Here is a 72,089-nt window from a genome sequence, read left to right as displayed (position 1 = left end):
CCATCGAAGCATTGGACGTGCCCCGCAAGAGGTGACTCCCGAGAACGAAGTGCTGATGTTTGAGCGTCTGTTTGGTACGTCCCCGACGAGGGCTGTCCCCAAGAAAAGTGGAGTGTTGGTCGTAGAAGATTGGGTGCGCATTGGCAAAACCAAACGCACTTTCGACAAAGGTTACTTACCTAACTGGACGACCGAATTGTTTCGTGTCACTGGACGAGTGCATGGCCGTCATCCTGCCGTCTATAAATTGGAAGACATGAACGGAGAAGTGCTCAAAGGAACGTTTTATTTGCCCGAGTTACAACGTGTCACCAAAAAAGAAGACGTGTACGACATCGAAAGCATTCTCGAACGCAGAACCCGTAAAGTAGGCAAACGACGTGTCAAAGAAGTCAAAGTACGCTGGAAAGGATATCCACCCAGTTTTGATTCTTGGATCGACGCTTCGCAAGTCATCGACTATAAAAAGAAGTGATCATCATGCCCTTTCGCACAGACGCAGCTACGTCGACCACTCCTTCACCCAGTTCTTCTCTGCAAGATTTACAAAAACAACCTTTGTGGGTGTGGTGTGGAGAACGTGTGCCTAAAACGCAAATCGTCTTTTTCTGCCAAATCTTCGTGGTGTATTGTGTCATCGGGGGAGCCATTGCCAATCTGAGTTTGCAACAAGGAGACAAACAATTGTGGACCATTTTATTGAGCAGTTGCATCGGTTACCTGCTTCCCAATCCCTCCCTGAAATTCTCCTCCAACGGGAACAACGGGAACCTTGTGTCCAGTGGCAGTGTCAGTCACCAATCCAACAACAACAATAACAACCCCATTTTGGGCGGAGACACACCTCTGACGTCCAGTAACCCCTCGGACAACCACAGAACTCTGGAATTATGAGTCACATTAACCAATTTTACTTAACCTTACCCAGTGACAGTTCCATGGAGGTGTTTCCCCACAACACGTTGTGCTGTTACACGGCCAAATTACCTCAGGCCATCCAATTAGATCACGAAGCCCATTGGGAAGTGGCTTTGGTGGAAATGATTCACCCAACACAAATCGAAAACATCACCGAAAATCAAAACACTTTTGAGGTCGAAATCCTGAACGAACGATTGCAACTAACCATAAACGAAATCGGGTTTTCAGGCGTCGTAAAACCAGCCAACAATCAATTCTCTAGTATCTACATCTTGAAAATTCCGCCAGGGTTTTATTTTAGTGGCCAACATTTGGTGGATACCATTGCTTACAGGTTCGAGTTAGCCTTTGGCAAAGCCCTGAACAAAGTCAAAAAAAGTGTGAAGATTGAGTACCATAAAGTGGCTCGTCGCTTACTGATGAAATTTCAGGATACGGACACGTTGTCCCTCAGGTTCAATGGTAGTTTGTTTGAAATTTTGGGTGGACATGCAGGAATGGTCGCAAACAATTGGAGCCCCAAGATCAAAAGTAATATGGATTTTTACAGAGCTTTTGGAAACCCGGTAGAACTGAACCACGAACTGAATTTGATCTTTGTGTATTCCGATGTGGTGGAGTACAATGTTGTGGGACACACCTCTGTGCCGTTGCTGCGTGTCATTCCTTTCAAAGTGGATTCTACCACGTCCACTGACGAGGAAGGTGGAAATACTTATCACGTCCACCGCGAATTTGTACATCCTCATTATTTGCCGGTCAGCAAGTCTTATTTGGACACGGTCAACATTGCTATAAAAGGAGATCTGGGACAAAATATTTCATTCACCAAAGGAAAAGTCACGGTGAAACTCCATTTTAGAAAACGGTTCTCTCACGAGTCGTAAGTCATGTATCCAGTGTACCGAGGGGTTGCTCGACAGCGAGGACACGGTTTAGGAGATATGCTAAAATCGGCCTTTCGTTCGGTGGCCCCAGTCTTGAAACCGATGGTAACACGAGGATTGCACGCCTTGAAAGATGCGGCATTGACGCAAGGCAAAGAAATTCTCCAAAATGTCATCATTGACAAACAAAACCCTAAAGAAGCCTTCTTGAGGGCAAGCAAAAATGTCTTGCTGCAAACGGGCAAAGACATTTTGGGCCGACGAGAAACACCTATAAATGCCCTGCACGCTACCGAGTCAGGCATTCAGCAAGGACAAGGCAGAAAGAGACGACGAAGAAAACACCTTTTGACCAGACTTCACACGTCTAAAGCTAGAAAGACAAAGAAAAGAAGAACCGTTCGAGACTTAGACGTTTTCGATTATTGAGAAAGAGAAAAAAATGATGCATCGAGAGTCTTGCGCTTGTTCCAAGTCGGAACTAGATCTGTTTGCCATGCCCCCCACCATGATGACCATGCAAGAATCCCAGTGGGTGGAATTTCATCCCGTCTCCTCTTTGACTGATTCCGCTCCCATCGAGTTTGAAATCAAAGGACAGCCCGAAGATCACATCGATCTGAATAGCAGTTACTTGTACTTGAAAATCAAAGTTCAACATAAGGATGGAAATGCTATAGACACTGAGCCAGTAGCTCCCGTCAACAATTTCATGCATTCCTTGTTTAGCGGAGTGGACTTGTACTTGAATAACAAACTAGTCAGTAGCAGCATGGATACTTACCCTTATCGTGCCTACCTGGAAAATCTCATGACATACGGAATTTTCGCCAAGAACACTCATCTCAATGCCTGTGTGGTATGGGAAGCTGACGATGCAAACCAGTTTGAATTATTCTAAATTAATACAAAGGAAGACCACAATGAGGGATTTGTAGAACGAAGAAACAGAATCATGGGAGCCAACAAAAGTTTAGAACTGATGGATCGTTCGCATTTGGACATGTGGTTGCAAGAGAAATATTTGCTGAACGGGGTGGATGTTCGCCTGAGACTGAATCGTAGCAGTACCGCTTTCCATTTAATGGCTAATAGTGACGATAATTACAAAACCAAAATCCAAGAAGCCAGACTCTACGTACGCCGTGTGGAAGTGTTACCTAAAGTGGGAAACGACATCAGTCAGACGTTGAGCAGACCGATCGCCAAGTATCCGATCCGACGCGTGGAAGTGAAAACTTTCACTATTCCTGCTGGACAGCGATCCATCATCGAAGATCATCTGTTCCAAGGACAGCTACCCAAACGTTTAATCGCTGGTATGGTCGAGAATGAAGCCTTCAACGGAGCTATCGCTAAAAATCCTTTCTACTTTCGACACTTTGGGGTGTCCAAGATCGAAGTCAGTCGCGATGGCAAGACCTTGTGTACCCGACCTTTCGAACCTGACTTTGACAAGAAGAATTACTTGAGGTCGTACTTGTCCTTGTACGAAGCTACCGGACAGTTAGGAACCAACACCAGTCACGGGATTACGTACGACGATTATGCAGGAGGCTATGCTTTGTGGGCTTTTGATTTCACTCCAGACCAAGGCAGCGACGAGGGACATTTCCACCCAATAAAATCGGGCCAGATTCGTGTGGAAATTCAGTTTGCAAAACGAGACCCTGATAAAACGGCGAACGTCATCCTGTATGCAGAATTCGATAATACCATAGAAATCAACAGTTTGAGAGAAGTCATTCTAGATTATTAGAAGCCATGGAATACTGTTATCCCTCTTTACAAAGTGGAGAAACTTTGGACATGGAATGCGAGGAGACCGTGGAAAAAGAATCTCAAGACAAAGACGACGAAGTTATGATGAAGTCAAGATGGCCAGAACAAGAAGCGCATTTAGTCTCCTGTTTTGCCAAACACTTGGTCGAAAAAATGACGGAATTGATCAAGAAAGATTGCTATGGATGTCAAAACGATCATCCCAGTCAAATTCAACACGATAAATGCCTGATGCTGAGTCAAGAAGAAAAACTGGACGAGTATCTGGACGAAGCTTGGAGTCTCATCTCGGACGAAGTCGTGTTGCATCAGTGGTATAAAGACTTGCGTGAACATTCTTGTCCACCATTAACCACTCAAGAGATCCATCGTATCGAAGCTCTCCTGAATCAGAGTGGGGAGACGAAGCGAAGAAATGGTTATATGTCAGACATTTTCAAGCAAAAAGTCAGGATCGAATTGATCACTTATTATTACCTGTGAAGAAGAAAAAAAACATGGATACCTGGGAACTTTATTACCTTTTGAACCACAGCTCGTACACGGCTTCTTGGAATCCTGTCGTCTGTGCTAAAGATGAACTCCCTCATCGCAAACCTCAAGACCATCAAGCTTATGTGATCAACACGGACGACAGTCATCTCCCAGGAACCCACTGGGTAGCCGTCTACTTTCCTCAAGAAGGATGTGTGGAATATTTCGATTCGTACGGATTGCCTCCTTTGGAAGACGATATCATTGACTTTATGAGAAGAAATGCTCAGACCACCCGATTCAATAATGTGAAATTACAAGGCACAGATTCCTTGGTGTGTGGACAATATTGTGTGTATTTTCTGCATCATCGCAGCCTGGGCTATTCCTTAGAACATTTAGTGACTCATTTTGATCCTCGTTCTTCTTCAAGAAACGATGTGAAAGTAGATCGATGGTTTTGTGACCATTATGCTTATCTTTTGTCTCTAACTAGGAAACGTAGTGTCCATCAATGGCCTAATGACTTCCAACAGTGGAAATCACAGTTTCATTCACAACGTTGTCAGCCCTGTCCAAAATAATGTGTGAGTTGCAAAAAAAAAAATGTTTGTGATTTGAAAAAATATGTTTGATGTTATATTGTTGGATTATTGTTAAAAATTTTAGAGTTGTTTGTTAGTGTTAAGTGATTTTGAATAAAAAAATGTTGTGTTTTGAAAAAAATGCCTTTGTGGTTTGTTTGGCTGTAATAATCTTGATTCATGCTCTTTGACTTCTTACTATCCCTCTCATGACACTCATTGAACGTTCCGGCTCGAAAACCGTATAGGGATGTTTTCCTTCACGTCCGCGCTTTGACTTTAAAGCCGGGGCCGTTTCCAGTCTAACCATCCATTGTCCACTCATCCTCCTACGAAGATGTGCTCCAAACTAGCTAAGCTAAACGAAGCCTACGTGAATTTGCATAGGGTCAGACACAGTCTGATACCGAAGCCAGAAGAGATAGAGAATGTGAGAATGTTAAAAGTCACTGAAGACCTGATAGAAGAGCTCTTCAGAGAAGAAGTAAACAGGGAGAAAGAAGAATGGACAGAGAAGTACAGACTTCAGAAACAGCATAGAGAGCAGCAACAGCAACAACAGCAGCAGCAGGAACCTGAACCTGACAGAGACTTTGTCGATTGTCGTATCGACACCAAACAGTTCTTCTTCTCTTTCCGAAGAAGCAGACCTATCGTCAGAAAGTCTATTGTCAGAGGACGTCGCATTTTTAGAAACTAAAAGATCGCCCTAGCTTCAACTTCGCACACAAAAAAACAGCCCTTTTCAGGGCTACCCCAATCTCTAGAAAAGAAATAACAATCGATTTGCCAATGTGTGTATGCAGAGTAGTGTGAATATAAACACTCACTCTTTTCTGGTGTGATTGTATGTGTTTGTGTTTGTAAGCACTTACGTACGTTTGTGTGGATAGTAGATAATGATCATGTTTTTTTAATGTTTGACGTGTGGAAATAGTAGATTTGGGGTTTGTTTATTGCTGCTCAGCGTATGTGGATAGTATATTATTTTTAATGAAAATTTTTAAAATAGTAATGGGTAGTAAAAAAAGTGAGTGTTTCTTTTAGGTCCGCGCGTTGTTTGGTCATGATCTAGGTAATATAAATTTTGTTTTAGAGGGATGTTTTCCTTCACGTCCGCGCTTTTAGTAGAAATTGAAAATCGCTCGGCAGTCTAGCTACCCTTGTTGATTGATCAAGAGAATGAACACCAGACAAGCAAAACTGCCTGAACTTCATGTACACCTGGAATATGCCAGGCGTATAGTGAATGAGCTGGCTGCAGAGGCCATCGTAGAAGAGGCAAGGATAAAGAAAGAAGAGGAGGAGAGAAGACAGAGGGAAGAGGAGGAAAAGAAAATAGGAGAGAGGATGACTTACAAGATACCAGAGACAGAGGATTGGGGTGCTGAAGCCAATCATCCCGCCTCTGCACTCCCAAGAAAAAAAAGTAAAAGGAGACTGGGGAAGAAGATGTGTGTGTGGTGCCAGGCCTGGAAGGTGCCATCATTAACCAGGTGTCACTGGAGTTCAAAAACAAACAGCCCTTTTCAGGGCTACCCCAATCTCTAGAAAAGAAATAGTAATCGATTTGCCAATGTGTGTATGTAGAGTAGTGTGAATATAAGCACTGACTCTTTTTTTCCTAGTGTATGAGTTTATGTATATGATTGTGTGTTTATAAGCGCTAGCATAGGTTAGTGTGGATAGTAGATTATTGGGATTTGATTTTAATGCTTTGCGTGTGTGAATAGTAGATTTGGGGTTTGTTTATTGCTGGTTCACGTATGTGGATAGTAGATAATATGAAATGAGAAAAGTATGGGATGTTTTCCTTCACGTCCGCGCGTTTTAAGTAATGATCTAGGTAATATAAATTTTGTGTCTTAGGGGGATGTTTTCCTTCACGTCCGCGCTTTTCGTATAAGAACCCACAGTGTTCGTCGTTCGCACCATCATGATCATTATTCGCGTTGAACAAGCAGCAGCACAACAGCGATGGAACACACTGCAGCATCAATAGGCGTAGAATCGAGAATTTTACCAGCCCATGCAGTTATCCCAACTCCAGCACTGAGGGCCATAAGAGCACTTGGTAAGAAACAAGCAACTAACTGGAGCATACGGGCAGGGAAAACCAGGACAACCCTATTACTGGTCTGGACTACCAATGACGAGGGTGAGGACCTATGTGTCGAAAATGAGCAAAGCTACTGTATGACCAAAAGGAAAAATAGCAGAAAGTACAAACAGAGAGGGAAAACTGACCAAAAGGTAACAGATAACCGCTGTGATACACCTGCTACTAACCAAGGCAATATACAAAAGCAGCAACACTCGACAAAGGCTCCCCTGAGAATTGAAACAGCAGTAACAACAGCTACAACATCAACCCAGACCATCGATCGGCAACAGAGTGACGTGGAAACACAAACGGAGATACCCGCAAGTGATGCCACCACCCTAACTAATACTGAAACGAAAATCCAAGAACAAACACTGGATGAAACAGCTACTAACACTACCACGACAACATCGGAAGAAGAAACTACAGATGAGGAAAAAGAACAAGGAATGACGATTGAGCAATTCGCCGAACTCTGGGGACTAGAAGAAACTTTAGGTGACCCAAAAAAGGCCAAGAATTTTATCAGCACGATAAAATATATGGCATGGAGGTCGCTTAAACCAAGGAAAAAACCAAACACACAACAATGGCTCTTCGCTCAACGCATCCTGACTCATCACTACAACAAAGCCTACGTAGAAACACAACTTACCAGCCTAGTGGACTACGCTACGGCCCTAGCAAAATACTATGAATACGAGGCATTCCCTACCGAAGAGTATGAAGAGACTCACACAGCGGAAGAAACCTGGTACTATGAAAAAGACCGCAACACATTCAGGCTGCCGACCTGAATAAAATAGCCCTTTTAAGGGCTTTAAGAGTGCCTAATACCAAGGGGTTTCATTTTGGCTTGGAACCCCGTTTCGACACAACTAGCTGAACTAATTTGATCCTTTACCACCGCTACTAAATACAACCAAAATTTACCTAACAATGACTACAAAAATTCATTAACTTATTTTTACTTTGAAAGTCGCTAAGACAGAACGCTAAATTTCTAGGGAAAAAGTAACGTACACTTTGTACTAGAACATTGGCAAAACCTAAGAAATAGAAAATAGGAAAATTTTGAAACTTGAACAATTCGACACAATTACAGAGGTGGCTAACACATTATTGGGAAATTATTTTTATCCATTAGCACAACTGGACTTGATTTGATAAATAAATAAATGCGACCTGGCGTTTTGGAGCGTAAACAACAGCAATAGCAAGACGTGGGAAGGACGACGGATTAATAACATGGATCTGATTGGGTATCAGCAAATACAATTTCAATCCTAAGGTAATTCATATAACTCAGATTGGAAAACGGATTGAAACTGGAAAAACTGGACCCGCAACTTTACGCGGGACAGCTATGTTTGTTAACTCGATTCTGATTGGCGGTTGGATTTCAATCCTAGGGCAAACTCATAAATTGAAGCTTGATTAACGGATTGAAACAAAACGGATTGAAAACTGAAAAACTGGTCTAGCAACTTTGCGCGGGATAACCAGGAATGTAAACATGGTTCTGATTGGTAGTTAACTATGCTGGATATTAAACTAACAGGAGAACAATTGAATTGAATTGGGAAAACAAACTGCATTTAGCGGCTTTGATTGGCATATAACTCAATAGACTATACCTGTATATTGTAAAATTTAACAACTTGATTAATTATAATTTATACACTTAACTAATAGCGGTCTTAATCAAATTTGGTTTCTCTAACCTTGCTTGGACAATTTTTTCACTTTACCAAGTCCAGACTAATTAAAAAGTGCGGTCATCGCACAGTAAACACGGGATTGTAGTGGCTCTAATACCTACAACCGACCAATTAAATAGCCTAGTCATTAGGCATTAACAAGACGCAAAAGCACTAGTTTGCGTAAGCGTCTATAATTTTTATTCATTCATTCATTCGTTCGCACCATTCTACGGAATAACGGAAAGAAAATGGTAGCTGTATCTGACCTGTTCAACAACTTGGTACATATATACTATTGTATAATGGATGGTATATATGTAGTGGAGAGACTAGAAAAAGAATGGAAGATAGCAGAGTACCTGGACTACGCTAAATGCCTAAAAGTAGCAAAAGAAGTGGTAGCAGGGATGATAGAAGAGGAGGTAAAGAGACTGAGAGATATGATGAATCCTGCCTATGTCAGAGTGGGAAGCCTAAAGGAAGAACTTGACAATGCAAGCAAAGTCAGGTGCTTTCTTGAAAATATGTCGCATGGGACCGAATGCTCTTTTGTGGAGAGAGGTCTGGACAGACTGAAGAAAGGAGAGGAGTTAATGAGAAAAGTGATGGAGGTAGAGGTAAAGAAGATTAAAGAGAGATGGAATAAAGAAATAAAAGATCAGGAAAACAAAAAGAAACAGGCAGAGTTTGAGAGACTCAATCAGAATTGGATCAAAGTCCAGGAAAAGTTAAGAGCCTTGGGCCATCCGGACTGGATGCCAGAGGAGGAGGAGAAGAAGAAGAAAGGAATGAAGGAAAAAGTGAGAACTTGGTGGAAGAAGTGGAGGAAATTAAAGAAGAAGATAATGATGAAATCCAAAGGCCCTTTTCAGGGCCACCCACATCTCTCGAAAAGAGATAGACTTTCAATTGCCTACCCCATTTTTTTTTATTTTTTCATTTTTTTTAAAAAATGAAAAAATAGAGACCCCTCCCTGTTTCAGTTTTCACCTGTTCCCTTTCCATAGACCCATCAGGTCGGGACCGTATTAAAATAGGGTCCCGACCCTGTTCCATTTCCCCTTGTCCCTAGATAGACCCACACTCTATTCCCATGTTAGATTCCCTTTGTCCCTAGAATGGATATTTTTTTCTCCCATGTTAAATTACATAGTCCCCAGAGTGGATATTTTATTCTCCTATGTTAAATTTTACATAGTCCCCAGAGTGGATATACCCTTTTTAACATGGAAGTCCCCTAGTCCCTAGAGTGTCCCACTTCACTACTCCCGTGTGTAGATATATTTTTGTTTTTGTTTTTTGTTTGCTCCTTCCCATGTGTGGATAGTAAATTTGGGGTTTGTTTTTTCTCCTCTTCCCGTGTGTGGATAGTATATTTTGGGGTTTGTTGTTGTAATGGGGTTTAACGCCATTTTTCAGCACAAGATAGGCTATACATGGCGGCCAGTATTAATGGTGGAGGAAGAGCCCGGGAAAACCCTGGAAAGAACCACCGACCCACGAGAAGCTACCGGCAAGCTTTCTCACATACCCACATTAGCCGAGAACGAGCCTCGAACCCACGCAGACAGAGGTGAGATGGCAGTGATCCTTAACGGCGAGCGCTTTAGACCACTCGGCCACTCGGGGCCCCTATTTTGGGGTTTGTTAAGAAAGAAGGAGAAAGAATAAGAAGTTGGTGGAGAAACAGAATAAATTACCAGTAGAAAAAGAAGAAAACCGAAGGCCCTTTTCAGGGCCACTCATATGCCTCGAAAAGATATTTAGTCTCTTTGCCTAAAAATATTCCGGGTCTCGTAGGGACTTTAATCGCCGGGTATATTTATAGTGACAGAGGAATCTTTCGGGTACCGTAGGGTCTTTCGTCACTGGACAGGGCGGTTGGCAGGTGACTGGTAAATTTATAGTGACTGGGGAATCTTCCGGGTCCCGTAGGGATTTTCATCGTTGGACAGTTCTGCCTTCCTGTTTACATTACAATGGGTTTGAATGTGATTTTCCTTCCTTGGGATTGTCTTCTCCTCAATATGAGTTAAGGCAAATGGTTTATTTATTCAGTCAATATGGGCAAGCAGAGACAGAAGATACTCCGTTAGGTTTGGTCAAGAATATTCAAAATTGGTATAGTTTATGAACTAGCTGAACTTAATCGCCACCCGCTACCCGCTGAACTTTTCTTACCCATGCGACAGAGAAATCTATGTTTTGCTAACCTTAATTTTCGTATCTCAGTCTAGTCATTTTTGACCAGTCGTCTCAGTCAAGGTGTCCACGCGCTCAGAACTACTTTTTAAAAAAAGAAACCCTTCTTGTCTTCTGCTGTGCCTGACGTAGTTGTTCTGAAATGAAACAACAACAACAACAACAACAAATATATAACAAAAACATAGTAAGTTAAGGAGCAGCAGAGGGGGTGGACAGACCGAAACTAACTTTTTAAACAAAAACCCTTTATGAAACTATTCTTCGATTTTGACGAAATAAACCCTTCTATTCAGAATACAAAACAAAAAAAAATGTCCCCCGAAAACTTGAAGAGTTGCCAGGGACAAACTCGTTGAATTTCCGCTGGCAACTTGGTTTACTTCAATAAATCTGAAACAGTTTCCGTGGCGGGGTCGTCATTGAAAAATCCATGGTCGGTCCAGCCCCCTCTGCTGCTCTACGAAATGAGTTTCCAAGAAAACATTTTTATGTCGCAAATAGTGTATCAAGGCCGACGCGGTATCGTGTACGCGGGTCGTGTAAATTTATTGTCACAAATCCGTGATGTTTTCTTTGAGCGTGACTAAAGAAATTCTTAAATTTATTTAAATCCATATCGCCACCACACCAGGTTTGATGAATATTTCTCAGCGTATGAACATCAACTCCATTAAACACAGCAAGAAGATTACAGTTATCCCTGATTACTTTTGGTATTTGTGTGTAACGTTGAGTAACATAAATGACATCAGTGTTTTTGTGACGACCCCGGGAAAATATTCTTGCAGGATTTTTTTGCTTGTCCAGCATCACATCATCATACACTACTAGGTTATTTATTTCCCCGTTAAGGTCTTCAACGCTGGGAGCTTCTTCAATATCAGTTATAAATTCAACAACATCCTCGCCGTCTTCACTCAGCGCTTTTGCACTCTCATTAAAATCTTTTATAACATCATAACAACGTTGATCATCTACAGATGGTGCTACCAAATACAGCTTATCCCACTTCATCCACTTCATTATCATGTTCAGTAGCAGTTGCGTTTTACCCGATCCTGACGGTCCTATGATGATCATTCTGATAGAATTTGGTAGCACGGAATTATGCTTGACTGGCTCCTTTCTTCGCGTCGCAGAAAAATCAGTGATCTCCATTTGTATGTAAGGAATAATAATTATGGATTTATATTGTGTGAAGTGTAAGGCACGAACCCCTACAAACGACATAACAACCATTACAACAAAAAATAACAGACAAGCACTTTCTGGTAAGTGTGCGCGATGTGGCACAAAAAAATTTAGATTTCAAAAAAAAAGCCTGACAAAGTCAGCGGAGGTGACATTGCAGCAACCTTCGGACGACTTCCAGGTACCCCTTGGGCTAAGTATCCCGGAGAAAAGCATCTCCCAGGATACAATTACTGCGGTCCAGGGACCCGACTAGATATCAGACTTGATGAACAGTCTAAACCAAAACCGGGAGAGTATCCGATAAACGCTATCGACGCAGCGTGTCACATACATGATGTTGCTTATCGAAGTAAAGATCTACAAGACAGGCATATCGCGGATGTGAAATTAATTCATGCACTAAGCGCCATAAAAAATAAATCATTTAAGGAGTCACTCGCTAATTGGTTAGTAAGATCAGCGATGAAATCTAAATTAGCATTAGGCGCTGGATAATTAATAAAAATGCAAGCGATTTATTATTCCCCAATCGGATACTGGAGAGGTAACTCAGCAATTAATAAACTCGCCAACGCGGCATCAGTAACACGCGAGGTTGCTAAAAAATGGCTGTCAAAACAAGCAATATGGCAAATCTACTTACCACCACCTCGACAAATCAACTTTGCACATTTTGATGTTAGTACCCCCAATGAAGTTCATCAGGCTGACATACTATTCCTGCCTCATGATACTGTCCGTAGAAAAACATATAAATACGCGCTAACAGTAGTTGATGTTGCTAGTAGATACAAAGAAGCAGAACCGTTAGCGACTAAAACAGCCGCTGAAGTTGCCTCTGCGTTTAAACGAATTTATCAGCGAGGACCTCTAAGCTGGCCCCGATTATTACAAGTTGATCCTGGTAAAGAATTTCAGGGCGCGGTATCATCACTGACAAAGCAGCATAACGTTGTTATACGACGAGGGCATACTGAAATTCATCGGGATCAGGCAATTGTTGAGCGATTTAATAGAACACTCGCTGAGAGATTATTCGGATACCAGTACGCGAGGGAATTCATTTACGATACGAGATCTCGTGAATGGGTTGCAAGACTGCCAAACGTGATAGCCGCGCTGAATAATGAAATTACCAGAACAACAAACATGAGACCTGTAAATGCAATCACAAAAAAATATATACCCCCCGTCAGTGAACGCGGACATGTTTCAACGCAGCTAGGTACGCTAGCGTCCCCACTGCTGGGTAATGTCACCGTTAGGTATTTATACGAACCCGGCGAACTCGAAGGAGGAAAAAAAAGGGCAACTGATCCTATATGGAGCGTTACAACACACAAGATATCTAGCATAACCAGATCAACTGGGAGAAACGCAATCTACAGATTAGATTCAACTGCTCCTCAGCGTGGATTTACACGCGAGCAACTTCAGGTGATTCCCACGGATACACAGTTACCACCCCGATCACTTAAATAACTGCAGCAGCACCTCTGCGTCGATTACACTCAAGACAGGTCAGCATTACATTTTCACGCGTATGACCGCGATTACTATCTATTCTATCTACGGTAAATTGCCTTGGATTATTTTTCGAATACTGCCACAGCAATAAACAATTACAACTCGCGCAGTGATTATTCTGCTGTTGTTGTAATTGTATAATAAATGCTTCGTCGAGATCAAACTCGTTACCATTTTTTTTGTCGCTCTGTTTGTAACCGGCTAATTTCTTTCTTATTGTATCATCAGCGATTGATCTGTTGATGCTGTCGTTGACAACATCATCTAATACAATTCTTTGTAACTGAGCTATCCTTCTTACTCTTGACATGGCTAAATAAACTAAATTTGACCACTCGATGCGATCATCAACAATCCAAACTGTTGTATCTGAAATAGTTAGTCCCTGCGAACTGTGGATGGTCATAGCGTATCCTAGCGTCCACGGGGATTTGCTCATTTTCAGTGCCTGTTCAACAGCATCAACATCAACTGTGACAATATCATTTAATACTAAATTCTGTTTCTCCGGACCCGACGCAGATACGCGCGTTGGAATATCAACATCAATATTCTGCAATCGCGTATCAGCTGGTCTATAACACAACGGCACGCCCAACATGGGAAATTTCTTCTGATGTAACTGAAATAACCGCTGCTGAAGTGTGTCCCTGACTATCTTTCTACTTGCCACAATTAAATCACCTGGTTTCCACGTTTCCCAAAAGTCGCTCAGCGAAGTCTCTGGAATTATTTCACGCATTATCTCACACTGGACTTTATTGGTTTGTAGCCTGATCAGTGTCTTAAACTCTTTCAGCGTTTCATCGAGTGCTCTAACATCGTTAGTTATTTCCTCATAATAATCTACAAAAGTTTTCAGCCACTCGTGTGGAGATTCACCTGTAAATGGCGGTGGTTGACCATGATCGCCGCACATCACCACTGCGGTATTTTTCTTTAGCAACCAATCCAGAAACTGTTTTAATATATCTAACGGCACAGTGTCTATCTCATCCCAGATGATTTTCTCGGGAATATATTTCGTTCCCATTCGTTCAGGTGTCCACGTGCCGCCGCTGTATTTGAAAAAACTGTGATACGTGCACGCGTTAACATCCCGTTGTCTCATCTCCCTGGCAAGTCTGTGTGTGGGAGTCAGCACGACCAAGTCAGAACCGCGAAATAATTCAATCGCCCGAGTTGTTTTACCAGAACCACCAGGACCGTTTAGATAAACTGTTTTGTGTCTTGTAACAGGATCGTGCACCGGCGGAGACAACGAAACCGTCGAAGACATTTCTGCGCTGCGATACTCATCCACGATTTCAACGTCAGCTGATTCACAATATCCTTGTAACATTTCATTCTTTATTCTCCACGAGCCCCACGATGGATCATCCGATATAACATTATCCAACACCGCTAAGTGTTTTTTATCGATATAAAATGAATCCGTTGCAACTCTCACTGCGACAACAGGGAATCTATTAATCATCGACAACAAATTTATGGATACATAAGCTAGCATCGAAGATCTCAAATGTGTGTACTGAGATGATTCTCCGTCGATATAACTAAAAACAGTCCCTAGTTTTTCCCCGTTTGACAGAAACACATCTTCGCGGTTACAGAACATGTTGTTCGTGGCTGCATCAGCGACAACAAGATCCAATTCAGTCTTGTCCATGATTAATCGACTGTGATGTTGTTTATCATCATACGCTCCACCTTGAGTGAATTTCCCTATTATTCTTCGTCCTAGATCTTTTGCTGTGCTTTCGTCATTTCTGAGTTTGTTTTTAAGTACTTCAGGAGCTTCCTTGATGATAGCGTCGATAGAAGTTTCTGGATATTCTCGTGACCAATCTTCGATGACTTCTTCTAACGTAACCGGCGTTGGAGTTGGCAACCAAACTTCGGTTTGACGACAATAACATATAATCGCTTCGCTGACCGTCAGTGACAACAGTATTCGACTGTCAAGCATGTATCGCAATAACACTATCGGTGCCCATCGCTTCTCAACGAAATGTCTGCCAAACCAAACATAACACACAGGATGTAAATCCTTAGCGAATTTAAACGACGACACACAAGCAAATCCGGTCAAGTCAAAATCAGGCAATGGTCCGTTTACAGCAACTCTTGTCATCGAGTTTGTAACGTGGCCAAACCGTTTAAAATATTCGCTGCATTCTCCACGCCCAAGGAAACTTCCTGGATAACACGCCGTCATGTCCACGGATATCATACCGCGGTGATCATACTGAGTATTCCACAAACCGCCGTGTCCGTATTCGACACAGCTCTGCTGGATATCCCCAAGGAAACTTTTCGGAGTTGGTCTCCATGAATTTCGTTCCCGGGCTACATGCGCGACAACACCCGGGACAGTAAAACAGTGTGTCAGTAACGTATCAGTGTTGCCCGCATGATATTTTTCTGCGAGTTTTTTCATTTCCTGCTGTAACGCCGTTGTTCTGTATATTTCCCCGTCGGGTCTCACAAACTGATCATATTCTCCATCTTCACTACTTCTGAATAACCACACAGACACTGGATCGGTTTTACTTATCTGATAAATAAAATCAAACATACCCGTGGAGTGCCTTGCACTCTCCCCGCTAGCGGTTCCCATGCTTGGCAATTCCGGATAATACTTCACAACACGGTCTCGCGGGAAGATCCTAACCGAGTCAGTCCAGGCGTGACTGTTATGATCGATAATAGTTATTGGTGTTCCACGGGAATTGTATTTACACTCATACAATACCGTACCGGTTAACGATGAAACCGTTATAGGAAATTTTAGTAATCGCTCTAGCTCAGCAACATCATTTATTGACGCTCCTTTATCCGCTACGTGTGTCGCCCACGCTGTTATTTTAGTTTGTCTTAGCGGTGTTAGGCCGTTTCCTCGCATTGCATTTTTAAAATGTTCCATTACTCGCTCAGCTACACAATTCATCTTTGACTCTGTCAACGGCGACACCTTCATCGGTTTGAGTTTATCAACGCGTGGTTTCTTCATCGGATAAATTCCATAAATGACTGCGGTCACAGGATACGCTCTGGCATAATATGGTATATCAATCCCAACAAGTACTCCCGGGTTTGAGTCTTTACTTAACAGAACGGTTTTTCCACGAACGCCTCTGGCATCAAGAACAGGGTCTAGTTTGTCTCTGATAATCCACTTTCCGTCGTCGACTCCAACAATAAATTTTATCCGTATGAAATATCTTCTATCGTCGAGATACCCAATTATGTTACGCGCGATTGTATCGTTCATGGTAGCATCAATGATACGGCCACGAGAAATGCCCGCATCGGGGATAATTTTATACGAAGACCACGTGTGTGCGGCACCATCACGACGAAACTCTTCTTTGGCGTTCTTGATAACACCAATTACCGTTGCTAACTCTCTTCGTCGTGGATCAGCGGTTAACCGGTCAAGATCGAATCGAGAACCTGATACGGGTTTTATTCTGGATAGTCTTTCAAATTCCTCCATATTATAATTAAGACAAGTATTTAAATAGACAAAAATATTATATATAATGAACGGAAACTCAAAGAGTTTCTCATGCAAGTGGATTAAACTAAATTCATCAGCGCCGTGTAGCAGACGTTGCAGAGGCGAATACTGTGGACAACATGCTCAACAGGTCCGCGGTGGGAGTCTAGGACCGATACCGTGTATCAGATGCGGCATTGGAGTACGAGGAAAAACGCAATTATGTTCAGCGTGTGGTGGAAAACGCTATCGAGAACTAAAACGGTATTATGATAAAAAAAATCCAGACTCGAACACTCTCTCGGAGCGTGATTACATAAATAAGTTTTCAGACAAATTATGAATTAGACAAATGATTTGCTTATAGTATAATGAATCAAGAATTCGTCCCCGAACAGGAATTTGTTCCACATCCAACTATTCCAAATTATGAGGCAAACCGAGATGGCATAGTACGACACTGCACGCGAAGACGACCAGTTGGTGGAGTTAATAATAATGGTTATTTAAGATTTACTGCCACGTGCTCAAAGAGGTATTTATGTCATCGTTTCGTCTATGAATGTTTCTTTGGAGTGATCCCTAAGGGGTTTGTCATTGATCACATTAACGGTAACATACTTGATAACTCCATAAACAATCTTCGCATGGTCACTCAGAGCAAGAACTGCCTACTGGGTAACACAGGGCGTTGTAAAACAGTTGCAAGAAGAGTTATTAAATCTATAAACGCAATTACAGGTGAAGAAATGATATTTCAATCAATGGCCGCAGCCGGTAGGTATTTCGGTATTTGTCCACCTGTTGTACAGCGTGTCGCAACCGGGATCTACAAAACAGCATTTTCCAAGAAGCTCAAACAGAAGATTTCATTCTGTTATAACTCCGCCGATGTTGTAACCCCCCCAAAAATAAACGGTAACATGAAGGTCTAATATTAGACCAGGAAAAAAAAACAAAGCATCGTCGGAAACTCTTCGATGAGAAATGCAAAGCATCGTTGGAAACGCTAGCGTTTCTCGCGAAATGCAAAGAATTTCCACGCATTTAAAAATATGAAAATATATAATAATATGAATCACGAAAATATAAATACCATACTTGTTGAAATTAAAGAATTACAACAGCGAGGTTTTAATATTTTACTAGACACTGAAACAATTATGTCAGATTTTGAATCCCTGAATGAGCTATCACGGTCCGGGAAGAACAATCTCCCTGCGTGTTATAGGTTCATTAAAAATATACAGAATCACGTTTACAAATCACTTGCGTCGATAACGTCCAATCAGGTATCTGAATTTATTCCACTGTGCGTTGCAGTTGAGAAGATCAGGCTTGAATTGTCATCCGAGTATGAGACTCGAAAATTAATTAACACCAGGGTGAGACTGTTAAAAGGGTTTATAAAGAATCTAAGCGTGGTGAACCACGTCGACGCGGAAATGCCTACGAATACTAGTATTTGTGACGCCCAAGTATAAATACCACCGCGTGTGACTCACACCAGGGAATTATATTCCGCATGTGTAAAGCACATCGGGGGATGAATTCCCGGTAAAAAAAAGTGTATTATTTTTTTTTGCCCGAGCGATGCTAGCATCGCCAATTTCAGATTTTGGAAATGTTTTACATTTTCAGGATTTGCTCGAGCGCGGGCGCATCAATACAACAATGAGAATAGTTTATAATCTGTTCTCGTTGACACCAAGCTGTGATCATATGATTTTGCTGTAGCTCTGTTAATTGCGACGGAGTTAACAAGAAGTCTTCGTCGCCATACACGTCAACGATTATTTTAACGGGGAAATACTGTCCCGAGAAACTCTTTGAGTTTCCAAATGCGGTTTTTATTGCCTCGTAAAGAATTTGCTTATCATGAATATGAACTCGTGCGTGAATGTATTCACATTGATACATTATATACAACCGTTTTTTTTAAATGCGCGCCTGCGTGCTAAGCACTCGCACGAGAAACTCTTCGATGAGAAATGCTTTGCATGAGCGATGCTAGCATGAGAAGTCCCTTGGACTTCCAGAGAAACTCTTTGAGGAGAAATGCTTTGCATTTCCAACGATAACTTATGAACCACCTGGCGATGCTAGCATCGCTCGGAGAGCATTTTAGGATTTCACCAGTAAGTTCACGGAGACAGTCTCGCCACGCAGGTCCAACAAATTCCCCCGTTGGTCGGTGAGTTTAAAATTTATCGTTGACAACCACGGATTATTACACCGCAGATAGACCACATTGATTGGTTCTTGCACAATCAGAAAACCGGGGGGGTCTTTTGGTGTGAACGTGTACAGGATAAACCCCTGTTGGGCCGTCGTTGTGTCAGCGCTAGCGCTGCCAGCGCTGTAGCTACCCTCGATGACGTCACATACAAGATTGACCGCGATAACATCTGTGATATTTACGATCCCGGGTGAGATGTGTCTGCCATCGGATGCTATACTGTTGTCGTGTCTTAAAATAACAGGTTGTGGTTTTGTTCGCGTGTACGTGGCAGAAATATCTTCGAAAGATTCCGCGATGAGATCCTGGACTGATTTTCTCAGCGTGTGCGCGTTATATCCAGGAAGTTTAAAATCTAAAATATCCTTCACGGGAATACCAAATCGGGCTGCAAACTCCGATCTTTTTTGGTTTCCGTAATCGCCCTTGAGATTCAGTAGATACTGAATTATTTTTAGATTTATAATTTCCATCGCGGATGCGAGTTTGTTTAGTTTTTCTATGGCTGTGATAATTTTATTGCGAGAACTGCTTGTAGAAACGCTAGCGTTTCCAGTTCCAGGACTTGTTAAATCAGAAATATAATCCTGAAAATATACTCGCAACAGTTCTAGCTGTTGTTTATGTGCTTGTTTGATCGGATTAAAAAAATGAGCTTCTATATCCTCTATAAGGTATTGACGGTATTCCCCCCCCGTGAAAGCTGCCTCTATATCAAAGGGGGGATCTGATTTTGCAAACCAGGCTTCTCCTGATTGTAATTGATCTGAAAATAATAAATAATTGCCGTACACGAGGTCGTGCAGTTCTTGTTTATCGGTCATAAAATCCGATTTTTTAGGTTTTGGTGGACCCGGTTCGACCTCGGGTCGTTTTTGTGGCCATCCTAATACGGCCCTGATTGAGCTGCTATAAATATCCACGGCGTATCCCGGTGTTGAGATTTCAATGACCGTAGACAGCGTTGGTTCGTGCGCGGTCACAGATATTTTGGCTTCCTTGCCGGTGATTTGTTTTATTTGGCGTTGTATCTCATTGTTGATTTCTTCGATCTGATAACTCCCAGTGGGTAGCGTAATTGTATCCCAGTCGAATTCGTCAGAGTCGGCTTTGGTTTTCCACGAAAACACAAACGAATTATTTGGCTGCTGACCACCAAATGATGCCGCTCTGACATTAGGCCAGCTGTGATACGCACTGAGCTTTGCTAATGCGATTTCACTCACACGAATTGGAGTTCGAAAATTAATGCTGAATTCTGGTGTCGTCGAGGACACTGAGATCATTGTGGTCCTTACCGGTGTTGTGTTTGTGACTATTTGCTGAAGCAGTTCTATTGACATTATTTATTTGTTTAGTTTTCAAATAGTCATTGTACGCATCTGACATTAGTTTGAATTCAGAATCTGATATCAACGCAGCATCGCTACTTTGCACGTCTAACGATGATGATATCAGCGATGATAATTTCTGATATGCGGTCGTGGCTGTATTTAATTTTGTCGTGTAATCGTGTAATTTTGTGTTAGCACACGAGGATATTTTTTTTGCTATGATGCCGAAAACTCCTGCCGTGGTTGTGGTCGCACAAACAGAGATCGTGGCAGCGACTACTGCTGTTACCGGAGTGACCGCTGATAGTATTACTCCCGCGGATGCAACAACGGCAGATACTGAATAAACCATAATGTCTAACACTGTTATGCGTCTGCGGTATTTTTTTACCTTTCGACTGGTTACTTCGATGACAGTTTTTAACTCAGATTGCCACTCACGGACTTGATTATATCGATATTGTTGAGCATCTGGAAATGTTTCGGATTTCAACGTTGACATTTATTTAAAAATCGCTGCCGATTTTCAATTACGCGGTCACCAACTCAGGCGTTGCAGCGACGAATTCCAAACACCACCAGTAAGATGTCGCGGTTAATTTCTTGTCTGCGGCTTCAAGCATAAATGTTTCCTCGGTTCCGCTGTTTAGTATTATAGTTACAACCCCGGAATACTTATCGGTGGAATGTCTCCAGGGAAACGTTGTGAAGATTTCAAATTTAGCGGCTGAAAACACAGACAACCTGTACACGCCAGTGACCGTTGCTGTGTATTTGATAGTGTTATTTTGTCGGGACCATGTTGCGAATCCCGATGATACCGTGAATACGATGTTGGTGATATGCCCGGGAGTAACTCCAGTGGGAACTTTAATCAAACTGGTTTTGTTAACGATCTCAGGAATTCCCGATACGATATCCTGCTGTGTTTGTTTGATCGTGCTGATGTCGGTCTTTACATCAGCGAGTTTCACATCGACGTCTGGGGGAGTTCCAAAGAACTTATCCACGGTCTCATCAGTTTTTGCGAAGTTTCTTTGGAGTCTTTTAAACCCGTTTACGTGAACATCATACTCTGACCGCAGCGTATTTAGTTTACCGTTGATGATGTCCACGTATTGTTTGTTTGACGCATCCTGGTCGGATTCGGGATTCGCTAACGCGGTTATTTTGTTGCCGCTCATGCTGAGTTCGCCGGTCATTACGTCGCCGGATTTTATTACTCTGTCGATGATTAGGCCAGCAACGAGTTGGTACTGCGTGTCGACGTATTGTTTATTTGCGGCATCTTCGAGACCTTCCGGATTTTTTAGAACGGTTATTTTGTTGCCGTTCATGCTGAGTTCGCCGGTCATTACGTCGCCGGCTTTTTTCACGCACTTGTCAACACCTTTATCAATACTGTCTTTGATGCTTGCGATTGATATGTTCGAGTCCTTGATCCGGCCGCCATCACTAAATGCAACGAAGTTATCCTTGGTAGCTCCAAGAACTCTGCGAATTATATCATTCCAGTTAATGTTGCTCGTTCTTAGTTTTCCCTGCTTGTCCTGAAAAATAGCAACTTCATCTGGGTCAACTCCAGCTATATTCAAAAGATTATCGACTTCATCTCGGGTCGCATATTTTGAGAGATCAGCATCTGTGCTTGGTTTACCTCTTCGTGTGAAAGGTCTTCCGTAAATATCCACCATTATTCTTATTGCTGTTTTTCAAATGCGAGCATGAAAATGCTAAGCATTTCTCGATGCGGTATATTCATACACTACTCGATGCGGAGGAGTTGCTGGATTTCTTGAGATTGCATCAAGAACATTTAAAACCTCGTTCCCACAAATGGGCGGATCAATTAATGTTTGTGTTGGTAGCGTCGACTGCCACACTGGAACATTAAAAAATCTGCTGTTGAGAGTGCGAGGCACTCCGCGGACATACCTGAGAAACTCAGTTGGCGGTGCTAAACCGTACGAATCGAAATAGATAATTCCACGTGGAACGATCGCGTAAGCAACCCAGTGAGTTCCAGGACCGTCTTTGTTGTCGAGATTGATAATGCCAGTTTCTGGATTATTCGGTTGTTGCGGTAATTGATCTCGCATAAATACTCCTCTGAAATGTTTTATACGCAATCGCTTAACTGCATCGAGTAAATCAAAATTAGAAGCTGGAAGCTTCAACATCGGGGACACTTTGTGTTTCAGCGTTAGAATTTTTTTGGATACCATGATGCGGGAGTTCCCGGTAGTCTTAGCCCTGATCCGCGAGCGGATCTCCCCTTTTTTTTGTATCCTTTTCCCGTTGCCTTTTTTAGTGCCATTCCAGCTGCAGTTCCAACTGCACCGAGTGCTGCGGCTTTTGCTACGGCTGGTGCTGCCGCGGCAATCAACGCCGGTATTGCTGCGAGAAGAGGAAATATTCCACCGGTTTTAGTCATGTCCTTGATAGCTGCAGCAGAGAAATCAAGTCGGACACCGGTTTTTGCTGTTAGTGCCTTATTAAAATGTTTAAGCTGAGTATTAGTCAACGACAGCTTGTCTGGACCACCAGTAATCTGATCTCGTTTTAGTGTTATTGATGTCCCGCACGTGCTTGCGTTCTTTGATTGCAATTTCTTCGTTTGACCGGAAGTCAAGGTGACATTAACATGACTGTATGACATTATATCCTAAGTTTGATTTTAATTGCGTTACATATTCTCGATTGGAGCGTCGATGACCCTCATTCGTCCGCCAACACCTTCAAGCAGCATTGCTTTATCGGAGAGTATGACAGCGATCGCTCTAAAACTAGCAGGCGGGCCGGCGGGAAACTCACCTACACGAGCTTTGAAGTGTATATCAACGACAGATTGTTTTGTTAGATCCAAATGTTCCAGCGAAAAGTAATAAATCGGATACAGCGTTGTAAAATCCAGTTGTGATATCTGCAACCCGGTATCAATATTTTGATCACGTCCCATAAATGTCATCAAACGATGATACGCCCGTGCAACTTCATTTCGCTCATAATTTATTAATATATCCTCGGACGGTTCCTGATGCCCGTTTATCCGCAGCGAAACCTCAGAGACATTAAGTTTGTCAAATATCATATGACTCTGTAGTTGGGAAGTCAACCTCGCATTTTGCTGGAGTGCAACAAAAATATGTCGCGGCGCTGATATTCCCTGTTGTGATGCTATGTGCCACGTAAACTGCCCGAGACCGGCACCTTGAATGGAATCTGTTGTTGTTGTTAACCACGATATCAGTGATTTACCGCCTGTGTCCATGAAAGAGAGTAATCGTTGCTCTTCAGTGATCGATGGGGACATCACTGGCATCCACAAAGCAAGCTTGAATAATATTACTTTACCGCCAGCAACACCGTCTTCTCGCCAGATAGCGTCAACGTCATCACTTTTTCGGTTAAGTACAACTGTATGATTGGCTCCAAAAATAACCTTTCTGACATGTCTGCAAAATCCAAAGATGTGAGACAGTGGAATTGCGCATGAAAATCTCCTACGTTCACCTGATAACATTAATTTACGTGTAGCAAAACCTAAATTGTAATCTGGACTAGGCCTTAATATTGGAAATGCAGCACCTGGTCTGGCCGGAAATCCAGCCGGTTGCGGGTCCGTAGCAGTGCCTTGTGCTGTTTGTACTTGAATAGTAGATCTGTGTTCAGGATGATCAGAATTATCCTTAGCGAACATCATAGTCGGACCAGCTGATCTAGTGTAATCATCTGAGTATCTCGCTAATCCCAGGATTGTTGTAGCAACGTCGACATTATCCTGAATTATTTCAATTTCTCTTCCGTCAATGCTGTATGAAGCACTTTTGAACAGCGCCATGATACCGTTATTAACAAAACCAACTCGAACATTTTCTCCGTATGCTGTATTAGCGACAACATCTGTTACAAGTTCACCCGTGACTTCAAGAAATGCTTCAGCGGGCAGGAAATATCTACTTGTATCCTGGACTCGTAATTCAATTCGTCCGCGTTGATTAGGTACTGTTGCCTCATAAGAATAATACTGATAATCGCGCACGGACTCATCTTTTAGTGTTGGTGCATCCATGTCGAACGCTGGATCAGATATAGGTTTGAACATTATATAAAATTATTGTCTTCTAAAACGAAATCCGCTTCCTGATATCAGGCTTGTATTTATTTGTTCGGGTGTTTGGGTTACAAGCTCTGCAAGTTTTTGATTGGCAGCCTGATTTATTACTTTACTGACGTCCGCGGGCATAAGTTCAGTACTGGCCAGTTTCACCGGTGGCGGTTTTTTTGATCTACGAGTTAACCGTAACAGTCTATCCTTGATTGACGCGAATGCCTTCCCGGCGAGATCACCAACAGATCCAAGGGCTTTATCCTTGACAACATCAATAGCTTTCATCGACAATTGTTTTGCAATCGGTAACACCTTAGGGGCTATTCTTGAAAACAAACCAGTAACTGTATCACCGAGACCATCTCCGTAGGTTGCTCTGTAGACTGGTAATCGCGAGTTCACTACGCGGACTGGTAACACACTAGCGTGTCTAGGTTGAGAATTGTGCACGATCATTTTATTTAATTATTGTTTCTCTAACTAAATTTATTAGTCGCTGTAGTAACCATCCGCAAGTTCATCAATGAGTCCCCGGTAAACGCCAATATCCATAATACCACGCTGAAATAGTCTCTGACAGATATCTGCGGCCTCGTTTATAATTTCCGGAGAGTTGTTTCCGGCACGTCTTCCTCCGATGAGAACTTCTAGCCGAGACACATCGTTGATGACGCTATCAGGACAGATGTGGTTATTATATCCGTGACCGGTGTAACCTTTTCCCATTTTCTTTAGTTTTTCTCTTGTTTTAACAATTTCATCAAATACAAATTTTTCCCTTTTTTTTATCTTTTCTAACTTAGATGGAGTACTCTTATCCACTATTCCTTTTTGTAATTTTTGTTTTTCCTCGTTTAAATTTTTTAATTCATTTTTTAATTCATCTAGTTGCTCTTTCAGTATTTCCTCTTCTGATATATCGGGGGGGATGGGCGACGAAACAGGAGCGGAAAAATCATCATCGGGAGCGCTAGCCCCCATTTGTTCAGGTGATGAAATTTCAGGCACTGGATCAGGCAGTGTCATTGCGGGGTCTGTTTTTAGAGCTGGTGGTTTCTTCGCCTGTATTCTTGCCTGCCTTTTCATTTCCATTTCCCGTATTTTTGCCTGCCTTTCCTCCTCCCTTGCCTTCATTCGTTTGTCTCTTAGTTCCTTATTAACCCCAATTACGCCAGTTTTTATAAAATTATAGGTATCATCAGTGCTAGATATTCGAGGAATGTCTCGGTTTACTTTATAAACATAATCCCGCCACTCACCCTGGGTCATACCCAAGTCAGCTCCTGGTTTTAGAAAATCCTGCCGGTTAGGATAATTTACGACAATCCAAGTAGAAAATTTCCTAAGCTCATCTACGTTAGTAAGCGGAATATTTTTTATTTCAGTAATACCATCTTCGGTAAATTTATCAATAAACGTTTTCTTAGCAACTGTCACTACTCCGGCGGCACCTGGATCAACTACAACACCTGCATCTGCCTCTTGCTGTTTAAGTTCTTCTATTGCTTGAAGTAACCCTCGTTTTGTTTTGGTAGGGTCAGCAGGATCAGTTTTTCCCATAATTGCAGTTTTAACTTCACCAGTAGCTGCTGTAATAGGCTTAAATAATTCCTCCGCAGATGTTGAAAACTCAACTCGCGATTCTTGTCTTGCTCGTAATTTTTCTTTAACGGAATCATGGACCGGAATAAATTTTTTAATCGCGGCTAGTCGTTGTCGTGCCAATCTAGTTGTGAGTGCTTCTCCGATATTTGCCATTATTTGATAACCTGCGATTTAATTATCGGGCACGGATTTGTGACAATAAATTTACACGACCCGCGTACACGATACCGCGTCGGCCTTGATACACTATTTGCGACATAAAAATGTTTTCTTGGAAACTCATTTCGTAGAGCAGCAGAGGGGGCTGGACCGACCATGGATTTTTCAATGACGACCCCGCCACGGAAACTGTTTCAGATTTATTGAAGTAAACCAAGTTGCCAGCGGAAATTCAACGAGTTTGTCCCTGGCAACTCTTCAAGTTTTCGGGGGACATTTTTTTTTTGTTTTGTATTCTGAATAGAAGGGTTTATTTCGTCAAAATCGAAGAATAGTTTCATAAAGGGTTTTTGTTTAAAAAGTTAGTTTCGGTCTGTCCACCCCCTCTGCTGCTTAAGGTAAATCCATCTTTGAGAACACACCATACAAAAATATTTCGAGACAGACAAAGAAAGACACACATGCATACAATGTCGAGTGTGTGTGATTTGAATTTTTAATAATTTTACAGTCATATCGCTACGATGTCTGCAGTGTGGCAGTTCATAGTAATGTCTAGCACAGGGGCATCGTACCGCAGACATGTAGCATGATGTCCCACCCAGTCACATTATCCTAACACCAGGCTGACCAGTCCTAACACTAACCTCTTAATGCTGAGCGCCAAGCGAGGCAGCTGTTAGTACAAGAAAGAAGTCAATGGCAGTTCAAAGCAGAAAAAAGTTTATGCACCCCATTCCCAAATTTCCATCTGCAATTTTCATATCCGAAGGTCAAGGACGAATACTCCAAATTTTCTTAGTAACGAGCCCCTGTGCCTGTTAGTACCATTTTTGTAAGTCTTTGGTATGACTCAGCCGGGGATCGAACCCACGACCTCTTGCATCAGAGGCGGACGTTAAAACCACTAGGCCAACGGAGCGGTCTGAGTTTAGTTCAAACGTTAAAATACATTTTTGCGGTGTGATATATTTTCGACCCTGTAAAAATGGCGTCTCAAACTACGCAAGCCATGTTATTAATGTATCTTCTGGTTTGAATTACATACCTGACCACCTAATTCAAAATTTGAGGCAAGACGCATCAGTTAAGATTTTCCAAAGCATCTTAAAATAGTTTTGCAAATGCTGAAATTTCTAAAAGTCTAGGCTTAACTGCGTAATTGGTAAATTGAGATGATTAAAAGCAGTTGCGTCACGCGGGGGGGGGGGGGGGGAACGGTACGGACGGCACCGCGTGACACGAACAGAGGGGGTGACACCAAATAGACTGTCTAAAAAAATTTGAATTTTTGTGCAGGAAGGAGGTCCATAGGGGCGACACCATAAGTTACTGCACATGACTGTAAAATTTTGTAGAATTTTTGTGCAGGAAGGGGGTCCATGGGGGCGATACCATGAGTTACCACACTGGGTGACACCAACCCTAGTGACGCCACTGATTAAAAACAATTTGGACTTAATGCAGTCGGATTAAAATCAGATCTCCACTGTCCTATGTGGTTTTAATCATATTGGTACATCACTTCCCTAGTTTATTTACTGTAAAACACAAACTAAAATTACGGGCCTTTAAAATCCTATCATTATATCAAAAGCAGAAATGAGGAGAAAAAAGTTTCTAAGAAGAATCAAGAAATAATTATATATATATATATATATATATATATATATATATATATATATATACACATATACACACCTGTGGTACGAGTTTCAGTACCCATAGGAAGAAATGGTGGAATAATTTATGAAATATGTTTTATTAAAAGTTTATTTCATCTTGAAACCTCATTATGCCTACAGCATAAGTCAAAACTTCGATCTATTCATGACCTCACACATTTGCTCACTGACATTTAGTTTACGAGTACTAAATTTTTCTTACCTTGTTTCATCTTCGCTAGCCAAGTTCTGATATGTTAACCCTATCTACATCTTGGAGAACTGAACAGATATTTTGGGGGCACTGACAAGTTATTATGTACTTTTAAGAGAGTGATGTATGTAAGGTGAAGTTGTTTGCATTTAAAACATGCACAGTGGAGAAAATGTTGGCATACCTCTATGCTACTTTAATGTAATGTGGCTGACATTTATTTGGATATTGTTCCAGTGGAAATTGTACATGATCTAAGCACACTGCTAACTAAAATGACTGCTCCCTTGTGCTAAAAAAATCAGTCTGAATTAGTATAAAGTATACTATCTGTAGCAGCTATTAAAATAGGGAAAATGAATTTTGTCAAGACTAGACAATTCCAGCTTCTGAAAGTGCAACGAATGAATTACCAAATATATCAAATGTAAAGAAAGTTATCAGCTCTTTTTTTATAATAATTTTTTTTTGCATATTTAAGAGTCCATTTAAGTTGTGCACTCCTCTTGTCACGATCATGCCAGAACAATGTTTAAATTTGAACAACTTAATTTTGATTGAATGCATTGGCTTGCCCCCACATCCAATAAAATTCAGAGACCCGAAGCACAAAAACATCTGCTCGATATGCCAAGGTGTAGATATGGTAACATATCAAAACCTTGACAAGGGAAGATTACCTTGTTTATAACATCATCGTTTTTGGAGCATTGATCTTAGCACCACTCCTGGACTTCCTAGAGATGAATAAAGAAATTTACTATGAAAGAATATTTTTTCTGCTTAGTTTTCTGAACAGAAGAGTAACAAATTTTGATAACTTTTTAAGCTGGATAAAAAAATAAACTGAACTGCCCACTTTGAAGTTAAATATGTATACAGGTGAAAATTTTCTATAAGGACCTCTACACTCTCATGGTTATCCTTGGCAGTTCTGGATGACAGGGACAACTACAGACCTCGTTCAGCCTCAAGACTAACTTCAATGCAGTTCTTCAAATGAGCCCAAGGACTGCAACTTTGAGCACAATATTGTACCCAACTGACAAACATCGGGCTGTTCTTATTTGCATTCACAGCAGGATTCACTGTTCTTAACAAGCTTAGTCTTCTGTTTCTTCTGAGTCACTTATTGATACAACATAACTGGATCATAAAAGAGGCTATAGACTTTACTTTTTTTGCTTCTTACTGTTTTTGAACTCTCACGTAGTAGATGCCTTAGGATTTTGCGTTTTTCCATTTTCCACATTTTTCTTAGCCTTTTTTGATGACTGCTTTTCACCATGTTCTGTTATTTCCTGCACATTGCTATCCTCTGTCATTGCCTTTTCCGCCAACAATAACTGTTAGAAGAATGTGTTTCTTTGTGGTCTTCTTTGATTAGTCCAGTAATACACTCTCCTTTCCGAAGAAGCCAGCAATTCGACCTCTTGGACTCGGAGCATGAGTACCTACTACTATGTCCTCGTTAGGAAGAAAACATTCATTCCTTTGTGGAGAGATGGCATGGCAGGTGGCTGTAGTTTTGGAATCAGGTCATTACTTAATCTGATTAAAATCAAATCTCCACTATCGTGTATGAACAGTGATGATCTCATTTTAATCAGATTGAGTTATTGCTTTAATTGTGGAATACTGTATCTGGTATGAATGACGCACAGGTGGATTGAAGGGTTAGATTCCACAATTTTTAAATGATGCTCGAAGATCTGTACCTGACAGACTTAAGTTATAGGCTCTGATTTGGAACGGGATGTAATTTCTAACATGTATTTCATCCTTCCATTATTGTGTATCTTCTGAAATGGTCAGAAACATTGGACATCGAGTGCTAAGTTGTTGGACATGACTAGTGTGAAATGGTAATATGAAAAGATTGATATTATGTTGTTTTCCAAATCAGTTATTGTCAAAGATATATGTAATCTGTGCCTGTCATACAACAGAAACAATGGCTGGGATGGCTCTCGCCCTTGAACACAGCTAATGAAATGGTTCATTGAGACATTTCCTGAAGACTTGACCATGGAACCATCCAGTCTCACAAGCAGGACCAGAAACCCTAATGATTGCATCCTCAAGCAATTCATTCCTCAGTCTCTTTCCAGAAGAACAAAATAAGCTGGAATAAATGTACTTAAAGAATTTCCACCTGATAAAACTGTCACATTATATGATATTTCACTGGTAACTGCAACCAATTTCAAGTTTTTGTTGGCGACCACAAAAGTAGGGATATGATTATCAGAAATGCTCTTTTTATCAAAGACATAAATGTATTAATGTTTCTCCTTTGGGTTACAAGTGTTCATGACTTTCTCAGATACTTCAAAATATTTTGCTACCTTCTCTCTGATCGTGGAATTGGCACATGTGATTGCCAGTGACTTAATCTTTTTAACTGTTATATTAGGCCATCGCAATATGAAGCTGTGATACCACTGCAGTGATAATTGATTATCCTTCTGACAAATGAACAGTTATAAGAAGTAACCTGATTTTATTAATTTGTCAGACAACACAAGCCAAATTGCCCCAAGGGGTTCAATTCAGTGACATTTCAGTGGGTATATGAAAGTGTTGTAGGAAATCTAATGTTCTTTGGTGATTGTTATGCATAAATTGTATACTGTTTAGAGTTGTATCCACCTTACTTGAGCATAGTTAATTGTAGTTATACAAATCTTTAATCCCACATCCACATGCCTAAAATAAAAATTCATGAAAAAGTAATAAACAAGTGAGGTCAAAAAGGTCCATATTTTCTGAATAGCTACAATACAACAAAGGACAAGAATATTATTCCATTGACAAGTCAGTAGCGGAGTAAAAGATGTTTATCCATCCTAACCTAAAATTTATACTTGCATTTTTGTTTAAGTCTGAAGGTCATTTTTTACACCAAGTGCAAAAGCAAGCCAGTTCACTAGGTGATGATTCTGAAATACACTGTGTGCTAAACAGCTTGATTCAATTCAAAATAGTTGCCATCCGGGCCGTTTTTTTTGGTATTCTACTTGCCCTGAACCAACATGTCTACTGTTAAGTGTGGCTAGCTCTTCTTCCTAGTCCATTTTTGGTATTTCTGCATATTATGAGGTGTTGCTTATCATTTGATTTTAAAGACGGGCATGACATCACAAACTGATTTGGTCTCTGTGAGCATGTGAGTCACTGATGAAGCCAATTTGTATGCTGAATTGTTTGTAGCACATTTGACAGGAGATGCTACATGGGTTTGCTTGAACAATAGAGGTCATGCTACAATTCTGAGATTTCCAATGTATGTACTTTTGCACTGTCTCTGCAGTTTTTCTCCGTTCAAAATCTAGCTTTGGTATGGGCAAGACTCTGACAAGTGCAGTGACCCTGTGTGATATCTTTCCAAGACTCGGTCAATGTTGAAGAGTTTTAAGGATGACTTAAGGGAATCTTTGAAGCATCTCTTCTGACCACCCTAAATTCGCTTTCCCACCTTCAGCTCACAATATGTCTTTGGTAGTCACTCTTCTGACACTCTGCTGACTTGACCTGCCCATTTCAAACGTGATTTCGTCGTAGACTGTTTATGCTTAGAATGCCTGCCCGTGTGAGAAGCTCGGTGTCTGATACCCTGCCCTACCATCTCATCCTCAGATGGCACATATGAAAATGATTCAGCTTCTTGTCATTGTGTCTGTACATAGTCCAGGCTTCACTAGCATACCATAGGGTCGGCAACACAATAGCTTTGTAGGCTTAGAAATTTGTGGATTGACCCATCTGTGTTCCCATACATTTACATGGTGTCTGCCAAAGGCCATACATGCTTTAGCAACTTGGCATTGATTTCATGTTAAGCGTGGCCTGCAAATGGATGCCTAGATAGATGAACTTGTTCACTGACATGAGGGTTTGGCAATTTACTGTGATGGATGGGTCTACATGTTTTCCTGGTGCAGGTTGGTGCATCACGGTTACCTCTCTCTTCTTGATACTGAATGTAAGACACTGAGATTTGGCATTCGGGGAGCAATCAGCAAATAAGAGATCACAGTCAGTTCCTGTAACTTTGTCTTCATCACAGATCGCCATCAATCTGGTTTCTGATGTTGATCCCAGTGTCCCAGGCACAAAGGTATCAGTAAGCATGGAAGAGAACGTCATACTGAAGAGAGTTGGGGACAACATGCAGCCCTGTTATCCTCCACTGGTGACTGGGATTGGATCATTTTGCAAAGTACATGTAACTATGGTAGGTATATATGGGTCACATCAATTTCAAGAACTACACAATTTACATAACTATTCCCTGCCACCATACTTGTTGTTTTTGGAGGGGTTTAATGCCATTTTTCAGTGGATAATATACATGGCAACCAGTATAACTGGTGGGAAGAACCTGGGAAAACCCTGTTAAGAACCACCAATCCATGGAAAACAGCTGGCAAGCTTTCTTACATTCCCACATTGGCCCATCCTGAGACTTGAACCCACACAGAGGTGAGATGGCAGAGATCGGTTAAGGTGAGCGCTTTGACCACTAGGCCACCTAGGTCCCCATTGCTAACTGTAGCAAAAATGGTACAAAATATTTAATATAATGTTCTGTCTTAATTTGCTGCATTTTATGCTTAAAAAATGGGTTGACTTGACATCAGAAACATATCCACTCAAATCCTATTCATGTTTAATCTTCCTAAAGGAGACAATTGAAGACTTGTACTGTTGTGCTTTTCCACAAATAGTCTGGAGCATTTTCCTTTGGTGCTAATAGGAATAAACCATTTACGTTTTGGAAGGATTTTCTTTTTGACCAGGATACTTGTGTTTCTTGTATCACAGTATATTTTTCTTTTCACCAAAAATGATTGATAGAGTAAGAGCTTTTGTATCCTAGCAAGATTGTGTTTTACTGTTTTTGGAGGATCAGAAATTTGTCCAATAGTGCCAAGTCACCCCCAAGAAATTTGTTGTTTGGCTCCTGATGACATATATGCTAATATTATCATTTATTTTAATTCATAATGAGGGTAATTTTTTTAAAAATTACCTCACATAGCTTGAAAAAACTATTCTTGCTCCAATGTATAGTCACCCACCCAAAACCAACACCAAAACATTTGATACAAATACATTATTTTCAGGCAAAAGGAAAACAAAATATACTGGCTTGAAAGAAAATCCTTCCCCCATAAATGGTCAGTTCTGGTTCAAAAAAGATTATCCTATTCATTCTCACCCTGCCACCAACTGAAAATTAAATGATTGAACTCTAAGTCATCATGACCTACCTACAAGAATATACTATCTATGCTAATTGTAATTGCAATTTAATTATGGTACCCAGGTGATCATCAGGAGGTCAGATTGGGTTAGGGGTAAATATTGCGAGCAGGTATCAAACAGATATTAGTGACTGAAGCCCATTGTATTAATACTTTAAAAAATTTAAACAAAGAAAAGATCTGTAATTGATGATAGATGGGTAAAAATTACCTTTGTCAAAATACATTACAGTCTTGTTTAGGGTATTAGCTTTTGTTTCATTTAATTAACAGTGGAAGTGTAAAAACATTTGGACATTCCAATAAAATGGTTCTTGTTTCTTTTCAGACCAAAGACAATTATTATAGATTAATTTAATAACCACAGAGTACATTCAATAGCTTTCTACCAGAGTCTTATCAGGAACTGGTACTTTACTAAAATGTTGAGAATTTTGTCAACTCGGCCACCTGTTCCTTCCTGGCAGCACATGTTTATGCTTGAAGCCATGGCCTTCAAAATGAAGATAGCTGTTGACGACCCAAACATAACTGCAGATGACATTTGTGCCCAGGTCTGGACTAACATGTATCACAGTGGTAATCCAAATGGTCAGTGGCATGCCATTCCATTGCCAGTTCTGGAATCAACCACAGAACTGGATAATGGAAAAAAAGAATTAGTTTTCAGTGATTCATTTATTCTTACAAGTGATGGTGAGGAGTACAGATTCACATTTCGAGCGAGATTAAAACAAACAAAAACTTGGATGTGGGCAAATGATTACAAGGTAGATGGTTTGGTCAAAATATCCCCACCCACAGGTGAACAATGGACACAGGGACCAGAATTTAATAGAATTTGTGAAAATATATACTTGGGAAATTTCATGGCATCCTCAATCGCTGATGAACTTGGCTTTGATGCTATTTTAAATGTTGCTGATAACTTAGATCTTGTGCCTTCAAAATTCAGCCATGAAATTTTGTATAGAAAGATCCCTATGATGGATGGAGCGAGAAATAAAATCCCCGATCATATGATACAGGAGGCTGTATCATGGCTTGAGGAGCAGGATGCTCTGGATAAAAAGACCATTGTAAACTGTCGAGCTGGAATAGGGCGAGCTGGATCAACAGTGGTTGCCTACATTTTCTATAAAAATCCTACATGGTCATTTGAACAGTGCTACAAGTTTGTGTTTGAGAAGAGATTTATATATCCACACAGTGGCCTGGAAGAGACACTTTATCGGCTTTATCCCAGAGTACATCTAGATACTCTAAATCTGACCCATAGTTAACCACGTTAGAATTAACATGACCTTAAACAGATAGGGTTCCTTGTTTCAAGACCCTGTGCACATCTTGGAACAGTGTATGCTGAGGCTAGTTAAGATGGTATCAGCAATTTTGTCTTCATAAAACTTATTAAAACTGCCTTCATGACTTTTTACAAAGGTATTCTGAAAATGGTGTTATTACCTGTTGCCATGCAGCACTGTTAGTACTAAGGGTTCTTCTACTTGTTTGTGAACTCATGGATGGGCTTGGAAGTTAATGGGAAAAAATACACATTAATTTGATGTCCAGGTAACTCTTTGACCTCTCACTTATGTTCTTATATTCCATAAAGTGGAAATCCTGGTTTGATTCAAATTGCCCATAAAAATGCTTTTTCCTTTTCTTTCATTAATACAACAAATTCTCATATAAGAAATGTACATTATACCTTGAGAAATTGTTGAGTCATAATTTCTGATGAAACATTTAAAACCTTTCAAGTTTTGTATCTAGATTATGTAAAATTTCAACACAAATGCAAAATAAGGGAGTTGTAAATGCCAAATATATACATTTGATTGGTCACCCTCCATGTCATAAGCATATCCTTCTGACCAATACAAGAAACCTATAATAACAATAATAATAATTTATTTATTTATAGAGGGTGACTCATTTAGTCAAGGACTATTCTCCCTTGAGGCCTCTCTTAAGGAGAGTATAACAATGTGCATTATATGAAAGATAGCAGTAATTACTGTTTATTTTAACATTTAGTATCAAAATAATAAATTCCATTATAATCTATTAGAAACACATGCATACTCATGATATCTCTTCTTAAATACTCTAATAGTTTCTGCAAATTTTACATGTAGTGGAAGCTTGTTCCACAGAACTGTACCAGAGTATTGGAAGCTCTTTTTAAATTGCTCTGTTCTTGGTTTTGGTGCTAGAAGGTTTCCATGTGATATTGATCTCAACTGGTATTGTGTTGAAAAAGGCCTGAATAAGTCCTGAAGATACCCTGGTGCAGTTCCATGTAGACATTTATATACAAGAACTGCCTTGTGAAAATCTATCCTTTCATGTATTGTGAACCAGTGAGTTCTGTAAACAATGCTTTTGAGGGATGATCAATAGATGGATCTAAAATTATGTGTTTGTGAAGTTTATAAATCCTGTCAGGCTGACATTTGGCACACTCTCCCCATACAGTTGAATAGTAATCCATTGTTGGAAGAATATATGACTTGTAGTATAGATTGTGAGTATTCTGTAGGTAAATATTTCTTGATTTTGCTAAGTAGGGCAATTCTGGATGACAGCGTTTTTCAAAGCTTGTCAATATGGTCATCCCATTGTAAATTATTATCTATAGACAGACCTACAAGCTTTTCAGGTTTCACATTTTCTAACAAATGATTATTTATTGTAAGAGGTAGTTCTGTGTTCCCTAACTGAGTAGCTTTTGTGATGTCCCCAAAATAATACATTTTGTTTTACCTGCATTAATTACGATTGTATTTTGTGCCCAAATCTGAACTCTAATAAGGTATGGGCCTATTCTTTTTTGGATAACTTCAGTATCAGAATTAGATGTATACAAGGTTGCATTGTCTGCAAAAAAATCTGTATTTGTGTATCCATTATTGAATGGTAGATCTTTCACACAGATAAGAAAGAGGAGAGGGGCCTAAAACTGAGCCTTGAGTTTGTGAGCTAATATTGCCAATGCTTAATTGTTGAACATATTCTAATAATAAAAGACTTTGATAATCCATAATCCATCTTTTCTTGTTGATGGAATCAGTCCTGAAAGACAAAATACTGCCAACATAAAATTTGTATGTAAAGCAGTTATTAATTTTCTTTTTCGTTTTTCTTTTTGGGTTTGTCCACTATTATGTTAAAATATCACTTTATGTGCTCATAAAGTTTCCAATAACTTGTTTGTATCCATTACTAACCTTTATTAATATTATAAATATTTCATGTTCATTTCTTTACATGTAGTCGATAAAAGTTTATACCATAGATTTTAGCACTCAGCTTTATTTATTGTATACAGTAGCATCTTGGTTTGATGTATTTTGGTTGATACAGCAGATGGACTGGTTATATACATATCCACAACACAACATACACTACATAGATTGTCCAAGAAATTGTCATGCTAATTAATGTGTGGAGCAGTTTGTTTTTCTAAAGAATTTTGAATACATTTATTATATACCTATTAAATATTCCATGGATGATAAAGTGTTTGATGTTCAATCAGTATTTCAACATTGCATGCCCAGACTGAAACTGTTCTGGTGTTTTCACTGACGTCAGTGTGCTGATATTCTTAGATGAAATTAAAGCACTTTTTATAAATCTGTTTTGAATTCATTCATATTTTGTAGCAAGTTAAAAATATTCCAAATTGTGGTAGAAAATGTATGCAGAAATGGAAAACCACAACTAAGACTTGTTCTGAGAAAAAAGCTTGTTGATATGGTGTACAAATAAATAGCTGTCTGACAGACATTACATGTCTCTATGCCACATTGAATGTATTCTCCTTCTAATTAGAAATAAGCATGTAGTTCTGTGTTTATTTTAGGTATGCTTGGCAATCCAGATGGCTGCATGAGGTGCTCTAAGTATGCTTTGCAACCCAGATGGCTGTAAACGGTGGTGTAAGTATGCTTAGCAGGCAGCCCAGACAGCCGTATTAAGTGGTGTAAGTATGCTTTGCAGCCCAGATGGATGTATTAAATGGTGTAAGTATGCTTTGCAGCCCAGATGGCTGTATTAAATGGTGTAAGTATGCTTAATAGGCAGCCCAGATGGCTGTATTAAATGGTGTTAAGTATGCTTTGCAGCCCAGATGGCTGTATTAAGTGGTGTAAGTATGCTTAATAGGCAGTCCAGATGGCTGCATATGCTTGGCAGCCCAGTTTTATGTATAAGGTGGTTTAATTAATATTAATTATCCATTCTGCATACAAGAATTAGAAATAACTGAGGTCATTTACATAGTGGTTTATATTCTAATCATTTAAGAGATAGTACATTATTTGCATATGGTGATGATATAGAAAATGCATACCATTATGTATTTATTTGTAAATACTATAGTGAACAGCATAGGAAATTGGTTCAGAATCTAAATTATCTCACAGTGACTACTAATAATCTGTTGTCTAGATCATCCGACTTTACAGTGAAAATTAATAATAGCTTATTTAACTTGTTCCAAACATATATAAAAGACACAAAATGCTTTACTTAATTATAGAGTATTCACAATTGGATTTCTTGACTCAATTGATCTCAGCTAATTTTAATATTAATCATCCAAGACATGATTTTCTTTAAGGTGACTGAATTCATTTTGGTGACTATACTATGTCCAGTTTTTGCCCTGATCATTAATTGTTTTATGTATTAATAAATTTAAACCAATAAGGTATGCTTGGCAGCCCAGATGACTATGAGGTAGTCTCAGAATAGGATAGGAGATCGCTAAAAGTAAAATGTCATTGGATGGGGCCTTCCAGAAAGACAGTTTTGTTTGCTGACCTCTGACTTGTCTTTTCTCATACATCTGGGGAAGATATTTGCATAATTTTCATATTTTATTATTAACAATTGTTTCAAATATATAGGAGGTATTTTTAAAAATAGCCATAGCACCAACCTACCTACTCCCAACTAAAACTTCTGAATCTAGGGCAACAAAACTAAAATATTTTAAGGATGGTTTCGGTCACTACACAAAAACTTCCACATGCTCTAGGATGAAAATGAAATGATTAAACACAAAAAGAAAGAATGAAGCAACCCATACTAAAGTATAAAGTATCACATTTATTCACACATTCAGTCTCTATTTAAACCATTTAAAAAATTCTAAAAAAATGACAGCATCAGGAGTATAGATGAGTCCAATGCTCACTAATTGCCCATAGTCTTTTGGCAACCTTTTCATCATTTGCTTGTGGTGCACTTTTTGTTTCTTTCTGATTCCTGCAATGAGATATTACATCCTTTTTATTCTTAACTCACCTATCTGTTTAAATATTTATTTCTTGATTGTTGATGTCAATATTTAGTCTTTCAGTAATTAATTACAGCACAATTTCAAGTAGCAAGAATAAAGACAGGTGCTTATCACAAAATAGAAATTGTGTGTTCTCTCCATTAAGAACCTTTTAACAAAAAATATGTTAGTAAAGTAGATTGTATCCACTGTTTAAATGCTTTGCCTTAGACTGATGAAAATGTGGAGAAAAAAAGGATGGTAGTGATGACAGGGCCTCAAAATCAAATTCTGGCAAGGTATAAAATCAAGGCTTTTACGGAAAACTAATTGGCCTGTATTATTAACAATCCTCAATTTTCATTTTTATCGATACATGGATTTATCAGTCCATAAAGACTGTATTTAGCTTGGCCAGATTTATCACCCTGGATTAAACCGGAATAAATAAATCCTTATCATCCAAAGCAATGTTCAATAATTATGTGAAAAAAAACCAAAGACTTATTTCCTTAATTCATTTTTATGGTAAGAAGACAGCACTAGATGGAATTAGAAGTGTCTACTGAATAAAATGACACAACAAAAGTTCTGCACATAAAAAACTTTTCATTTTTTATAATACAATAGGATTTAAATTGGATGATAAATAACTAAGTAAAAAGATAAATAGTATATACTTAGATTTAACCATGAACATTTTCAGCACTGAATCATGCGTTTCAAATGAGATAAAAACAAATCTGGAACAGACAAACGGACAGACAGACAGACATCCAACAGCACAAGTCAGTAAGTGATATGTGATGCATAATCAAATATGACTCTTTAAATAGAATATGTGTTACATTGCCGCTAAGTGATGTGTGATGCATGGTCAAATATGACTGCCTCTTAACAGAATACATCTTTCATTGCCAGTAAGTGATGTATGATGCATAATCGAATATGACTGCCTCTAAATGGAATACAGGTTTATTTGTGAGCAAGTAATGTGTGAATCATAATGGAACATTACTATCTCTAAACAGAATGTGTTTGATTGGCAGTAAGTAATGTGTGATGCATAATCAAATACAACCATCTCTCAACAGAAGACATGTTTCACTGCCACTAAGTGATGTGTGATTCCTAATAGAATATGACTGCCTCTAACGAAATATGTGTTTCATTGCCAGTAGTCAGAAGCAGAATAACATTAAACTTGATGATCTGGTAAGCATCCTACATTATCCGCCACATGCACATGTGAGATTGCTATAACCTTTTGTAAAACAGCTTCTGGTGATTTAGCCAATCAGAACACAACAAAATGATATCATAAAATAGGTAATGTTAGGACTTTAAAAAACCAAAGCATATTATTGATGACACAACCCATTTCTTACAACTTGCAAAACAATCACATTATCTTTACCTTGCTGAAAAAAAGCCATTTTGAATTGACATGTGAAAGTTTGATCATGTCAAAAGGAAAATGAATAATTATGTATCTGAATCCCATACACCTATTCTTAAACCTGTGAGGTTTCGGTTTTCAGTAATTGTCAATTGTAATAAAAGAAATGCAATGTAAATATTTGTTGTTGTTTGTTATTCAAACTGCTAACTTAACATAGTGAGTCAGATAAATATATGAAAAAATAATTTTAATTTAGCAATATCACAGTACTACTTACACAAAATACTTTCCAGACACTTTTTCAAGGCTTGGGTCCAAGGCACAGTACACTATTGTCTGAGCCCCCTCTGCTGGGGACTTGAGGAAAAGCCAGTTAATAGGTGAAAAAAATGAGCGTGACACAGAATTTGAGACTGACATATGTCGTCCAATTTCAGTTCTGCATAGTCCTGGGTATACAGCATTGACTGTCACATTAGTTCCTGCAATTAGAAATGGTTGATATCACAATTTCAGTTCTGTGTAGTCCTGGGTATACAGCATTGACTGTCACATTAGTTCCTGCAATTAGAAATGGCTGATATCACAATTTCAGTTCTGTGTACTCCTGGGTATACAGCATTGACTGTCACGTTAGTTCCTGCAATTAGAAATGGCTGATATCACAATTTCAGTTCTGTGTAGTCCTGGGTATACAGCACTGACTATCACATCAGTTCCTGTAATTAGAAATGGTTGATACCAAAAGCATCGCAGCAACTGATTAGTGACAGTATGAGGTTATTGTTAATTTTAGATTGAGAAAAGGAATAATTTTAATGGAAAATTAGAGTGATGTTTACCCACTCAGGGTTATTTTAATTTGATCCATAAAGTTGATACATGCAATGATTAAATAACAAGGAATGCTGTACATACTAAGATGATCAACTTTACGTGAAATACAAATAATCAAACACTGAGTTACTAGCGTTGACTTCAATATTTAACAGTAAATCTGACATTCTGTAAGAAATTTGGTTTAAAAACCATATATAGAATCTTTACAACAGGTAACTCTCAACTTAGTTCCTATATAATTAAAATTACCAACACAGAAAACATTTTCATAAGTAGATCTGCCATTTGATTTGTTATATAAAACATGCTGTTTTGGTTAATACATCGGCAAGGATTATGCCAGGCTGTTGGCTATATCCAGTTTTTTGTTTGGTTTAATACATGTAAAATAATATAAGAAGATAAGAATTCTTTATTTAAGACTAAATAGTCCATACATCTAAATTAGAATATAGATATAAAGTAAAAACATTGTAAACATAAAAGATCACATATATCATATGTACAAGTATACATATACATCTATAACAATGGACTGTGCCCAGCATTGTAAAGAATGAGACGAAGTAGCACATTAGAGGGTAATTTGTTCCATCTACTAATAATATGAGAATTTAAATGAATGTCATAGTTCCAAAGAGATTTCAATATGCAGTTCTTTTTATTTGATATTCTTGTCATCATTGAGAATATATATTTTCTCATTATTTCATCAAAACTGAATATTTCATAATTTACAAACATGCTGGAGGCACTGTTCCATCTAGGAAGGCCTAATAGAAAAAGAAGACTATTATTATAACCAATAACTAGTTTTCTTTTCTTACATTCACTAATATTTGTCCATGTAGGATCACAATACATAGCGCAGCAATAAGATTTGAATAATCTAATTTTGATATTCAACGAACAATTCTTAAATTTACATAGAATCATGTTTGTTCAAGTTCACAAAAATTGGTAATGTCTCATCATATCTTCATTATCTGACCGATTGGATTTAAAAATATGACCTAATAATGTATAATATACATAAGCGCATTGCCGTCAAGATGTACAGGGGGGAGGAGATGGTAATTTGAAAGAAGTTGACTGAAAGACCATGCATACTGATGTTTGTGTATAATAGATGATATCATTCTCCAATGCATATTTTTCACATATCTTTAACAATTTCTTTAAACCTGTGATAGAAGGACTTATCAATGATATATCATCAGCAAAACTAAAATTGTAAAGAAACAAGAAATTTGGTGGCAGATGTAACCCCATGTAACACTGACCCAGTTTATGATTTAACTTGTCTATGTATATATTAAATAAAAGTGGAAAGAACACCTCCCTGCCTCACCCCATTGGTTACATGGAAAGTGCTGGATATTCCACTTCCACATCGCACATAGTACAACTGTTTACCATACCAGTTAACTAAAGTATGAACTATGTAGACAAGTATTTTAATATCAAGCAACTTTTTAAAGAGTGTCCAATGATCGACCCTATCAAATGCCTTACTAGCATCTAAAAAGCATGCAAACACTGGGTTGCCATGTTCTACATAACAGCTGACAACTTCCTTAAAGGCATGTAGGCACAAATCTGTCGAATGTTGCTTTCACTGGACAACAAATTTTTACAAAAGTCATGTTACTGAAATAAAATTAGTCAATTCTTATCAATTTTTATGTGCTGAACACGAATATGACAGTCAAATTGCAAAATTGGCTCTAGTTTTTTTGTAATCTGCAAGAAATTAATGTTTACATAACGAAATGCATTCCAATAGTAAAAGGTCAACTGTAATAGCCTACCTATAAAAAATCAAGTCATTGACTACATCTTAGATTTCTTCGCCTGTCTCTTGTACAGCTGTTCGGGAGCATCTCTGAGGAGTGTCCAGCAGTAGTCAGCCAGCATTGTAGTGGACCATTTTCCCTGGTATCTTTGTTCCATTGTTGCGATATCTTGATGAAAACGTTCGCCGTGTTCATCACTAACAATACCACAGTTGCTAGGAAAGAAATCCAAATGGGAATGAAGGAAGTGAATCTTTAGAGACATATTGCAGCCAAGTTTCTTATACTTCATCAACATGTCTTCTACTAGTTCCTTATAGTTTTCTGCCCTAACATTTCCGAGGAAGTTTGTAGAAACTAGGCGAAAAGCATTCCATGCTTGTTTCGCGTCACCTTCCAGCAAGTTGTTGAACCGGTCATATTTGAAAAGCTCTCGAATCTGAGGACCCACAAAAACTCCCTCTTTAATCTTTGCTTCGCTGAGTCGAGGGAATTTTTCATGCAGGTATCGGAATGCTGGCAAAGTCCGGTCAATGGCTTTCACGAAGTTCTTCATCAAACCTAGTTTGATGTGAAGGGGTGGTAGCAAGATTTTCTGAGCCTCAACCAGAGCTGGGTGTTGGATATTCTTCTCTCCAATGGCTACATTCTGCCTGTGAGTCCATTCCTTCCTCATGTAGTGCATTTCCCTTGCTCGGCTATCCCACTCGCATAAGAAACACATGTATTTTGTATATCCTTGCTGCAGTCCCATTAAAAGGGCAACTACCTTCAAATCACCACAGAGGTGCCAGCTGTACTTGTTATACTCAATGGAATTCAGTAGCTGCCTTAAGTTATCGTATGTCTCTTTCATGTGGACAGCATACGCTACTGGAATAGATGGAAGAATGTTTCCATTGTGCAAAAGCACAGCCTTGAGACTCAGTTTTGAAGAGTCCACAAATAGTCTCCATTCTTGTGGGTCATGAGTGATTTTTAAAGCATTCATGAGGCCCTCAATATCGGAACAGAATATCAGATTACTTTCCTTTCTGAAGAAAGGCTCCAATTGCTGGTGGCGCTTTCGATATGCAGTAATTGTGACATCTTCTTCTAGAAGATTCCATTGTTGGAGTCTTGATCCTAGCAATTCTGCCTTGTTCTTTGATAAGTCCAAATCACGAATCAGGTCATTTAGTTCTTCCTGTGTTATTCTGTGTGGGGTTGATGATGCACCACAGTGAAAATCTGGATCACTGCATGCTGATGGACCAGGAGAAGAACAGGTCGACTCACCTTTGTCTTCGTCAGATGAATCAAGAGAATATTCTGCTGGAGGTTCTGGAATAGGAAGTCCCTCACCATGTGGAACTGGTCTCAATGCAGACGGAATGTTTGGGTAGACTATTCTCGACTTCTTTCGCTTCGTTATTCCGCCGGAAAGAGGAGGAACCAAGCAGAAGTAACAGTCATTTAGGTGGTTGCTTGGCTCTCTCCACACCATTGGGACTGCAAACGGCATTGATGACCTTTTGCAATTCAACCACTGTGAAAGCTGTGTTGTACATGTAGCACAGCATATATGCGGAGCCCAAGGCTTGTCTTGGTCACCAACCTTGCATCCGAAGTAAAGATGATATGCCTTCTTCACTTGAGAATTGATACTTTTCTTCTGGTTGGCAAATGTCACTTCCCCACAAATATAGCAAAAATTGTCCGCGGTATTAACACACTTTCGAGGCATTACTGTTCTTTATTGTACGTAAATGGATAAAATAATAAGTTTTATGTAACAGTAGCTTGAACTGTCTCGCACAACGTCTAAAATATTTTAAATGCTGAACCTATCTGATTGGGCTTTATATAGTACACTGCTTACGTCAGCTTCAGCAGCCGCCTGGCATTAGTATAATAGGCCTACACATGTATAGTACACTGCTGACGTCAACTTACTTCAGCAGCCGCATGGCATTAGTATTGCATTGCATCAGAAAATGATGCAATCAACTGTGGATGATGTGAGCATGATGGTATTATGCAATGTTACATCATTATTCCGGATGTTGCTGCAGTCCTACTGGAGAAATTTACACAGTGAAACATAGAAAATGAGGTATATGAATATCTTCAAAACGAGAGCCAATACAAATTTTTCACGGTTATATTCGTGTTCGGCACACCAAAATACTACAGATTAGGGCCTTTTCAAGTCAGTAATGATTTCACTGTTGACCAGTGTTTTTGAAACCAAACTGATTATTGGAGATTGTGACTTCACATCTTTGTAGTATGATGCATTCAAACAGTTCTGAAATAATAGTCTTAAGAGCTATAGGTCTATAGTTATTTTTGTCCATCAGGTTACCAATTTGCTTTTCAGTAGTGGTATAACTGTAACTTTTGTGAAATAATCTGGAACAATGTTATGTAAAAAGATATAATTAAATAAATTCATCAAAAGCACATTGAGTTAGGTATCTGAAAATTTAAAATTTTCCACATATAAAAAAACTTATTCTGGACTTTTACTCCTTTTTGTCTTGTTACTGTAGAAATGAAAGAAGTTTATTTATTGGATCAGTGTTGTTTTAGATTTAAATGTGTTGGATATACTATTAGTGAAAAAAGAGAAGATGTTTTTAGAGCCATGTAAATGGTTTACAATGTTAAACAAAACCAAACTTGCAGAAGCTGACTCAAAATGATCCAATGGTACAATGCAGACCAATGCTGATGATCCAATGGTATATTCAAACCCACGCCAATGATCCAATGGAATATTCAAATCCATGCCAATGATCCAATGGTACAATTCAGACCCATGCTGATGATCCAATGGTATATTCAAACCCATGCCAATATCCAATTGTATATTCAAACCCATGCCAATGATCCAATGGTATATTCAAACCCATGCTGATGATCCAATGGTACAATTCAAACCCATGCTAATGATCCAATGGTACAATTCAGACCCATGCTGATGATCCAATGGTATATTCAAACCTATGCCAATGATCCAATGGTACAATTCAGACCCATGCTTTTGATGCATTGGTACAGTTCAGACCCATGCTGATGATCAAATGGTATATTCAGACCCATGCCAATGATCCAATGGTATATTCAAACCCATGCCAATGATCCAATGGTATAGTCAAACCCATGCTGATGATCCAATGGTACAATTCAGACCCATGCTGATGATCCAATGGTACAATTCAGACCCATGCTGATCATCCAATGGTATATTCAAACCCATGCCAATGATCCAATGGTAGGATTCGAACCCATGCTCATAATTCATTGGTAGGATTGAGACCCACGCTAATAATTCAATGGTATATTCAAACCCATGCCAATGATCCAGTGGTAGGATTCGAACCCATGCCAATGATCCAATGGTATATTCAAACCCATGCCAATGATTCAATGGTAGGATTCAAACCATGCTCATAATTCATTGGTAGGATTCAGACCCATGCTAATAAGTCAGTGGTATATTCAAACCCATGCCAATTATCCAATGGTATATTCAAACCCATGCCAATGATCCAATGGCATATTCAAACCCATGCCAATGATCCAATGGTAGGATTCAAACCCATGCTCATAATTCATTGGTAGGATTCAGACCCATGCTAATAATTCAATGGTAGAATTCAAACCCATGCTAATAATCCAATGGTAGGATTCAAACCCATGCTGATAATCCAATGGTAGGATTCAAATGCATATTAATAATCCAATGGTAGGATTCAAACCCATGCTGATAATCTAATGGTAGGATTCAAACCCATGCTGATAATCCAATGGTAGGATTCAAACCCATACTATTAATCCAATGGTAGGATTCAAACCCATACTATTAATCCAATGGTAGGATTCAAACCCATGCTATTAATCCAATCGTAGGATTCAAACCCATGCTATTAATCCAATCGTAGGATTCAAACCCATACTATTAATCCAATGGTAGGATTCAAACCCATACTATTAATCCAGTGGTAGGATTCAAACCCATGCTATTAATCCAATCGTAGGATTCAAACCCATACTATTAATCCAGTGGTAGGATTCAAACCCATGCTGATAATCCAATGGTAGGATTCAAACCCATGCTGATAATCCAATGGTAGGATTCAAACCCGTGCCAATAATCTGATGGTAGGATTCAAACCCATACTAATGATACAACTGTAGGATTCAAGCCTACTATATAGAATTCCATTATGTGTAAAGGTTACAGAATTATGCTGTTTACAAGAAGTCTGCATGGACAAATGGATGGAAAAAAATTACTATAGGGTTCATATATCCTGATGACATGGATTAAAAAGACCACCATTTCAAATTCATATAAAAATTCTTATTTATCATTAGAGATTACATCAATTATATGATTACTGAATGACAAGAAATCAACAACCTTGAAGGCGCCTGGCTAGCTCTGTGGTAAATAACATGTTAGCAAGTTTGCTCTGCTCATATGCTTTCACCGAGTCATACTGCTTGGCACTGTTCAAGTCATCAAAATTGATCTCCCCTCTAGCATATGCAATACTGGTAACATTGATGATACGACTATTCCCAGATGCCTTCATTTTATCCAAAAGTAACATGGTCAGAAGGAAATGACCTGAAATATAACAGAATCATTAAGAACAATCTATTTTGATCCCTTTAAAATGATATTTATCAGTTTAAATGAATGGAATACTAGCAAGTAGTAGAATGTACATGCAAATCAACACAACAGTTCTACATATTGTCTTGCCTGTGTCCATATACTGATGTATACATTATAGCTGTGAATTATACTTTGAGTATGCAGTACTAAATTATATTCAAATACATTAAGATTCAGATAATAAATAATTTAGGCCTTCTAATCACTGCATTCAACACCAAATGCATAAATAACTATCACATAGGGGGTCATACATATTATGTCAATAGGACTTTCTATTGTGCAATCATGATTGCAGTAGTAACAAGAGGCCCAAATGGCCATATATCACTCACCTGTTAATACCTGGCCATATCACTAAGATGTCTTACAGTATTTTATACATAAATATCACTAAGATGTCTTACACACTATTTTAAGAATTCAACAATATATAAATGTCAATAAGATGTCTTACACAGTGTTTTAAGAATTTAACAATATGTAAATATCACTAAGATGTCTTACACGGAATTTAAAGATAAATGTAAATATCTCTAAGATGTCTTACCGTATTTACCGTAAATGTTGGGACATGATAAAATAATTGGTTTTTTTTTTTGTCCCAGAACTTATGGTGAAACATTTTTTTCCCTTTGGTCATATGTCCCAAGACTTAAGAAACAAAATAAATTTGTATTGCATTTGTGCTTGCCCTACCCTCCCCACCCCCCACCCCCCGCACGTTGCAATAAAAAAGATAAATAAAACGCTTAATTGATAATAAAAAGAAAGAAACTAACCTTGTGTTGTTATCATTTATTCCTTTTTTCAACATGAGCATTAAAGAATAAAGCATATCCACAAAATCCGTATAAGTAGCGTTGGCTTCCATACTACAGTGTGTATCAATTATGTCCGATACCACATACCACGTTGTTCATTGACATGAACATTGAGAAACAATTGTGTGTGGTTGTGCTCAAAGGTCTGAACATGTTATCCAACTGAAAATTGGAGCCAACAAAATCGCAAACAAGAGGGAAATAGTCAACCGATATCTTGATACAGTGTTGAGTGCAAAATAATCAAGACTGAATTGCTCTAATTTTATCAGCTGATACTCTATGAGGTCGCTCTTGATCTAATATGATGTCAGAGTGCACCAAGTGCATAACCAACTTAAGCCACAAAGAGTGGGCTTAGGTGGTGACATCCTGCTTTATCTGGGAGAAAGAGTTGTTTTGTGGTTGCCATGACTTGTCTCAGCATGCTTAAAGTAGTAATTAAAGGCATGGACAGGATCTTGCATGGACATGTTCTTGTGTGGACAGGATCTTGCATGGCTGCTGTTCTGGACTTATCAATAGATGTGAGGATACTTATGAAAATTCTCTCACTGCCCAGTGATGGTAACTGGTTCTTGGCCACAAAGCCTGGTTATGCGATAAGTATCACAGAAACATCCACTCTGAACTGTAAATAGTTTGGATTCACTGGACAGATCCCATTTTGGAAACGTGGAAGGGAATATGGTCCAGTCATATCAAACTTGGTAGGTAGATTCAATAGCCCTATATCATGACCAAAATCTGTAAAGATGCCTGAATGTATCAGATATCATGGAGTGGTAGTGTTTAATGGTTAATGGTACCCACTTTCTCTCCTTACAGGACAGGAGAAAAAGCCAGCTGGTTGAGGGACCAAGGCACTCAAAGGGATGATGTTATTGATGGAACACCAGTCCCTGAAGCACACAACTTTCATTCCTAAGCCTTCAAAGTGGAGGGCCATTATGCTCTTGCAAGGCCCTACTGACAAGAGCCAGGCAAGAAACCTTCAGACTGGAGGGCTATCATGCTCTTGCAAGGCTCTCCTGACAAAAGCCAGGCATGAAGCCTTCAGAGTGAAGGGCCATCATCCTCTTGCAAGGCTCACCTGACAAGAGACAGGCATGAAGCCGTCAGAGTGGAGAGCTATTATGCTCTTGCAAGGCTCACCTGACAAGAGTCAGGCATGAAGCCTTCCGAGTAGAGGGATATCATGCTCTTGCAAGCTTGTCCTCACAAGAGCCATTGATGAAGCCTTCAGAGTGGAGTGCTGTCATGCTCTTGCAAGGCTCTCCTGACAAGAGCTAGGCATGAAGCCTTTAGAGTGGAGAGCTATCATTCTCTTGCAAGGCTCTCCTGACAAGAGCTTGCCATGAAACCTTCAGAGTGGAGGGCCATTATGCTCTTGCAAGGTTGTCCTGACAAGAGCCTGGCATATGAAGCATTCTGAGTGGAGGGCCATCATGCTCTTGCAAGGCTCTTCTGACAAGAGGTAGGCATGAAGTCTTTAGAGTGGAGGGCCATAATGCTCTTGCGAGGCTCACCTGACAAGAGCCAGGCATGAAGCCTGAGTGTAAGGCCATCATGCTTTTGCAAGGCTGTCCTGACAAGAGTCAGGCATGAAATCTTCAGAGTGGAAGGCTATCATGCTCTTGCAAGGCTGTCCTGACAAGAGCCAGGCATGAAGGAGTAGATGGTGCTGAACACCTGCAATCATTGTTGTTTAAATATTCCTGGGTAGGTCTATCACCAGATTGAGTAGATTATTGTCCCATGACGTGTCTGACAGGGCTATCAAAGTCATCTTCCAATTATGACTACTTATTTTCAGTATGAAGTAAATGGTGCAGAGTGTGTTAGGGTTGGAAAATGCCCCAACTCCCTGAACTGACTGACAATGAGTGACTTTTCAGTAATTATAATTAATTAGGTCAAGACTTCTACATAAAGCACTATATGTTCCAACACTCTTATATATTACCTGTGCCAAACTTTGTTACTATGGTAGGTAACATGTAAAAATTGAAATGGAAAACTTATCAAGTCTCAAAAGGCATCTATATGCAGTTTTGACAGGTTTACCAAGTTCCTATGAAAATACCTTGAATGGTATGATAGACATGCTCCAAAAATGAAACTGTTTATGGACAAATATACAGCCATAATGATCACTAACTTCCCACCCTCCCCATATTACAGACCATGAGAAATAATTTTAAGCATCAACCTGCTTGACATAAGTAGCAAGTTTGGTTAATAGACCTTGAATGGTTGGACCATTCTCAAAAAATAGAAATGGACAGAAATCTGGATAATGCAGTCACAGTGCACTTGCTTATCACCTCTGCAGTCCTAGATTTGATACCAGACTACAGAACATTGGTAGTAAGTGACTTTTTCCAGCTTCTATAATTTCCTACAACTCAGAAACTACCTAATGCCAGCACTAGGGCCATTCACACTTGACCACAACATTTAGAATTGTAATTTTAAAAAGTTAAACATGGAATTTAAGTAAAGTTAGTTACCAAAATGGTTGACTCCCATCTGCATTTCTAAACCATTTTCTGTGTACATCTTTGGGCATCGCATCACACCAGCATTGTTAATTAAAATGTCAATGTGCCGTTCACCTGGAAGAGACAACATGTAACAAATATATTCAACATTAAAAACAATGAAGATACTTACTTGCATGTCAAAGGAAAACAAAACCAGCTTTTGATACATATCAGTGATCCCTCTTAAATAAATATTTAAACAAGCCTCAAAAAAGACCTGTAACACAAGCAAGGTAACCTTATAATGTGGAATGTTTAATTAAGCCTGTGTGCCGATTGTACATTAAAACACAAAAGAACCAAATAAAAAATACAAAATGATGTTAAATAAATCGATTTTCAAAAAGACAAATTTGATCAAATCCAGGATCATATATGTGTTACAAGAGGAGCAATAACACAATGAGGGGTTCTATGGTGAGGGACCACTGTACTTTTGAGGAACAGTATGGTATTGTGGTATTTTTGCTCTGTTCTGAAAAAATATTCTAGAGGGATCTTAATTTCTATGCTTGCTCCTTCACTAGAATCAAATGATTATAAATGGATACAACCTATGAACAAACACAAGGGCAAGAAAAAATGTAAAAACCCGTTGTCTCTCCATGAGACTAAAGGTCTGCTTGCCAAACAGACTTCTGTGATATCCAGGTAAGACAATTTCTTCTTTTCAACTGCTGAGTGTTACTCTTATATTCTTCAGCATCAACGAGATTTTAAATTATCTGCTGTGGTGGACTACTGGGTGTAGATCTACACCATTTTTATTTAGTACCAAAAAGACATCATTCAGGACCAACAAGCCATCATATAAAGTCCTTTGGTGGAAACTGTCATGTTAGTATGATTTTCATGATGGAGGCCATATTGGATACATGATTGGCACCATTTCCATTAATTAATCATAATAAGTACCAATATAAAACCATGGAGAAGTATCACAATTGCCATTGTGGCAGCAATGCTTGAAATCAGACTGGTACCATTTATGTTTAAACCCAACTAGACATCACAAGTCTTTCTGTGACAACCCTGTGTTAATGTGACCATTAAACCCAACTAGACATCACAAGTCTTTATGTGACAACCACATGCTAATATGACCATTACACCCAACTAGACATCAAGTCTTTCTGTGACAAGCCCATGCTAATATGATCATTAAACCCATCTAGACATCACAAGTCTTTCTGTGACAACCCCCATGCTAATATGACCATTACAACCAACTTGACATCAAGTCTTTCTGTGACAACCCCATGCTAATATGACCATTACACCCTACTAGACATCAAGTCTTTCTGTTGCAAGCCCATGCTAATATGACCATTAAACCCAACTAGACATCACAAATCTTTCAGTGACAACCCCATGTTAATATGACCATTACACCCAAGTAGACATCACAAGTCTTTCTGTGACAACCCCATGCTAATATGACCATTGCACATAACTGGGCATCACAAGTCTTTCTGTGACAACCCCATGCTAATATGACCATTACACATAACTGGACATCACAAGTCTTTCTGTGACAACCCCATGCTAATATAACCATTACACCCAACTGGACATCACAAGTCTTTTGGTGACAACCCCATGCTAATATGACCATTACACCCAACTAGGCATCACAAGTCTTTTGGTGACAACCCCATGCTAATATGACCATTTATTCAGGAGTAGTAATAGGATGATTTTCAAAATGGCCATTGTAGCAACCACAATGAATATCTGAGCAGCACCATTTTCATGTAATTACTAAAGATCATAAACAGTTGTTTTATTAAAAATCCTAAGTTGATTCTGCTGAATTAGGGATAACAAAATGTTCCATATGGCCACTGTGGCAGCCATATTGAAAGTGCATGTCACACAAGTTTCATTTAAGAACACTTAAACTTCCTGATTAGCCTCCTGGTGAAAAGTCTACAGCAATGATACTTTTTGTTTGGGTGCCATGTGTGGCCGATTGATCTAAAATGCTCACCTGTGCCAACCACTGTCATCTCACCTCTGTATAAGTGGGTTTGAGTCTCAACCTCAGCCAATGTGGGAATGTGAGAAAACTTGCCAGTAGCTTTCCATGGGTCACTGGTTCTTCCTGGGGTTTTCCTGGGTTCTTCCTCCATCAGATATTCTGACTACCATACATACATATATATATATATATATATATATATATATATAGCCTATCATGCACTAACAAACGAAGCTAACAAACCACCAATTTTTTTCACAAGGAATAAAAATAAGAAGATTTTTAAGATCACCATTGTGTTGCCAATATTTTCTTTTAGGACCAATTTGAGATCACAAGAAGTCTTTTAGTGAATATGTAACAAAGATATCACCATTCATTTAGAAAAAGTTGCAATATCAAGATTTGTATGATGGCCAATTTGGCGGCCATACTGGATGTCCAATCTGTACCATTTTCATTAGGACCAACTATACCATGGGATGAATGTGTGTGCTAGTAGTTTAAGAGCAGTAGACAGATGGATGTTGGTTAACACAACAAACAGACCATCCCATAAGCTCTGTAGGTCTCTAACCAATTCAGCTAAAATTAACATTTCCGAAGGCAAATGAAAATGAATTTCACAAACTTGATACTCGCCAGCTTGGGTTGGCCACCACGGTGTGTCATTGGCAAAGGTACTTAGTTCCCATTTCCTATATCCAATAATGTGTTGCAAGAGACTTTAAAACCAACAAAAACAAAAAACAAACTAAATTTTATGCAAAAAGGCAAATAGATTTTGAGGTGCAATTTTTAGTAAGTTTTCATTCCAACAAAGTGGAAAACAGATTTTGGAATGGGGTGCAATTATTTAGAAGTTCTCATTCCAGGCAAGTGGAAAATGTGTAAATATTCATTGCACTGAGGTTATGTCTCATAGATGATTGTTTTAGTGTCCCTGTGTCCATGAAAACTACATTTCCACATTTCATATATGCAAATCCAAAACTGCAATAAAATGGTTCAAAGCTGTCATAATTCCATAAAGATATGTCTTGTAAAAAAAATAATGATTGTATTGCTTCTTTTCATCATTTAAATTCAGTATTTAATTATGTTCCAAGTCTACAGTTTTTCCTATGTGTACATAGTACGCCCATCATTGTTATATAAGCTGGAAGAAATACATGAAGAACAGCTATGGGTCAATTCTCCACAATAAATAAAACAACCAATGCATATGTTACGTACTTTCACTTACACTTCTGGCAAAGTTTCTTATTGATGCAAAGGAAGCCAAGTCACATTTTTTACAAACAAGGTTCCTATTAGCAGAATTCAGGTATATGTCAGCCATTGCTTGACTACATTTTTCTACATCTCTACAAGCCAGGATTACTCTTGCACCTACAACAAATAAAAAAACACACTATTAACCTCTAATTTCTTCTGATTTTATTCAACACACACACACATAAAGAAAGTTAACTAGAGGTTTAGATTACTTACAAAACTGATATTAGTCTAATTGTCAAATGAAATAGCAGCTGGAAATCTGGGTCAACGGGAAGTTTTCTGTTAAAGTTTCTTCAAATGCTGCTCATGCAAATGTTATCAAAACAAATGTTTCAAAGTTTATTCATCTTCATTAATATTTGATAGCATATCAATGTGTCCAGTACTACCCTATGTCAATGTCCAGTACTACCCTATGTCAATGTCCAGTACTACCCTATATCAATGTCCAGTACTACCCTATGTCAATGTCCAATACTACCCTATGCCTAGATGCTTTAATTCAAATGTTGCTCAAAGATATTGACTGCTTTTCAATGGTAGGTGGGCAATAATATTACAGATTTGAAACCCTTTATGCTAGGTTTCTATCTGTAATGTTTGGTCAAGTTCTACTGGGCAGTTTTTCAAAAAAGTCATTTAACTGTGTTCTTCTTTTTAGCAACAGCGTTAATATTTGATAATGGATTGGTATCATTTGCATAAAGTTGGTACATATTTATCAGGTCTCCTTGCCAAGCTGCTTTTTTCAAAGTTTGGTCAAATTCTATTCAGCAGTTTTGGAAAAGTTGCATAAAGGTGTTTCTACTTTTAGTAGCAGTGGTCATGTTTAATGGTAGCTCATTATTTGTACAAACTTGAAAGCATTACATTTAGCCAACTTCTATTGAGTGTCTTTGATTAAAAGCTATTTAATGGTCTAATTTTAGTAACAATAGTAACAATAGGCATAGTTTTCAGCAGATCAGCATTTTTTGTACAAATGTGAAAGGTTTTCATGTCAGAATGCCATCCATCAACTTTTATCAAATTCGTTACCAAATAGGGCCATCATCACCTGGTGGACAAAAGCGTACTGGATTTTATCCAACAAGCTATACATTTGTGCAAGAGGAATTGCAAGTCATTCCAGCAAATATGGAACTACAACCAGGATTTGTTTTGACACATGATTAACCAGTATTAATTGTAAGTTGGCAACAACAGCACAATGACCAAAGGTTTAAGTGGTAATTCCACTGGGGAGTATCATCAATTGGTATTAAGCAGAGACAAACTCAACTTGGTGCATTGGTATGCATCCTGGCGATGTTTCTTGGATAAGATCATATTTGCTGAGTGTACATATTCCAGTCTGTCTTGAAGACATTCAAGATACAGTTTATGTTTGAGATTTTTTATACAATCTCCCTCAGAATACTTTTTGCCTTTCTAATGTTCTTGCCAGAGCTCTGCAGTCTGACTACAATCAAGTACATTTTTGGTTGCAGTCCCACATACTCTTCAATTTGTTTGCCTAAGCATTTCTCTTTAAACCTGCCAACAATCTTTTTATTGGCATTACTAAATAACAGATGTTCTTTTGTATACTCATTGGTATCAAACTTCTTGACCAAACTTAGTTGTGCTATGTCCACGTGCACATCATCATACATCACCAGCGAGTCATTGTCTGTTTAACAGGATCTTGAAAAAACAGTCTATCTGATCTTGTCATAATAAAATTTGTACATGAGCAGCTTTGGCAAGTCCAGCACGGAAGAACCAACATATATTGGTTGTGTCAGCATTAGTTTGATTTTTTTAAATGTGAACAACAATAAGTCCACCATTAAAGATTTCTCTGGATCCAAGGTCAGGTTAGCAATGATCTTTCAAAGTTTGTCCTGCTTACTATCACAAACACAATCAAGTGAAATTTGTTTGGACAGATACATGGTTTCCCCAAGCAATGCTTTGTTCATGAGTTTCAAAAAGTCCTTCTCAAAATCACTGGTGATCTTTGTGTGTTGGTCTGTATTCATCTGAATGTATGGAGACATCCAAGCTTGCTGACGAACTCCAAGCACTTGATTGATTTTGGTTACATACATACCCAATCACAAATACAACTGCAAATTTTGCACATGCAGTACATAATTGTGTTTGGTCCTAAGTATGGCACATTCAGTATATTTGCAGCCAGATTCATCGATGACCATTCACTGAGACAGGGACAACGAAAAACCAGGCACCAACAGTGCTGCCAGCAGATAATTGTTGTGTACCATGGGTAAATGCTCCAGATCAACTTAAAAAAAAGCACCCATTGTCACAGTTTATGTTGTGATCATGCACATCTTTTTGTAGATTAATGTGTGCAGGATCGAGCCACTGAAATCCACCAACCAGAAATGGCTGCATCATTGCCCATCCCTAAAGGTTATTGTTGTGCAGATACATGATGTAATTGCTGGAGTCAGCAGGGTCATATCCGTTCACATTTGGCTTGTTGACACGAGTGTATATGTGACTTGACATGGATATTCTGCCACAAAGTGTTCGCTCGATTAACCAATGCTGATCAATGTCAGTGAACAATTAAATCTCAATTTTGTTTCTGGACAACAATGCATCCCAACCCATACCTGGTGACAATTAGTATTACGCGTGATTGAGCTTGTCAAAGTGCATAACAGTATCACAAAATTTCTCAAACACATCAGCGAGCAAGAACACATTGGTGTATGATACAGATCATGATAGTCATTGAGCTTTTTCACTCAAATGCTGACCAGACTTTCTTTGCATGTACATAATTTTTTTCTGAGATGCATGACAATGATGAATAAAACACTTTTATCAGTGGCAACTAAGTTTCAGCAGATTTGTTTCAGTCATTCATGTACTCATATGGATCTACACCTTTTTCTGTCAGCAAGTCTGTATTGGTTGGAAAGTATCAACTAGTGATTTTTAAGTTTTCCACAGTTGGATTGTTCATTAATTTGTCCAAGGACAAATTCATAAAATGTTTCGAATTAATAACTGCAACTCTCTCACCCAAAACATCATGCATTTTTCCATGTTATATGGGATCACGCTTATTGGTGATTTTGATGTATGTCATGTTTACCCCGACCCAGAGTAGCCCAGTTTGAAACATGTATAATCAAGGTAATTCTGACGGGTCATTGTTTGATGTCGAACATTGCCGAAGGCTAGCACTAATCCGTTACGTAAGGTTGTTGTGGCTAGAATAGAAGAACCGGACATCGGAGTTGCGAAGTCACAGACAGCCAATTATCACCTAGGTGTCGAAATGTTTCCAAGATCAAAAGAAATTGCCTGAAGAAGTGGGAGTGTCCTAACTTCTTTCCCCTGCAAACAGACAGACAGGTTGAACTGGCCGCTAAGACGATTGGACAGGGGCACAGCGCCACCCAATCAGAATCGAGATAGGGGGAGACCTTGATTTGGGTAGAATGATATCCCTGCATTTTCCGGCAAAAGTTAGTTCGCTGAGAGAAATTACCCAGAGAAGAGGTTAGCGTAACTCCGAATAGCCATTCGTTATTGGCGGGAAAATCTTAGAGTGGGAAGGTCTAAGTACAGAAAGCTTCAAACGGTCAGTAGATATTTGTTCGGTCTTTGTGGAATGCGACTGCATTTTAATTGTAGGTCGTATGTATACTTTATTATTACTAGAATCGTAGTACGAAGAATTACTTTGTTTTGTTAATATGTTTGCATATTTTGAAGAAATGAGTTGATATTTGTAAAGAATTATATAGCTTGCCAGCCGTCGTAAGAGTTAATATTGTAATTTACTATGTGGGTATTTTATAGCAGACTAACACATATGTTCATATGATTATAGATTTTGCCATTGTTGAATATTTGTAATGTACAGACATGCGTCTGATTTTGTCAGATTGTAGTACGATGAGATTAAATATATATGTGTATATACTGACGTGACGCAATGTATTGATGTCTGTATAACAATTCGCTGATACTGTGTTATTACGCCATTGTTTACCCTGCAAGAAGTGTGTAGGAATTTTGATGTGTATGCATGCATGGCTGAAACAGTGACAGCTATCTGATGGTTAATTGTCGTTATAGTGTGAGGTGAGGTTCGATAAAACATTTGTTAACGCCTTGTGGTTTTTCACAGGAAGCTTTGAGGGACAGACCAGTTAAAGTTTGGTCCCGTAGTCTCAGATAGAGAGACGGAGGAAAGGAGGGAAGGAGAAGAAAGGTGAAGTTGAAGTCTGGGAGTGGAATTGGAGGAGATAATAGAGAGGGAAAGGAGAAGAAAGGAGAAGTTGAAGTCTGGAGCGAAGCTGGAGGAGATAGTAGAGAGGAAACAGAGACAAAGAAGGAGTTAGAGGAATGGAAAGAAGGAAGAATCAGCTGGAAGAAATAGATGAGTAGATGCAAGGACAGGGGGAAAATCGAACTCACACTGTAAATCACGGGATGAATTAGGCTGTCACTTGGTCGAGGGAAAGACGAGTGATTGGAAGTTATCGTTTTTAAATTATCACATTTATTAAATTGTTATTGATTGAATTTCATCTTCGTGTTCTCTATAATTTAACCGTCGGCACTGCTGACTGGGGGCTCAGAGCTGTAAATCTACATCATCACTAATTTAACTTTCTAACCTAATGAGCCAGGGTGGAACTTTCAATTTAATTTAATTAAATTATATTGGGAGAACCCCACCCCAATACGACAGAATGTCACAATGTAGCAACTGCTTGCATTATTAAGTGGTCATCATACACACACAGGTCATGAAGCACCACAGCAATTTTTGTTTTGCTGGGGTAAATTCTCAACTGCAAATTACATGTGTTGTGTGTGGCACCTCTCTATGCACCTGTGATCTGACAGTGATCACAGACTTTGGAACTGAGACTTTTAGTTACATCAGATGAAGAACTTTGTTCTTTGTCTGCTGATGGACTTTGCTCTTTCGTGAAAACTTCTTCACAAATCCAGCAGTGAGTGGCTAGGAAAACTCACCCATTATAATTATGCATGCTGGTAAGTAGAGCTGCTGCCGAATCCATTTGCTGTAATTTTGATAAATCTGAGAATTAAATCACCTGTGTTTAGGCACTGGCACTCTGGACATGATAAAGGACTGGCAGCTCCATCACATCGAACTGCTACATAACAAAACCCATATGGGATCTGTTCAGCGACTTGCATTGTTTGATCGATATTAGGCGCATTTATGTCTTTCTTATCAGAGCTAGACACAAAGCATTCCAGTGAAACATTCAGGTATTAAAAATCCACAGATATGATATACGGGACTTTCATCTTTCGTTGTACTGTAGTATATTTTTACTGTGTTTATGCCAGGCTCAGGGATGATTGTGCACTGTAGCTTTTCACTTATACCACCATAGTAAAAGTGAGCAGTTCTTAGTTGCTAAATACTAGCATACAACATCTATATGGATATTATTCACCCTTGTGCATACTGTGCCAGTTAAGATTCTTTATAAATACATAGTGCAATATTGATTCTAATTCTGATTAGATTTGCACTAAGGACAATGTCTGCATTAATGCCAGTGTGACCAAAGTTCGTAACACTACTATCAGTTCAGGAATCATATTTGTCAAAAGTTGTCGAGCATCTTTGCCTGGAGTGTAAGTGGGTGGGATAAATGCCACAAGATTTTCCAATTTGTCATGATATTTTTTAATTATGAATTCTTTTACTTGTTATTTTTGTCTTTTTGCATGAATATATATGTGTTCAGCTACCTCACCAGCAATAGTAGATGCAAGACAATGACAACGGTTTTGTTCAAAGAGATGTCAACTTTTCTTGCACCTCTGGATATTTGATTATGCTCATGTATTAGCCATTTTACCATTGTTTTATCTGAAATTGTTGCTGCTATTATCATTGCTGCTGTGGTAGTAGCAACCAGTGATGGTGGTGGTGGATTCAGTACAAATATGGATCTCAAGTATGTCTGCTTATCTCATACAATTGGTATGTGTATTCTCATGCAACTTAGAATGTGTATTCCATGCAATTTGGACTGTGTATTCCATGCTGTCATGCAAGCTGTTTTAGCTGTGGCACAGTAGGCATGTCTGTGATAAGGAGAGGGTTTAGCATCTTTCTAATTGGGAAATTTTGTCAATGGCTTGTTTTATTTTTTGTATTTTATCAGGATCAGAAACTGTGATCACTTCATTCTTGGTTATTATCTCATTTATTTCTTCTTTATGGGGGGTTATCTGTTTGTGCTTATGCAGCCACAGGTGGTTGTGGTTTTGACCTGTTTCTGTGTGCTTTAAAGTACTTGTGAACTGATCCACAAGGCTGGCAAAGTTGATTAAGTGATTTGACTCCAATGCCACATCTAAGGCACGATTGTGTCCCCAAATCATCATGTAACACCTGCATGTGTGTTTGGCAGTACACATAATGACATGTTCTACCACAGAGTTTGTATTATCCAAGGCAGCTTTGTATTTGTTACATCCCAATGCCATCGAACTTCCTATAGATTCATGTGAGCGTTTAATCTAACACTGAAAATCTTGTTCACAGTGATGATCTATCCATCACCACTTTATTTTCTCCTCTGTTGCAATGTCTTTAAGGCTTGATGGATAGCAAAATATGATAAAATTTACCATCATCCATAGGAAACATGGGTAAAGTGCAGTCTAAAAATTCTCAGATGAAATTCCCTATTTCTGACTTCATCAAAAGGCATTCTAAGTCCTCTAAAGATTGTATCATCCATCACTGATTGAGCCCAAACAAGCTCAACTGACCCATCACTGAGCATTATACCAACTTGAAGCATATGGCAACACACCATTTCATGCTGGTAACCAATCAGATTTCTGAGAATGTAGGTAAATATCTCAGAGAAGTTTTGTTTCACTGCTTTTAGTAATACCTTCTGCAAACTGTTCTTGTACTCATGCTGCTGCAACTCTGCAATGTCAATTATTTACTTCATACAAGATTTTCTCTTCTCAGACAGGTAGCACATTTATTAACTGCTTCTCCTATCTAGTACATTAGCATATGTCTTAGTTCGGATGCCATTCTTATATTTATGGTCCAAAGTATTTATTTAAGTAGCTTACTCTTGAACATCTTTGTCATTGATCTTGTCCAAAATGTCATTTTTTTGGGACACAGTGGGTGAGTTATTCTTCTTTTATGGAAGTACACTTTAATGCACAATATTCTTCAGGTTCTTTTTAGTTTTATTTGCCTCAAAAATTGGCCCTAGTTTATTCATTCTATTTCTAAGTCATTCCAAGACTGACCAACTTATCAATGTGCTTGTAATTTGTTTCAGAGAATGCTTCTTTGATAAACCAGTATGATACATTCAAACAATACAGCAATCTCAGTTTATCCCATCACATTTTTATATTCCAATTATTTGGCAGGTTTATAGACTTCCATGAATTTTTTTGGGGAGTCAGTAGCTTGGCTACTGCTTAACGTCTGTATATAAACATACATTTCTTCAAGTCCTAAATATTCACAACTACATCTTCCTCTGTTGTCAGTGCAAATCATAATGTGCTATATAACTATACTGCACTGTGTAGTATTGCTATGGAGAAACATCAATACAGAGCTCTTTTTTGATATAGTATAGTTACAATCAGTACATACATTCATTCACTGAGCTCACAGTGTGAGTGTTCATCACTAACATATGCTTGCCTGAAATAAGTACACTTTGCAGGATTTTATTTCTACAGTTATAGCAGAGTAGTATCAAAGTCAGGGCTTTTGCCTTTTTTGACACTTCATCCAGACAAGACTCTACCCCCATGACTGGCTCACTCACATCATGCGTGTTCTTGCACCCTCTTGGTCAAAATCAAAAGTGATCAACTCTCACATGTGTGCTTAATTGTTGGGGGGGGGGGCAAGGATGGGTGGAATGGCCCTAAAGGTGACAAAAAGGCACAAAACAACCCACTTTCACACTACTTATACCATCATCACAGATATTTACCAGTCATGAGCAGTACAACTGGTCTCAATATTTTCATTCCATGTAATTATGATGCATGGAAATTCACTATGGCTCTATGAGCTGTACTGTCGACATGCTGCATTGTAAGTACAGCATTACAAGAACAATACTTTAAATGAACTACACCCATATCATAAAAATTATAATTTGAATCCTGATCCAAAAATGGTACCTCTTTGTCTGAATGTGTTAAAATTCTTCAGCACTCCCATAATTTCAGCCAAATTTTGCAGCCAAATCAACACAATGAAAGTGTGAAAAAAGTACAGAGCAATCTATTTCTACATCTTTGCCTAGTAAAAGGTTGATTTTCATACCAAATGTGCATCACATAGAAACTATAAAGAATTGGGTATACTACATATTACACAAGACATCGGTTTGATTTCATTATTAACAAAGAAATCCTTGAGATGCATTATCAGACTTTGAAGAAAATGTCTGTCAAAATAATATTCAAAGAAAGCCATTTTAATTTGAAGAGACACTGTTTCAAGTTCTAAGCCATTTTTGTTTCTCCCCTCTGCAGATTCTGCAAAAGAAATGTACCCATTCATGTGCAGATCAAACCAGATACAAGAGAATGATAATTTTATTTTTTAATTTACAAACCATGAAAAAGCAGTTTCAAATTCATATTTAAAAGTACTAAAATATGAATATGAATGTAACTAATACCTTATTCTGTAACAGGAATCTTAACACAGGACTGGTTCCATGTTAATAACCATTGCTTACAGCGATCACAAATATAGCAAAGTGTTGTTCAAGGAGTAAACCCACAATTTAATAAATATGTCTCCCAAAGCTTGACTTCTAGGCACCCTGTTTGCAACTTTTTGTGCATTCATTTTAATAAAATCAATAATTTTTCCCATTTAAAAGTGTGTGTCTTCCATAGTCATGGGACAGGGAAGCATATATTCCCTTCCTCAATGGACCCAAGGTGCAAAACTGAAAATGACTGACACTTTTATAAATAATAAATGATCTTAGTTATCAAACAAAACCATGATAATCTGTTGCTGACCTTTCATACCCCATGCAAGATCTTTGGACATTTATGTTGTGGTAGAAGTCAGAGAGTATCCCAAATTGTGTGTGTGTGTGTGTGAGATATATAAGTCCCCATTATTTATCATATATGTAGCTATACATTCATTAATATTTCATATATGCAGCTATAGTCATCAATATGTATCAGATATATACCTATTTTCTCCATTATGTATCATATGTAGCTATACCATCATCAATATTTATCATATAGTAGCTATACAATCAACATGTATCATATATATATAGCTATAGTCATAAATATGTATCATATATGTAGACATACAGTCATTAGTATGTATCATATATGAAGATATGATCATCAATATGTATTGCATATGTACCTATTGTCTCCATTATGTATCATATATGTAGCTATACAATCAATATGTATCATATATGTAGCTATAATTATCAATATGTATCATATATGTAGTATAGTCATCAATATGTATCATAAATGTAGCTATAATCATCAATATGTATCATATATGTAGTATAGTCATCAATATGTATCATATATGTAGTATAGTCATCAATATGTATCATATATGTAACCATAGTCATCAATATGTATCATATATGTAGCCATAGTCATCAATATGTATCATATATGTAGTATAGTCATCAATATGTATCATATATGTAGCTATAATCATCAATATTTATCATATATGTAGCTATAGTCATCAATATGTATCATATATGTAGTATAGTCATCAATATGTATCATATATGTAGCTATAATTTTCAATATGTATCATATATGTAGTATAGTCATCAATATGTATCATATATGTAGCTATAATCATCAATATTTATCATATATGTAGCTATAGTCATCAATATGTTTCATATATGTAGCTACAATTATCAATATGCATCATATATGTAGTATAGTCATCAATATGTATCATATATGTAGTATAGTCATCAATATGTATCATATATGTAGCTATAATCATCAATATTTATCATATATGTAGCTGTAGTCATCAATATGTATCATATATGTAGCTATAATTATTAATATGTATCATATATGTAGTATATGCATCAATATGTATCATATATGTAGCTATAATCATCAATATTTAACATATATGTAGCTATAGTCCACAATATTTATCATATATGTAGCTACAATTATCAATATGTATCGTATATGTAGTATAGTCATCAATATGTATCATATATGTAGTATAGTCATCAATATGTATCATATATGTAGCTATAATCATCAATATTTATCATATATGTAGCTGTAGTCATCAATATGTATCATATATGTAGCTATAATTATCAATATGTATCATATATGTAGTATAGGCATCAATATGTATCATATATGTAGTATAGTCATCAATATGTATCATATATGTAGTATATTCATCAATATATATATGTAGTATAGTCATCAATATGTATCATATATGTAGCTATAGTCATCAATATAATTTATCTGCATCTCAAGAATTGCACGTGCCCATTTCATAAAGCTGGATCCTTTAAAGTTCCAAAATTGAAACCTTGTAATATTTACTTAATAGAGGTGTTTCCAAATCTGAAGTGGGCTGGAAAGGGCACTTAAAACAAAATGGGCTAATAAAAAAAGTTGCTTTAATTAGAATGGGCTGAAAAGGACAGTGAAATGAGAATAAAGATGGCCTTTCATTCTTGTAACTGACAGCTATGACTGTCCATGTGAACTGCCTACCTCTCTTAGCTAGCTCTTTAGCAACCTCCTTCCCAATTCCTGTGTTGGCCCCCGTGACAATCACAGTTTTACCATAAGCCTTTACATCTCCTGAGTACTTTCCACCAGACAAATAGTCCCTAAAAAATAAAGTCCCTGAGTAAATCAATGTGTGGGCCTACCAACATTTGTACAAGATTTAATGTTTGATAATTAATTTAATCACAGATGTTGGTTCTATGAAATTAGTAACCTTAATCTTAAGTCAATGGGGCATGCATGCTGACATGATGATAATACATCAACATGAAACCATGACAGAATGTACAATGGCAATGTATTCAAGTCAAAATGTGACCATGTTAAAACATACCCAAACCGAGTAGAAACAAATAATTCAACTTGATAATTTACACCAAAAAGACAGACATCAAAGGCTTCCAAATGTGTATGTTTGTTGTCATGCTGACCAAAGCCAAGTTTGATGTCCATGGGCAGGCCAAGCAAATCTTTGGCCATTTCTAAACATTATTCACATGACAAACAAACAAACTATGTAAAAAGAATAAGAAAGTTATATTGAGAAAGATATCATACTAGTTTTATGGCATACATGTGAACCTTGCAGCTGGGAGGCTTTTTCTCCCAAGATTAGGGGTGTCTCCTGTTCCTTGCATCACTGACTGAAATCTCTTTGTACTCAGATTCACTATTAACACAAATGTTTCATTTTTTCCTTCAGAACTTGTTTCCGATGTAGTATATTTATGGTAAAGACTTCCTCTGATCACATGACTGTGAAGTGGGTATTGCAAGCAGGACACTTTAACTGCTGATTGATCTATCATAAGAGCAGGTATAACCACTCATTAGCATAGTACAGTGGAACCCCGCTATAACGTGATAAATGGGGTTTAAAAAATTGGATCGCGTTAATATTGGGGTCACGTTAATGCGGGGTTTTACAGTATTTTACTTTTTCAGAGAACAACTCATTAGCATATATACATGTATTCATGTCTAATGTGTATGATGAATAGAGTATCAACACCATTTACTATCGTGCAGTCATGGCATGCAGTTCATCTATAATGCATGTAATTCCACTGAAAAATTGCACACATATTTACAATATTTAATAATTTTATCCACAGATCATTGTGTCTGAATTAAAACGTTAATATACAGCATGAACAAAATTATCAACACCGTTTACTTGCCATCTGATATTGTACTGTTGGGACTTGCAATTAATCCATAATATATGTAATTCCACTGCCAAAACAGCATACATATTTAAAATATTTAATAATTTTGTCACACATCATTATGTGTCTGAATTCAATGGGCAAAATTAACAGCAAAATTAGGTTAAGAAAGATGAAGCACGTGTACGGTTCATTACATTCCAGGGTCTAAACAAATTTCATACTAACATTTTCTCATATGTGTTTCCATGTACATTTATCCACTGCAAATTTCCAATAATTAATGCTTGTACGCCTATTCATTTGAATGACTATGGCAAGAATAATTAACAATCAACACATGCTTTCAACGTGCATATAACTTTTACTTCAGATTTTGTGAATATCGAAAAAAATATGTGTGACAACTACTATACCAATCACTGCGCAAAGTGCAGAAAACGACTTGCATTTGTAAACTTGTTTTTCCATAATGGTAAAATATTTTTATAAAAAGTAGGAAATTAATAACGAGTTCATAAACAAACACCATACCATTGTAAAACCCGAGAACTAAGTGCAGTAGGCCTGTGATGGTCACGAGTCATGTTTATAAAAAATTTTAATGCATGTACAATTTTATACCCTTTCAATTTCCAGCTAATAAAGACGACATTATTTACTGGTCAACTGATTGCGTCTAATAACACTGCCAAGCCCAGCAAACATCTTGGTGGCTTTTTTTTATTGATGTTTATTAAATTGTGAGAATCTTTCATCAACCACCACATTGTCTGCTGCTTGGTTGTGTATGCAGCTAAAGAAGAAACACATGTTGGCTATTGTTTGAGTAACGATTGTATGCAGAATTAATTGAAGACAACCACAAAGTCGACTTACTGACTTTACTCATGTACCAGTAATAAGTAACATTTCCGATAATGTTTATTTTGGCTTAACACTTCAGGAACCTGGTGATATTGTTAAATTTCAGAAGCTATGCCATGATTGTATTATATTAAAATTCATAAGCAAACTCTTCCCCAAAATGATAATAAACGTTTTACAAACTATTTCTCGTACTTAAAAAAATGTTCTTTCCTGGTACGAGAAAAATACACATACATGTATTTAAAATTTCAGGAACCACAACAAGATCATATTAAATTCGAATTCATACGCGATCTATTCCCCATAATGATAATAAATTTTTATACACTATTTCATGTACTTTGAACAAAAAATATTTTTTCATGTGTGAATGAATATACAAATTTTAGGAAGCCATGCCATGACCGCGTTATATCCGAATTTGCGTTATAGCGGGAGGCGTTATAGCGGGGTTGCACTGTACATTACATAACCATACCCACTCATTAGCATAGTACAGCACATAACAATGTCATTAGCAAAGTACATCACATAACCACACACCATTCATTAGTATAGTACATCACACAACCACACCCCATTCATTAGCACAGTACATCACATAACAATGTCATTAGCAGAGTACATCACATAACCACACACCATTCATTAGCAGAGTACATCACATAACCATGCCCCACTCATTAGCACAGTATATAACCATACCCCATTCATTAGCATAGTACATCACATAAAATCAAAGTATTTTATCTTGACACTGACATGTGGTCCGTATGTGTTAGTATGTGTTAAGATTTAAGTGACATGTGATCAGGAGTAATTTGGAAAGGATTAAAAATATTTATGGATTAAGACTGGATTACTAAGGAGCTCAAGCAGCATAAACAATCAACTTGGATTCTTACAGAAGGGTTGATTTGGTATCCGTGTTTAAAGTTTGTTGAGATAGATTATACTATGCATGCAATCAGAAGTAATTTGTAAAGGATTAAAGAGAAAAATGGATTATAGTAGGATTAATCATTACTAATGAGCTCAAACGAGATAAAACAGGCCAGTATGGCTTCAGTATTTTAAGTCTGTCAAGATGTCTAACCATGCTATACAAGATGTGCTCTTACTTACACCACAAACATCTCTCAATGCTAAAATGCCAAAATCAAAACAAATTAAATATCTTGCTAAATTCAATAATGGATAGAAACAGGAATGTCAGTAGTTGGAATTGAGCCATTTCTGTAATGTTGATTTTAAAAAGAATTACTCTAATTCAATCCAGATAGCACCAATCATCAGCAGTTTTAGCAGGCAGCCAGGAAAATGAATCTACCTACAGGCAGGAAACAATTTAAACTTCTTGCTGGACTCAGAAGAGCTGAAATAACACTGTACCATTCAAAAAAATACACTGAAAAGACATTTTCTAATCTGAGGAAAACTCAGGCTGACTAAAGTAATGGTACATCATCTCCTTAGTACTGAGATTAACAATGATGATAACTGCCACTTGTATAATCCAGACAGTGACCCACTAAGAAAGGCTAAAAATACTGGTGCCATAGACAAGAAGACTCTAAATGGCATGACGTTACTGTGAAATAACTTATTGGAATTAGAGATGATGTGCATATTTTAATGTCGGAAAAAGAAACTTTCTCGACAGTTGACGTTATTGTCCATTTGCATGCTAAATAGTGGGTCAATGAAAACCCTACTGCTTTGAATGTAAAAATCCTGACTAAATTTTACAAACTATGATATATCATAAGCTGACCTCTCTGTTGTGTCACATGCATGTTACTGTCTCATTGTGGTTTTGCCCCAAGTCTGTATGATTACATCTTCACATTTCTGTTTTTTATCAGGCTATGACCATGCATTTCAGTGCAAGTATGTTTCATCTTAAAATCACTTTCAGTGTTCTCAAAGATGGCTGCCTACACTAAAATAATGCATTTTTACCATTATTTGCCCAAATGAGATATCATATTTTTTGATGTGGATGGAATGGAATGGCTTATATGAAGAAGACCATGACAATGTAATGTATAAAACTGAACACTTACTTAAGTAGTATAGATCCACCAAAAAAGGTTCCAAATGCACTGAGCGGAAAAACAGCTTTCTGAAACAATTTTACAACCCAACTCATTTTGTTTCTCTTTCTCAGAAGACTGTTCAGTAACAATCCTTCTTTCCCATGGAATCCTCACTTGAAACTAGTCTAAAGGGGACAATGATAGAGTTGATTTCAAAGTCTAGAAAGAAAAAATATAGAGTAAAATAATACTGCTCATGCAAAAAGTGTGAACAAGAATTCAAAAATACTTTCATCACATAAAATTACAAGTATCTCACAAAAAAATAAAGCAGGGTTTCTGTTAATGGGTGTCCAAGCATTTTATACATTGGAATTACAGAAGGCATGATCTAGTCAGGAACTTTATGAGACATCATTTTTTATCGTCTTCAATAAGCAATTTTATGAATTGTACATCTGTGTAACTAATCAAAAAGCATATTATCTCCTTTAAAATTCAATAGCCATCTGCACCAGTCAAGTGCATATCTAAACAGACCTTCATCACAGGACAAGGTGCAACTTTTAATGGCCGGTGTTCTCTTGAGGATAGTTTTTTCAAGACCTTTATAACTATTGTCAGAAAGACTACCATTTTAATAAACTGATACAGATATTTTAGTAAGTCCAATGGTGGGACTTCAGGACTGAGGTAGCAGTCTTCCAAATTTTCAACCATGGAAGTCAAGGACTTTCAAAGCTGAAAAACCAGAGTGTAATCAAGGTTGGACCTCTTCCAAAAATTTCTTGCAGTATTTTATCTTTACACTTTTAGAGCAGAACTTTCAATTGGAACTATACAGCTAGTATAGTGCCAACATACCATTAAGTTACATACATACATACATACTGTGACAGGACAAAAAACCATAAAAAGAACGTTTCCATAATGTCAGAGTAGATGTACTATATAATAAGCTGATAATATTAGTGATTATCTTTAAAATGTTGTTACAATTTGTTAAAAGGATGATAAGTATCTAAATGAAACTAAGATATATAAATACTTCAGTATTAATACATTTTTATTTGTTGCATCAAAGAAACATACTTCAACTTAATCTAAATTCAGCATTCCTGGCTTCCATTGCATTCTAGCCAAATGCAATGCAAGCCAACAGAACTTAAAAACATGTCCATTTGCCTGTGTGAGAATTTGAATTTATTAGAAAAAAAGACACCAATGTAAAGGCTGACTAAAATATGACTTTAATTTGTAGAAAAGTGTTGATATGGGATGCCAAGTGTTTGAGATATTCCTGAAAATCGAACTTCTCCTTCCGATGCTTGTTGACATCAGAATACACTTCACAGTGCCATTATTTAGGTAGTAAGACCTCCACCCCTAAAACATAATTATCTGGTTTGATGTCTTATATGATAGGACCAAGTAAAGCCAGTGAGCCACAGTTGAGCTGTAACATCACAGTCACTATTACTAGCACTATTCTTATCTGCCCTTGATTCTTTTACAATTCATAAATAATAAATTACACCAAACATTGCAGAACTGAAGATCATAATCAATCTTCTTTTTTCCAATAAAACCACACTTTGGTGTATTTCCATACTGATGACATTTATATTGGCTGCAGAACAATAAAGGCATGATGCATAAAATTATATTTCAAGAACAGGTGCTCGACGCGAGCTTGATGTTGAGGGAAAAGAAAACAATAATCTGAAGGAAAAAAATATATACTTATATAGTATAATAGACAGGGTCCTATGTCAGATCGGGTCATTGGGGGTAATCTAAAGTATTTTTTGTTTCTCACTCTTTATGATGTTTGATCCTTCAGATTACTATTGTTTTTGTGGGGTTTTTTCCTCAACATAAGCTCGCGTCGAGCACCTGTGATTGCAAGCAACATAGTGAGGAAGTCTCGTTATTGGCACGATTTTTACACCTGGAATTTTTTGCAAGGAATGTATCCTGAAATCAAGCTCACAAAATCTTACAGAAAACTTTGCACCAATGCCAAGAGAATCAGTCGATGTGGATCGAAGTGGATGGACTATCCACGGCTAGCGAGGATAGCATGAAATAAACATCCTCGGAAATAGGTCATCCTTGGAAACGGATAACGGCTGCTACAAGGCATACCGTAATCAGTTTAATAACACCTGTGTGTGCTGTTGTCATATACAAATTAAATGCAATTCAAATGGCTTTGTATATAATTTACCACTAAGAAACAGAAAAAGGTAGTACCAAAATTTCATAAATATTATTTTACCCGGTGCTCGCGACTAATTCTTGTCATGTAGATTTTAGACTGCGTGCTTAATTTATATCTCTTACCCAAATTATGTTTCTAAAGTGGTTGGTATAAAATGAGAAAAGAACTCCTTTATTGAAAATGACCTTTTTGGCAAATGGATTCCTTTTTGTGTTGCATAAAAGACTTTTTTTGTTGCCGCAAAAAGTACTTGATGTCTGCAAAAAAATTCCCCATAATTTTAATTCGATTGATTTAAACTTACATTTTTAAAATATTGATAATTTAGTTGACATTATCCCTGGCATTCAACCAATAAATCACCGCTATATGACTTGTTCGAGTAGGTGATTGACTCAGTTTTTATCCTTTTAGTTATTTGCCTTTGATAGGGAAGAAAATCCTTCTAGTCTCCTATTTTTATTTTAAAACTAAATAATTATTTTTAAAACTAATAACATGTTGAAATGTATTAGCGACATTTTCCAAGATTCAGTTTGAGAAAGTACATGAAGATGAAGGATAAGACCCGAGTAAACAAAGCCTCTTGTAGGCGTATGTCGACATTATCAATACGAAGTAGAGTTAACATTTCATAAATTAAATCTATTTTTTTTAAATATCTCCATTTCTAATTTACCGAGTTTGTTTATGACATTAAACAGATCGGTGAGTCAACATCGAATCTCCTGCAGAAAATCCTAGGGGTGAGTTTTCTTTTACAAATAGTTTGTCCATAATAAAAAAAGAGTAATATTTTTATCATTTGTCGGTCGAGTATTAGGCATCATTATGTCTTACAGC

The 72,089-nt window shown here is 38.1% G+C and overlaps 2 protein-coding genes across 6 annotated transcripts; one reads left to right on the top strand and one right to left on the bottom strand.

The window, feature by feature from the left end:
- Positions 1–29,237: 29,237 nt before the first annotated feature.
- LOC149808306 (uncharacterized) lies at positions 29,238–35,392 on the top strand. Its single transcript, XM_089975844.1, has 2 exons — positions 29,238–32,446; positions 33,808–35,392. The coding sequence occupies exon 2, from the start codon at positions 33,902–33,904 to the stop codon at positions 34,760–34,762; it is 861 nt and encodes a 286-aa protein (XP_089831970.1). The 5' UTR covers positions 29,238–32,446; positions 33,808–33,901; the 3' UTR covers positions 34,763–35,392.
- A 3,188-nt stretch (positions 35,393–38,580) lies between these two features.
- On the bottom strand, positions 38,581–71,360 carry LOC149808305 (retinol dehydrogenase 13-like). 5 transcript variants are annotated; one of them, XM_089975813.1, is made up of 8 exons: positions 71,304–71,360; positions 69,050–69,241; positions 64,927–65,045; positions 54,070–54,225; positions 50,820–50,924; positions 47,222–47,431; positions 40,452–40,656; positions 38,581–38,759 (listed from the first exon to the last, which is right to left on the bottom strand). In XM_089975813.1, exons 2-8 carry the CDS (start codon positions 69,133–69,135, stop codon positions 38,660–38,662), a joined length of 981 nt encoding a protein of 326 aa, XP_089831939.1. In that variant the 5' UTR covers positions 69,136–69,241; positions 71,304–71,360; the 3' UTR covers positions 38,581–38,659. The 5 variants fall into 5 exon arrangements, with proteins under 5 accessions (XP_089831939.1, XP_089831947.1, XP_089831953.1 ...); XM_089975821.1 differs by having other exon boundaries at positions 71,279–71,339; XM_089975827.1 differs by lacking the exon at positions 71,304–71,360 and adding an exon at positions 71,026–71,149.
- Between the last annotated feature and the right edge of the window lie 729 nt (positions 71,361–72,089).

Source organism: Sinohyriopsis cumingii, chromosome 1, assembly GCF_028554795.1.
Source record: "Sinohyriopsis cumingii isolate HCF-2022 chromosome 1, ASM2855479v2, whole genome shotgun sequence".
In the NCBI taxonomy this organism is placed as follows: domain Eukaryota; kingdom Metazoa; phylum Mollusca; class Bivalvia; order Unionida; family Unionidae; genus Sinohyriopsis; species Sinohyriopsis cumingii.
The sequence above is the reverse complement of the archived record's forward strand: the minus strand, read 5'-3'. Positions and strand labels throughout refer to the sequence as shown.

Bases quoted from the DNA above. Each gene is read 5' to 3' on its own strand.
- LOC149808306 (XM_089975844.1), top strand. From the start codon at position 33,902: ATGTTGAGAATTTTGTCAACTCGGCCACCTGTTCCTTCCTGGCAGCAC.
- LOC149808305 (XM_089975813.1), bottom strand. From the start codon at position 69,135: ATGAGTTGGGTTGTAAAATTGTTTCAGAAAGCTGTTTTTCCGCTCAGT. The intron at 40,657-47,221 runs GTTGTTGATTTC...TTCTAATTGCAG, and splicing joins GCTAGCCAGGCGCCTTCAAG to GAACTAATGTGACAGTCAAT. The intron at 38,760-40,451 runs GTAAGTAGTACT...ATCTCATTGCAG, and splicing joins GTGTCTGGAAAGTATTTTGT to GAATCAGAAAGAAACAAAAA.